A 72,089-nucleotide genomic window follows, 5' to 3' on the forward strand; every position below is an offset into this window, starting at 1 on the left:
GGTAGAAAGTGAAACCACTTTCTGCAGCTTTGAAGCCCAGCTTACTGCTGTGCCTCCAACCGTGAACACATAGCCAGTAGTGCTCCTTCGAGTATCTTTGTCACCTGCCATATCTGCATCAGCATACCCTTCTAGAAAAATATCACTTTCTCCAAAATACAAAGCATTTGTTGTTGTCCCTTTTAGATACCTAAGTATCCACTTCACAGCTTGCCAATGCTCTTTACCTGGGTTGTCCATGAACCTACTCACAACTCCCACTACATGTGCAATGTCTGGCCTTGTCCAGACCATAGCATACATTAGAGAACCTACCGCTGCAGCATATGGAACTTTAGACATATAGGCTATCTCCTCTTGTGTCTTTGGACACATATCCTTCGTTAGTTTAAAATGACCAGCCAAAGGTGTAGAAACTGGTTTTGCATTTTGCATTGCAAACCTTTCTAGTACCTTCTTGATGTAATCTTCTTGAGATAGCTTTATTGTCTTCTTCGTCCTGTCCCTTAATATTTTCATACCAAGTATCCTCTTTGCAGCACCTAAATCTTTCATTGAAAAAGATTTGGACAGCTCCTCTTTTAGGTCTTTGATGTCCTGCATGTTAGCACTTGCAATCAACATGTCATCAACATACAACATTACGATGATGAATTTCCCATCTCCCAAATTCTTCGTGTAGACGTAGTGATCCGAGTTGCATCTTGTGAATCCATGATCCAACATCCATCGATCAAACTTCAAGTACCATTGTCTTGATGCTTGCTTTAAACCATACAAGCTCTTCTTTAATCTGCAAACCATTTTCTCCTTACCTTTTACTTCATACCCCTTTGGTTGAAGCATGTAGATTTCCTCCTCTAAGTCACCGTGAGGGAATGCCGTATTTACATCCATTTGCTCGAGATTTAGATCATGAGCAGCCACAAGGCTTAAGACAAGCCTAATTGAGTTCATTTTTACAACAGGAGAAAATATTTCATTGAAGTCAATACCTTTCTTTTGAGAAAAACCTTTTACCACAAGCCTAGACTTGTACCTTTTCTTCCCACCTTCTTCTTCCTTTAGCTTGTACACCCATTTGTTTTGAAGTGCCCACTTACCTTTAGCCAACTCAACCAACTCCCATGTTTGGTTGCGATGTAGTGAGTCCATCTCCACTTGCATGCTCTTCGTCCATTCTTCTTTGGATTCATGTTGCATAGCTTCATCATATGATTCGGGCTCTCCAAAATCTGAGATCAAGAGATGGTTGAAGGAAGGAACAAACCTTTCTGGAGGTCTACTTGCTCTTGTAGATCTTCGGGGAATAGGTTGAGGCTCCTCATTTGGTTGACGTTGTTGCACATTGTCACCGTTTGCAGTCCTTGAGTCTTCACCGTCCTCAAGCGATACCCAGGATTCCATAGGTGAGGATTCCATAGGCGATACCCAAAGTCTCCTTCTCCATAGCCAATGAAGAAACACTTTTTGGACTTTGCATCTAACTTTGATCTTAGGCTTCTATCTGTGTGCATGAAAGCCTCACACCCAAACACTTTGAGAAATGCATAATTCACCGGTTTACGTGTCCATGCCTCTTCTGGAACTCCCCCATCCAATGCCGTTGAGGGTGACCGATTGATTAAGTACACATACGTACTTACAGCTTCTTCCCAAAGCTCAAGCGGTAGGCCTGCATGTAGCTGCATGCTTCGTGCTCGTTCCATGATTGTCCTGTTCATCCTTTCCGAAATCCCATTTTGTTGAGGTGTCCTTGGGGTTGAGGTGCCTCCGAATGCCATTGCTAGCACAAAAGCTTTCAAAAGCTTGGCTGCAATATTCGCCTCCATTGTCGGATCTGAGGCATTTAACCTTGGTACCTGTTTCATTCTCCACAAAGGCTTTCGACCTTTGAAATATGGAAAATACATCGAATTTATTCTTCATGACATAAACCCATGTTTTTCTAGTCGCATCGTCTATGAATGTTACATAGTACAATGAGCCACCAAGTGATGGTGTACTTGCAGGACCCCAAACATCAGAATGAACCAACTCAAGTTTTTTATTTTTTCTTTCATTTCCTGATTTTTGAAATTTTACCCTCTTTTGTTTACCATAAACACAATCTTCACAGAACTCTAAGTCCACTTCTTTCAAACCTGGTATAAGCTTCTTTGTTTGAAGGATTTGCATTCCTTTGGCACTCATATGCCCAAGTCGGTAGTGCCACACCGCACTGTCAACTTCTGTAGTTGCTGCACAAGCTGAAGGTTGCGTGCTAACAGTACACAAGTAAAGTGTACCGACTTTTTCACCCTTGGCAACCACCAAAGATCCCTTTGAGATCTTCCACCGTTTGTTTCCGAATGCAATGTTGTGACCTTCATCGTCCAATTGTCCTGTAGAGATCAAATTTTTGCGAAGAGAAGGAACATTCCTAACATCTTTAAGCTTCCATTCATTTTCGTTAGCAGTTTTGACAGAAACTGTACCTTTGCCGACAATCTCACAAGCTTCATCATCTCCCAAGTATACATACCCAAAATTACCTTTGGTGTAGTCTTGGAAATGTTGCTTGTGTGGTGTCGCATGGAATGAAGCCCCGGAATCTACTATCCAGGAATTAGACACATTGTCTAATGAGAGAATTATAGCATCTTGCTCTACTTTACCTGCCACATTGGCCTCCGATGTTGGCTTGTTGTCTTGAGACTATGTCTCCTTCTTCTTCTTGGACCAGCAATCCTTCTTGACGTGGCCTTTCTTGCCGCAGTTCCAACATTCAAGAACTGACTTTGTGCGTGACTTGCTCCGCCTTGAGCGATCACGACCCTTTTGGTTTTTGAACCTCTCCTTAGGCCTTCCTCTTGTTTCCACTGATAGTGCAGCACTTGATGATTCTCCTGTGCTTCTCCTTCGCATTTCCTCGCTTAGGAGAACACCCACAACATCATCAAACTTAAGAGTATTTGTGCCAGAGATAGAATTACTTACAGCCATCACAAGGCTGTCCCAACTATCCGGTAGAGATGATAGTATAAGGAGAGCTCGCACTTCGTCATCGAAATTGATTTTCACTGATCGAAGTTGACTTATGTTTGTGTTAAAGTCATTTAGGTGTTCTGCAACTTAACCATTCTCTGCCATCTTTAGATTGAACAAGCGCTTCATAAGAAATACCTTATTGGATGCCGATGGTTTCTCGTAGAAGTCGTCAAGTGACTTCTTCAAGTCCTCCGTGGTCTTCATCTCCGAAACATTGAAGGCCACCGTTGACGCCAAGCTTAACCGGATTGTTCCCAGTGCCTTTCGATCAAGGACAATCCATGCTTCATCTGCCATTGTTGCGGGCTTCTTCACAAGACCGCCTAGTGGCAAATAGAGGTCCTTCTGGTAGAGATAGTCTTCAATCTGCATCTTCCAATGTTGGTAGTTTTTGCCGTTGAACTTCTCAATCTTGAGCTTCCCTTCCTCCGCCATAACTCCCACTCAATTCAAGGAATTCTTTCCTTGAGATAATTTAGCTACGAGCAAACCGTGCTCTGATACCAGTTGTTAGGAAATAAGACGTAGCTAAATAGATAATTGAGTATATTACTTAATAGAGAGAGACAGATTTACATACACGAGATTATAGAGTAGAGAGAGAGAGAGAGAGTACACACGATATACGTGGTTCACCCAATGTGGGCTACATCCACGGGAAAGCAGCCACTCAATGGCTTTAGTACTTCAAAACAAGGAGTAATTTACAAAGGGATTATACCCTTAATGGAGCTCCCACCTTGCCCACTCTCACCACCTCACACTCACCTTGTTGCATCAACTGCACACTATGAAATGTGTGTAGAAATGGCCTCCTTTTATAGGCCAAAAGGGCTGCCCTCTCTTATGAGAGACAGCCATGTGTAGCCACCCTTGTGCGAATAAGTCCAAATCGGACCCTCCAATCCGCCCATGTGGCGCCGCCCTTGAGAAGACAAGTCCGCCTTTGAATTCGGCCACCGGCCATTGAATTCGGCCACCGGCCACCGGCCATTGACTTCCGACCACCGGCCATTGGCCATTGACTACCGACCACCGGACAACCGACCGGTTGTTTTCCGACCACTTTCCGGCCGCCGACCGGCCATAATATTCCGGCGAAAAAAAAAGTCTCGGGGGCCTCCTCCCCTGAGGCCTCTAAAGTTGCCCCTGATTCTTTTCCGTGAAAATTTTGGTTTCCGGTGAGTGATTTTCCTTCGCGCACGATGGCTTCTCCTCATAATGGGGGCCTTACAAATGTGCGCTTTTACCGCAGAAAATTACAAGGGTAAATCAGGCTCCATACTTAACACCTATGTATCAAAAAATTTGTTTGCTCTGCTACTGGCAAAAAGATTGGATGCCACAATTTCAATAAATTATGCCAAATCTTGTCACATAATGTGCTTCAACAGACTGCTAAGTTGAAGTCCCAAATAGTTCTCAAAGTTTGGTATGTTTGGCAGTTCCTTTATTGGGCAACATCTCCAGATGCTTATGACCAGGTAAGGATGGCTTAGAGCTAGAAGCCTTTTCCAGTAATTTAACTAACAGTGTAGAGTTATCATCACATGAAGAAGCCCCACATAACCAGTTAGCTCTCACTGGACAAAAGAGGAAGGAGATGCAAGAGGAAGCTGGCAGTTCTAAAAGACGAAAACTACACTGGCCAAAAGCAGTGCTTTCCTTAAGTAGCTAGAAAGTCAGGACAAATTGGTGTCTATTGAAAAGACTCCAGTAGATCATAATTCAGTTGACCAATCAGACCAATCTCCAATCCAGACCACTGGTGAACTAGCCAGCGAGTAAGGAAGAAATCAGCAACCACCAGTGCATGACATAACCAGTCGACCAAGCTAGTGTTGAGCAGCATGTGGTTCAGATTGATAAGGGAAAAGGACCAGCATCTTCGAGTCCAAGTGGTAAGGTTTCCATCCCTTACAGTGAATTGGCCGTGAATTTGACCAAGAAGGATCGGTTACAACAACTACAGACTCATCCTCTTCAAGGACGCCTATTCCTGCACAAACCTGATGATGTTACACTACCACATATGGCTCCTGTCATAGTTTATGAGCAAGTGGCATGTGATCTAGCAACGGTGAATGATGGTTGTTCAGTACTCATTCAATCGTCTTGGAACACCATTGTTAATGCTATAGGACAAATGTTGGATGCCTGAGTGCCTAATGATGAATTGATTCAATTAAAAGCCAAACTGATAGAGACTGAACAGCAAGTGGTGAAATTGGAGCAAGACAGAGAAGTACAGTCCCTAAGGCACAGTATCATCAAAAATCAATCAGCTAGGACCATTTAGACTTTAGAAAATAAGTTGTCAAATATGGAATCTGAGATGAGAATACTAAATGAAGAAAAGGCAGATGCTGAGAGAGCTGCTGACAAATTCAAGACCATGTTGCGGATGAAGAGAGTTGATTTCAACTCATTACTGACCAGCCACATTGCATTGAAAGACACTTTAACTGAAAGATATATCTATAATAATTTGGCTGACATACTGAATCCTGAGGGAAAGGCTGTTTTCAATATAGATAATCTGAGGGCACTCATAGAAACAATACAGAGTGATTTGCAGGATAAACTTTCTGAATACAATAGTGCTTTGGCAAATCAGGCTATCCTGGACTATATTGAATAGTGGAATAACCTCAATGAGGATGATGATCAAGCGGCTGAGGAGGAAGAGAAGGAGGATGAACAGGCAGAAAGGTATGATGATGACGACTCTCCTCCATCTCCATCTTTGGGATCTGATGCTGGTGGAGCAGGAGCCACAAGGGGAAATTAGCTCAATACGGACCATCCAGACCAGTATAGGGGTCAGCAGTCGGGTGATTAGCAGGCTGGAGATCATCACTCCATCAATAATGGAAAGTCACCAATACACCAGTCCCAGCACAGTGCGGATCTGAAGGGGAAAGGCAAAGTTATGACTAAGGTTCGGAAAGGTGATGAGTGAAATTCATCACACCTCATCACATTGAACAAGAGATTAAGACATCATCAAGCTCCTATAACTAGAAGGTATCTGGAGAATGATGTTCTTATATTTGATCTTGAACTATTTTAGAGACTATATGTTGGAGCTAGAGAAATGTCCAACATTGGAAATCAGCTGCTTTCCATGACCAGAAGGTGTGCCAACTGCCTGAGCATCCTAGCAAAATTCAAGTGCTAGAGAGAGTACCTAAATGGGTATTGACCTCTGATGACAAACACTTAATCCACATTGGCAGCGGTAGTCTACTGCAGATTGTCAATACCTAGCCATCGAATTAGAGGTTCTGCTAGGGAACAAGCCAACATATCAATGTATGAAGGAGGTTAGAAGTCAATTGAAATAAGATTTACTACAAATGAAAATTGCCAAGGGAATTTTGGACCAAAGGGTACAAGCTATTATTGAAGATCAGACTACCATTTGTAAGGTGCCTCAAACTCAAATGACAGTAGGGGAACAAGAAACTGCTCTTCGAAGACTGTTTTAGTTGGTTAGAGTTACTAGAAAGATGATGTAGCAGGGGAACTAAGATGTCCTTACTTTTCTAGAGTTTGTACCCGATTCTCCAGTTCTCCTATATGCTTTACCAGCTAGGGAAGTTGAGCTGCCCAGGCTTTTTCCAGCACTATATCCTCAACATCCAGAACCAGTGGATCGGCTCACATATTATAACATCACTGATGAGCTTCAGGATTGGTATGAGCAATCCACTATAGAATGGAAAACGTGGCAAACACTACTCAATGATGATCTCCAATTAAATAATCTTGGGGAATTAAAGAATGAGAAAGGGAGGATCAAGCTGTGTATGGGACAATGGAAAATCCAGCTTAGAGGTCTCACCAAGATCACAAACCAACTGCTGCAACTTACTGTGGAGTCCTCTACCTGAAAAAGGATATTATGGCTAAAACAGGCCTAGGACCATAGTACAAAGAGATGGTTGAGATTCTCTTTGAAGCCAAGATTTAAAAAAATCAGCCTCTTCCAGAGGGATGGATCCACACATCTTTGCACTGTCATAAATTGGCCAGAACTTGTCTGACAAAAGGCAAATGCACGCTCTATGATCCCGACACCAAAACCTATCATCCTCTCACGCCTTATGAATTGGAAATGACCACAAAAAGGTGGGATCAGCTCGAGCAAGATTCCATTTACAGACTTATTCAGAAGGACAATGTCGGCACTGGGACTTCTGACACACCAACACGACCGAAGGGCAAGAGGAAGCGGGTTCAGTGGAAAGATACTGGGTAGTCCATTTCAAAATCAGACGGTGGATTTTCCCAATAGGGCGCTAGAATTTCCAGGCTGGGCACCCTTGGAATTACAATTATAGGGGTGTCAAGCACTCAACAAGCATGAAATATGGCATAAATCTAGCAATACTTGGAGGAACATCGGGCGACTCAGCAAACGGGTAAAGAAGTTCCTCAACACCTAGGAAGAATCAGACGGTAGATTTTTTTTCAAAAATTTTGGAGTCATACCAAAATTCAAGGAAGGAGGGAAGGATGTAGAAGGAAAATACAATCTCAACAGGTGGGAGTTGTCTACTAGTAGAAGCCAAAGAGTGAATCAGTCAGTAATTACCATGGCAGTTACCAGAGTAACTTCACGGGGCTATAAATAGGACCCATTACATTGTAATCGGGCTGCTTGTCTTTGGGATGCTTGTCTTTTGACTTCTCACTCTTCATATCTTGGTTTTAGTCTCCAAAGTTGTTCCTGAGTTACAATCTCTCCACTTGTAATTTTACTATATAATCATTACGACAGTAGTTGATTGTGCTTCAATCAGTTATACCTTGTACTTGTTCGTCATAAACACTCAATCTGAATCTAAAACACTTTTCCAATCATGCAGTCTGTTTCTCGTTCCAGTAGAGTATTTCAGTTTAGTGAACTATTCCAATTTATTTTCTATCTTCTATTCAAGTTCCACTAGTTGAACTGACGACTTACCAGTAGCTGTAAATTCTAACACTAGAATTAGCTATTTAGAGAAATCAACTCCAATTCTAGTATAGAAGAAAAAGAGACACGAGAAATTTGAAAGCTAGACATATGCCATCAATCTCCCAATAGAACACAGTTTCTGATGCAAATAGATGCACATGATCAAGGAAAAATCACTGGTAGATATCCTTTAAACAAAAAATAGAAAATATCAAAAACATCAACAAAAACGAGAAAGGAAACTCAACTAAAATCGAAGCATCAGGACAAGAACTTGACCATGACACGAGTGGAAAAAATATCAAGAGTTGAAAAAAGCTCTAAAGGAGATATATACAACGGAAATGGAAAACAATGAGGAGGATGGTAAAGATGTAATGAGTGTTCCATCCCATTACAAGAAATATACTCTCCAAGACCGAAAATCATAGTCGAACAACCTGTCAGGGAACTACGAAAACAGGGTGAGTCTTATGAAGGACCTGAAAACGCAAAAAAGATAGATCTGGCCGAACCAAGAGGAGCGAACCAGGAGGAGAACCTAGACCTGCCTACATTGAAAAATACTTGACAAAATAAGAAGAAGAGCTTTTGTTAAGCTTACTGAAAGAACATCGAGATACCTTTGCTTGGTCTTATAAGGATCTCTAGGGTGTTGATCCAGAAATCTGTCAACATACCATACCTATGAGAGATGATGCAAAACCAAGCAGACAAAGGCCATACACATATAATGAAACATTTGCTAGAAAGATTAAAGGAGAGATTGAAAGGCTAAAGGAAGCCGAATTCATTTATGAAATTGAACACAAAGATTGGGTGTCTCCAATTGTGGTAGTACCCAAGAAAAATGAAAAATTATAGGTGTGTGTCAATCTCAAGAAAGTGAATGCAGCTATCATTAGAGACAACTTTCCTCTTCCAATCATTGAGCATGTTTTAGAATGAGTTGCACGAAAAGAAGCTTAGAGCTTTTTAGATGGCTTTTTGGGATACAGTCAACTTTTGGTTGACCCCAAGGATCAGCATAAAACTACCTTTGCAATTGAATGGGGTATTTTTGCCAATTGGGTTATGCCTTTTGGGTTAACTAATGCTCCTGCCATTTTTCAAAGATTGATGAGCCATGCTTTTAAAGAATATCTTCGGAATTTCTTGGAAGTATATATGGAAGATCTATGTGTACATTCATCAATTAAAGCTGATCACTTTGAACACCTCAAAAAGGTATTCAAAAAATGTAGACTTTATAGGATTTTCTTAAATCCTCAAAAGTGCACATTTAAGGGTAGACAAGGAAATGTTTTTGGACATATAGTGTCTAAAAACGGCATAGCTACTGATATGGATAAAATTCATGTTATTGTTGATTTGCCTAGAACGACAACAGCCAAAGGGGTTTAAGCCTTCATGGGACATTGTGGATATTATAGACAGTTCATTTACATGTACACAATAATTGCAAAACCCATGTACAGTTTGATTACACACTTTGAATGGACCGATGAGTGTGAAGAATCCTTCATGAAGCTTAAGCAAGCTCTCACTTCAACTCCAATATTGAAAGCACCAGATTGGAATAAGATATTCCACATACATGTAGATGCTTCCAATTTTTCCATCGGGTGCATACTAGCTCAGCCAGGAGACAGAAATTTTGATTTTCCTATTTCTTATGCTAGCAGACATATGGCAGAGAAAAACTATACGACCAGAAGGATTCGGAATGATCTATGCTGTGCAAAAGTATAGATATTATCTATTAGCAAAAAAAAAATTTGTTCTTTGTGGATCACCAAGCCTTATTGTACTTGGTTAACAAGCCATGCAACACAGGAAGAATAGTGAGATGGTTCATCATTTTTCTGGAATTTGATTTCACTGTAGTTGTGAAAAAGGGCACCACTCATCAAAGAGAAGATTCTTATCAAGGATTGTTTCAAGAGAACCACCTAAGGTAATAAACAATGATCTACCAGATGCATATCTGTTCTTCGTTGAAATGATACCTCGATGGTCAGAAAACATGGTATCCTTGATGACCATAGCTCAAGTGGATTTGCAAATACCACTTCCTATTACAAAGAGATTGATTGAGCAATTGGGTATGTATCAATTACTAGCTAGAAGGTTGTACAAAAAAAATCAAGATGGAATATAACTTTCATACATTAATCCTGAGGAGAAAATCCAATACCTAAGTCAAGCACATATTATGGTAGTAGGACTGCACTTTGCGGAAGACCAAACTATGCAAAGGATCTTGAGACTTGGAGTATTTTGGCCAACTATGAGGAAGGATGTTCATTCACTCGTGAAAAATTGTCCTCAATGTCAAAAACAAGCACCCATACCTCATGTGACATTGTTCCAAATGTCTCATGTTCCTAAGTGGAGTAACTATCTAGTTACTTACTTTTATCAAACCGAACATTTCCTGAGGATATGAGTAAACGTCGTCAAAGAGAAAATGAAACAGAAGCAAGAGACTATGCTCTTATTGGAAACCAATTGTATCAAAGAGGTAAGGATCAACACTTGCGTCTTTGTGCAAATGAAAATGAATACATTCCTATTATAGAACAAGCACATGCTGGATTAGCTGGAGGTCACTTGTCTAGTGAGACCACCGCAAGAGAAATCTTAATGGCATGCAGATGGTGGCCAGCACTTTTTGCAGATGCCAAGGAATATGTTCAAAGGTGTGATGCATGTCAACAAGAAAAAATGACAACCCGTGTAGATAGCATGCCCTTACGACCAATGATGGGGGCTAGAGCTTTTGCAAAATGGGGTATAGACTTTGTTGGGCCAATACATTCACCTGCTTATAGAACCCAAGCTCATTATATCATTGTAGATACGGACTATTTTACCAAGTGGACCGAGGCTAAAGAAACTCAAAAGAATGATGCGAGAACCACATCCACATTCTTGTATGAGTACGTGTTCACAAGATATGGACTCCCAATAGAAATTGTCAATGATAGGGAAAGTTATTTCCTCAATGAGGTAATTGAGTATTTGCTTAATGAATTTATGGTTATCAATAACAAATCGGCTCCCTATCACCCACAAGCAAATGGACAGGTTGAGCATACAAATAAAATTCTTAGCTCGGTATTGACTAAAGTGGTTAGTTCACGATGGACAGATTGGGAAATGAATCTCTATGCTTCTCTATGGGCTTATTGAGTTTCATTCAAAATTGATTTAAATGCTACACCTTTTAATCTTGTTTATGGTCTTGATGCCATACTACCAATAGAATTTCTATTTCCGACACTAAGGGTAGCTAAGGATCTTAAGTGGACTGGACATGAATTGTCATAGAGACTTGAAGATTTAGAAAATCTTGATGAGCAAAGGCTAACTTCTATAGCTCACATCTATGCACAAAAGCGGAAACAAAACTAGTTTTTTGATTCCCATCTAATTACAAAAATCTTCAAAAAAGGGGACTTAGTTTTAGTCTATTCCCTTAAGCAACACATTCCCAAGTTTAAGAAAAAGGGAAACCGACCGTTTGTCATTGAAGATGTATCTACAAGGGGAGCAATTATGTTTTCCACCCTAGATGGTGAACCAATGGCTAATTGGATTAGTAGATGTCATTTAAAGAAGTGTAATTTGTCACTAATCAATGAATTTCTAGAAAGAATGCATGCAACACAACAACGAAAGATGAAACAACAACAAGTTATTGATGAAGCCCAAGAAGAAGCTTGGCTCGAGTACTCAAAAGAAAAGCTGCTCTCAAAAATCAACAAATACCTATTCCATCAACACTCTGGAACTAGATGACCGACAATGGAAATTACAGAAAGATACAAGATGGATGGTTACATGGAATGGACCTTCACATCAAAGTACAGATATACAATCATAGCACAAATGCATTGGTCGACACAGGAGCTCAAGTAAATGGAGTCAGTTATTCCATGTACAAGAAAGCAACAAGTTAGTCTTTGACAGCAGGAATAGCGACTATTAAAGGATGCAACAAGAACCCAACACCAACATTGAAAGTAGTCAACTTAAATGTGATAGTACATGGATGTTCATGCCCTCATCAGTTTGTATGCTTATCATATGAACACATGAATGAGACAATGATTCTTGGAATCCCATGGATGCGGACGTACAAGGCAGTACCAGATTGGGATACCAATAAACTCAAGCTATCACCTAAAGGTAGGCAACTCATTGTTCCAATTTCACCAAGGAAGGAGAAATGGAAAGGAGGTTACCAGCAGAGTAAACCATGAAACAATCAATCTTCTCCATCCCATTGATAAGCAAATGCTGCAAGGAGTCGGGAAAATTTGGGTACCAAAAGTATAGCTTAAGGACAAGCCGAATCAAATTTGGGTGCCCAAAACATCATCTACAATACCAAAGATGGTTCCAAAGCTCAAAGCACAAAGAAAAACATCTTTGAACAGGGAATTTAACACAAAATGGATTTGGAAGAAAAAGGAGTACTTATCTTCTCCGCAAATGATAAAACCAATCAAGCAAGGGAGAGTTAAGTCTCAAAAGACTCAACAACACCATTCTGCTCAGAGAAAAACAAGATACCAATGGCAGGTAAAAGCTCAACAACAACCATCTTTATTGATACCGACAGCTCAGAATATCAGCATGGCAAAGCATTCTGATGGTACAATCAAGCAAAGAGCACACAAGCTACAAGATTTTCTCTTTGGAAGACAGAAAAAGAAAACCTCGTCATCAAAAACCCTTGAGTTAATTACTCAAGAACCAACTCTTGCACATCATAATGGTTCTAACTTTTCGTCTTGATCCTCTCTATATAGGGGAATCTTGTTGTGGTTGGCGTCGGCGTCGGTGGTCCTTTGACCTCCTTGGGATAAGAGTAAGAATAAATGGGTGTTTGTGACACTATGGGGCTTACTTATGGTCATGTTGTGTAGGGACTTTTCTCTATAGAATTACTATTCTCTCGTTACTGTGGGAAGCAACTAGGATTGCAAAGTTTCAGGTTTTGGGTTCAAATATGAAGGAAAAATTGGTGTTTCAACCACTCTAGCTCAACTAGATGTAAACCTGGCCATATCTTCCACTTCCTGAAAGGGATTTTTAGACTTCCTAGGGGTAGGTTTTGGGCCTTGAGTTGCAACTAGATCTATTGGAGTTACTCCTGTGCTTATCATTCACGCTACTTCCTCTTTTTCTATCGATGTATACTCCCGTCCATACTTGTCAACATATATTATGAGACTCCCTTCACCTGATTCATACAGAAACAAGTATAAAGTCTTTTTCATGCTTAACTTGAAAGTGTAGGGTGCTAAACACCTAAAATATTTTTTGGCCCTACCATTTGCATACTCGTAGATTCCTACCACTCCTTGGTTTGTTACTACTTTAGTCATCTTCTTGTCAAACACTAGGATGGTGTTAGGAAAATCTATCTGAGGAGGCATTTCTGTCATCTCAAAAACCATCTTCCCTTTTGTAACATTTTCCTCATATTTGTTAGAGTTCTCAAGGTCCTTAACAATGAGGTAATGTATTCCCTCATCATCATGGCATCTTTTCCCATCATCATACACTAGAAGGGATTCCACTCTATTGGCTGGTTTTTCCTCTATACATATACTTTTACATCCCCTTTCATCGGTATATACCAGATCTCAATGGGCATTTGGTCCTTCTAAGTAAAGGGTCATATACCTTGTGGTCTGAGTGGGATTCCTAGAGGTTCTACCTCTTCCCGCTTGGTTATGTTGGTTAACTATGATGTTTTGGTCAGCCATGAGGTAAAAAGATTTCTCCGAAGAGGTGTCAGTCTCACTACTGTCCTCTATAATTGGTGCTAGTGGATCAATCCTTGCTTGGTTCACACTCTCCTCAGTTTGACACTAAGCTAGTCGGATCTGCTACCACTCTTCTCTCTCCTTGGATGCACCTTCTTGATCTCAAATTCATCAAAAATTTTTCTGAAACAACTATCAATCCAAACCTCTTACCTTAGAAGCTTGCTTGCATTTTCTCATTTGTCTCTTCTCTCTCTGTAGCTACTCTTCAGAATGCTGGAGTACTTTGCACTCCCAGCTGACTATCGACTTGAGGGATTCTTGGTTCTAGGTGTCTGCACAAAACTTCAAATTGTACAAATCTTTTCTTAACAAATTGTTTGCCAAGTACTACTGAATACAGAGACAAATTCTTATCTGAGTCCCAATCTTTGATCCGTCAAGGCAAGTGGAATTCTAGGATCACAAAGAATACTCCTAGATTAGAAGATTCCCTATTTAAGCATTAAACTTTCTTGTAGACATCATACGTGTATGATGTCTAAAGTCTCGGTTTTCATGCAAACTTGACCCCCAAGCTTATTTTAGGATGCTTGACACCCTAGTGAGCTCTGTTGTCAGATTTGGACTATACAACTTCTCTTGAGACATTATACGCGTATAATGTCTTTTAGTTCAGAATGGAATGAGTTTTATCCCAGAGGTACTTTACTACACCATATACTTCTAGAAAGCCTCAATTCTCAATTCTAACCTTATTGATCTAGATAGGATCAATTTAAGCATTCATCTTGTCCATTTTGTTTCTAGATCTTTATAAGGCTTTAAGTTGCTTCAATTTCAATGTAAGTTTGCATATTTGCTTTGAAGTGGTTCTTAATCACAATGACTCACTGAGATGAGGATTTTTTGCTCAAGATCTGGCCTTTAGACATTATACGTGCATATAGTCTCTTTGCTCAGAATGGCAGTTCTGTTTCTGTCTCAAGTACCCCTTAATGTTTACAACATGCATGTGCGCTCATAGAAATGTTTGGATCACTAATTTGCACAATATCCTCACTATTGTCAAGGAATTCCCCGGAAAGAGTAAAACTCTCTCTACATGCTCAATTGAAGTGAAACTTGGTTCATGTGCTCCATTCAACTTGCAGACTGTGGGTAAGCTGTCAAAACTTTAATTTACCTACTAATTCTATCCTAGATACATTATACGCATATAATGTCTATTGGTGAATTTTTGTACAAAACTCATGCACAAGGATCCCCTAGTCTCTAGTACTGATTTTTGAATACTTTTACCAATCTCCCATGAAAACATATGCACAGATTCTCAATTTTCCCACGTTTTCGCTTTTGACTCAAAGCTTTTGCCTTTTGGGGACCAAATGCTGGCCAAGACTCTAGTCTCAAGGTCTCATTAGGGTATAACACCCCTTTTGAACACTCTGGTCGAGTCTATTTTGTCAAATTTGGTCTCCAACTAGGGCCTAGATATCATTCACGTATAATGTCTATTGATGAAAAATTGCACCTTTCTCATCCAGATCTCTTGCATATCTCTTCTTTTATCCCCAGCAACACTCAGTTGTGCTAAATTGTCTATTGAAGCTTGCTTAATGCATTTCTTACCCAAAAATCTACTTTTCTAAGATTGTAAATGCAACCTAGCATGAAAGCAAAAATTTCAGAGATGGATAGCTCTAGATCATAATCACATGTCCTATTTACAACTACTCCTACAAAACATGTATAAGGAATTGTATTTATCAGAAGAAAAAATGCTTCATTGTCTCTTTTGGACTTGTTAATGCTTGTATCTCCTCACAATTCACTCATAATCTAGCCAGCACTAATTGAGACTAATACTACCTATGACAGAAAATCCCGGGTGAGAAACATGCTCCCTAGCACTCCCCTAAGATCTAAAGAGTCCCACTCCTCGATCCTTCCTAAAGTTTAATAACATGACTACGATAACCAGGCATACTTTTACCTCGTAGAACTAGTCTAAGGTCACTTACTAGGGCTCTAATCCCCAACAGTGGCGCCAATGTTGTCAGGCAGACAAACTCCTCGCAATCGCTAGCAAAGCGAGAACTAGGCTAAACAAAAAGATGTCAACCAAGGACAAAGCTTGACCCGTAAGCGCATGGAAACAAATATATAGTTTTCAAGCGCCTACTTGACCTTCTAAGACAATCACTACCAAAGGAAATCAATTGAAACACATTAAGGACAGGCAACCACTACCTTTCTTATGAAGCCAAGGTTCACCGAAATGCAAGTTAAAGTTGTCAAATCATCACAAAACTCGAGGGCTAACCTCTGCGCACCTAGAGGACACCACTCTAAGGTCTCTAGCCAAACTTACTACCCATAAACACCGAGTGAAAAAATCGCGTATAAAGAAAAGTTGAAAATTACAGGTCATTGATTCTCGACATGCTTAGGTCTAAGGCGTAGCTCATCCCGTCAGGGCCACAATGACATATAGCAATCACACTAAATGGATGCATGGGTGGAGAGAAAACTCACCTAAAAGCTCATGGAAGAGATCTTTGCAAAGAGACTGACACTGTGCAAGATTGACTTTGAAGTGTAGCTCTCACCGTTGCTAACACAATGGTGAAGTCGCCTTCAAAATGTAGCCACCGCAGAGCACGTAGGGAGAAGAAGAATACCTCACTCTCTCTCCACACACAATACACAACCATGTATACTTAGTGGAGCTCAAAAGTTGATTCATTCAAAAGTTGTATTAGGTTTACAAAAATTGTCTTTTGTACCTCAGTCTTGGAGGTTCTAACTCACCAAGATTACAACCATCTACTGTGGGGTTAGAGACTCCGCATATTTACTAAATTACAACTTGACAACTCAATCGAGTCCCAAAATAATTACAACAAGTTTGTCAGCATAAGTATTACAAAAATTGGGCTCTTCCTATGTGTTAGCCATAGCCTTCAACAGGTGCGAACAGCATGTGGCCCTTTATCCCAACACCTACATCATATACAAACAGACCAAAATCATAGTTAGTTTTGTGGGGAGAGAGAGAGAGAGAGAGAGAGAGAGAGAGAGAGAGAGAGAGAGATTTATTGATAAATTTGACCTTAATGAGTAGTAATTTGTAGTTGTGGCCATCTCTAGAGAGAGAGAGAGAGAGAGAGAGAGAGAGAGAGAGAGAGTTGGGAAGAAGGGTGGGGAGGTAGAGGCATTATTTGGTATGTCCAAGAACAACATGTTTCTACCTGGAATATGATCATCTTCAATGGACTACAAAATAAGAGAGAGAACACACACACACACACACACACATATATGCCACACTTAGAGTTGTGAGTTGAGAGAATTTATATTAACTCAAAGAGAATAAAATTATCCTCAAGGACTTTATGTGCCTTATAGGGACTAGAGTTCCAATAGAGGCTTATGCACAAATACAGAGGATACAAAACCAGCGGTGATAAGTCTTCTCTTCTTTCCACTTGCATTCTAATGTTGGGCTCTCTTGATGCTCTGTCATGCTTAACATTTGGTCCACCATCTTGGGGAGGTCACCTAATAAAAATGTAACCTATCACGTGAGTTCAACAAAAGGGTATTTAAAGTTCTTGAAACTTACAAAAATATATATACAGAAGGGCATTATTTTTTCAAATTTTGAAAAAAACTTACAGATTTTAAAAGAAAAGGGTACATTATATTCTTAACAAAATTCACAGATAAAGGGTTTTACAAACATGTCTTGAACGCACGTGATATGGTAGTTTTACACATAGTGAACCCCTCGAGTCCACCATATCAGCATATATAACTGATTGTTTGAACTCTAGATGTAGGTACAAATGATTCATATCATGAGTGGAGGCTACATACTCGAGTCTTTTACCACACTTGAGGTCAATACATAACATCCTATGATCCGATTCCAAATTCCATTCACCAAGTGTAAAGCTTTGTATGCATTCTACAGTGGCTTCCGAAAACAACATATAGTCAATCACACTATCATCATTGTGATTTCTACATGTAAAGTCATTGGTGCTCCATAAAGATAAACCATTTGCAATGAGCATTCCAGTACTATTGCACATATGTAGAAATGGCTTTCCATAGTGATCCACTTCTTTTGCATCATTAGAATTTCGATTATACATGTATGAGTCATCCATTCTTCTTGAAACATGCGGCATGTCGACTTGTTGTGTGTCATGTTGTAACGTATTTGTGCGAGCATTCATGTCTCCAAAGACAATGACTTCACCCTGGTCCTTGTAAAATGAGAAATGTCTTCCTCTAGTTCAAGAAAGGGTTGATGTCTGTCCATATCCAAGTGAGCATAGAAGTTGGAGTCATAGTAGTGAGGAATGTAGTAACTAGCCACAAACATGAGTTGACCATTTGGTGGACTCCATAAGTAGCGTCTATACTTATTTTCTTTGACCATGGGAACATCTTTCAAACCCTTTTTTATCATATATGCTACACCTCCTAGGCCTCTATGTTGCTTTGCCTTTTTGGCCCACATCAAAGAATGCACATTGTATTTGTCAAATCCAAGCATTTGTTGCGCATCATGCTCCCTTGTTTCGACAAGAAGTATCACATCGGAGTCATTGTTAAAATCATCAATGCCAATTCCCGCATTCCATGGATACCCGTTACAACTCCAAAAGCATATTCGCAAGCGTGAGTTGGTCTCATAGGTCATGTGTCCCTATTTTTGGGTGGACTTGAATCCTCCTCAAGTGACTTTTCTTCTTGAGATGACGCCTTAACCTTCTAGCTTCTTTCCTCATATTCTTTGCGACATGCATTTTGTTGCATAAGAGTGCGATTCTCATATACATTACAACCTGTTCCTTTTGTTGCATAAGAGAGAATGAGAAAGAGAGAGAAAATTTTTAATGGTGGTTGTCCAGGCTTAGACCTGATGTGTACGAACACTGAGATCCAGAGAGCCTTTTTCACAAGTGACTGTCCAGGTTCAGGTGGTGTGTGTGTGTGTGTGTGTGACCATCCATAGTCATCATGCGGCCAAGTGGATATGGTTAGCCGTAGGGGGGTGGGAAAATCATGCGAGCTGCGGGGATCAACTGTCACAATGTCATAGCAGGTTGTGGGGGCACCAACTATGGTGTGGTGAACGAGGGTAGGCCAATGATTGAGTAGCCACGAGTCGAGGTGGATGAACTAGACAAAGAGGAGAGAGGAAAACAAAGAACAAGAAAGAGGGAGAGGGAGAGAGAGAGAGAGAGAGAGATGGGAGGGACCAGGGTTCAAGAAAAATCCTTTTCAAGAACATACAAAATTCCCTTTAGGATAGAAAATTTGCAAAATAACTAGCATTTTTAGCAGTTTATGATATTTTTACGCGGGAAAAATGTATCTCAGCTTAATATTGTGATGTTTTCAATTTCATAAATGCCAGTTGAGAGCTAGGAGAAAAGGAGAAATTCTGCTCCAAAATACCCAAAAAAATGCAAAACCAAAAAAAACATAATTTTTTAGAATTTCCTCTTGGCAAGTTCAAGGAAAGGAATTTTGTATGTTTTGGAAAATGATCTTTCCACAAACACTGCTTATCTCCCTCCATTCAATCGATTGTTTTGATTTATCAACTAGCTTAAGGCTAAGGTGAGGCACACTCTTCCCAAACACTAGGAGGGACAGAAAGAAAAGAGAGAGAAATCATAAGAGAGGAGGAAGAGAGAGAGAGAGAGAGAGAGAGAGAGAGAGAGAGAGAGAGAGAGAGAGATTCACTAACCTACAAAGCAATTTTTTGATGAGTGGAGGGTTGAGAGATAAAAAAAATTTGGGAGACGAGCCTCGAGATGCTTGGATAAGCTATGTGTTAGAAGAGCGATAAAGAGACAGAATAAGTAAGACAAGTACATGGACGTACATAGTCTTGATCATGCAACAAAACATATAAGGGCTCAAAACCTTGATCATGGAGTAATATAGACAGGCACAGGGCTGGGCATTGGGAGTCATAGAAAGAAGAGGACCTAGAAACACATACATGCGCAGGGTTGGCCATCTGGTAGCATAGAAAGATGAGATGAAGGGAGGAGGCAAAAGGCAAGGAGTTGAGCAGTGAGCAGTAGTGTGCGAGAAAACTAATTTTCACAGCAATACAAAAGTCCTTTTATGGATTTGTTTTACTATTTTTCTCAAAACTATTTTTACACTATTTTTCCTTTTCCTCTTCTTAAAAAGCATTTTCAAATTAAAAAGCGGCACGATTGTAAGACACATTTTTTCCAAATATTGGTGAGCAGCCTTTGGAAACTAGGCAGAGCCGTAGGCTCCGTACAACTGAGGGGCTGACTGAGGGACAGTGGAGAAAGAGAGAGAGAGAGAGAGAGAGAGAGAGAGAGAGAGAGAGAGAGAGAGAGAGAGAGAGAGAGAGAGAGAGAGAGAGAGAGAGAGAGAGAGAGAGAGAGAGAGAGAGAGAGGGAGAGAGAGAGAGAGAGAGAGAGAGAGAGAGAGAGAGAGAGAGAGAGAGAGAGAGAGAGAGAGAGAGAGGCATGGCTGTTCAATGAACTAACTGTTGAGATGTCGAGCTCTACACCTTGAGCTGGCATCCACTACGGGTCTTGGCCGCTTACGGCATTTACTCACTGGCGCGTTAGGTGACTGACACGGAGGATCTCTGCCAGTGATTCTACAGCTGGAATACACTTATAGTGCCAGCCTAGTACGCTTCTAGCGAGTTCACACTTAGTGACCGCATGTACATATGTGCTACTTTTCAGCTTTAGCACTTAGTCATTTTGTACTCTCTTTTCTGTGAAGAAGAAGAAGAAGCTTTCCATCTCTGTGTGCTTTGTGCTTGTCTTGTGTAGCTCTCTTGCATCCTCATTCTTTACATGGTATCAGAGCCTGGTGCAGGCAAGAGAGGCTAAGAGAGCAAGAGCATCACAATCGTGTACAGAGATTTACAGTACAAGTACAGTGGTTGTGAAACGCTTGATTGTGGACACTCGTTGAGTGTAGAAAGCGTTACAGGAACCACGATAGCAGGTTCAGTAGATTTGCAGGTTTTTGCAGATTGCAGCTATTTTGTCTTGGTGCTTCAAGATGTCTGACGGTTTCAGTCAGATTGTTACTGAGAAGCTTGAGAAAAATAACTACCCTGCATGGAAGTTCAGAATAACAAATTTCCTAAAAGGAAAAGGTTATTGGGACTATGTAGAAGGAGACAATGAAAAGGAACCAGAGATTCCCGAGGCAAATGCTACAGCAGAACAAAGGAAAGCTTTGAGGGACTGGCAACAAGGCCAGAGCAAAGTGATGTATTGGCTGTCTATGAGCATCACAGATGGCATGATGGGCTATCTACAGGATGCTGAAACCCCCGCCATTGCATGGAGAAACTTAGGCAGAGTGTTCGAGGTGAACACCAAGGCCAGGAAGCTTCAACTAAAGTCGGAGCTAAATCAGGTTAAGAGGAACAACCTCTCAATCAATGATTATGCCTTGAAGATCAAGAGTATCATTGAGGCTCTTGGATCTATTAAAGTCTCAGTGGAAGACGATGACATTGTCCGTGCATGCTTGGATGGTCTAGGAGATGAGTATGTACATTTTAGGTCTTCCATGAATACAAGAGACGACATCCCCGTGTTCCAAGATTTGATTTCTATGCTTATTCTTGAGGAGAAGAACCTTGACACATCTTCTTCTCATGGCAGAAATAATTCTGAACAGGCCTTCTATTCTAACTCCAACAGAGGTAGAGGTAGAGGTCGTGGTCGAGGCCCAAGGGGTTGCAGGGGCCAATTTCTGGAAGGTCAATCAAATCAAAACAATACAGGTGGCAAGGGAAACCAGTCTCAAGGCAGGGGGAGTCAAAGAGGTCGTGGTGCAGGATCAAGTAGGCAGCAACATACTCCAGATAGTAGAGAATGTTGGACTTGTGGTGAAAGAGGTCACATGTCACGTGACTGTCCAAAGGGAAAAGCAAGTAGAAAGAGAGAACAGGGCAACTATGCATCTACTAGCAGAGATGCAGATGACAGCAAAAACGAGCGCATGTTTGTTATGCAACATGTAATGAATACAATGACTGCAGAGAATTCCACCCAAGATGATGTTTGGTATGTGGATTCAGGTGCCTCTAATCACATGACGTCTCGTGGAGAGTGGTTTAGAGATATGCGCAAACTAGATGTGTCAGGCTATGTGCAGACAGGAGATGATACAGCTCACCCCATTGCTCATGTAGGGGACATACCTCTAAATACGAAGAGTGGGAAATCAAAGTACTTAGCAGATGTACTTCATGTCCCAAACATTACAAAGAATCTTGTTTCTGTTGGACAAATGGTTGAGCAGGGTTTGCAGGTTCGCTTCAATCCAAATGGCTGTTATGTAGAAGATTTCCAGAATGGTTGTAAGCTGATCACAGAGGGCAAATGTGTGGGCAGAATGTTTACGCTGAATGTAGACATGCCTGAGGTAAAAGCTGCATTATTTGCACAGGGCACAGGTGTTGTGGCTGATGTTGACATTTGGCACAAACGCATTGGCGATGTCAATGAGCAGAGATTGCGCAGCATGCAATCAAAACAGATTGTAAAAGGTTTGCCCAAATTCAAGATGGATGGTATGCATAAAGTGTGTGCAGCATGCCAGTTTGGAAAACAGTCAAAGGGCTCATTTCCACATGAGCGCAATGTATGTAAAAGGCCACTTGAGGTGGTGCACACAGATGTTTGGGGTCCAACCGATACTGCAAGTATACATGGTTGCAGGTATTATGTCTCTTTCATTGATGACCATACAAGGAAAGTATGGGTCTACTTCATGCGTAACAAAAGTGAAGTGTTTGGTCACTTTCAAGACTTCAAAGTCATGATTGAGAAGGAGACAGATATGCAAATCAAGACATTGAGGTCAGATGGAGGGGGAGAGTACTTCTCCAATGATTTTTCAGATTTTCTGCGAATGCATGGTATACACAGGCAGTTTACATGCAGATATACTCCACAGCAGAATGGGGTCGCAGAAAGGAAAAACAGGCACATTGCAGAGGTTGCACGTGCATTGATGAATGAGAAGAACATGCCTCATCATTTCTGGGCTGAAGCTGTAAATACAGCTGTGTACATTATGAACAGGACACCTACAGCTGCGGTGCATGATGTAACACATGAGGAAACGTTTACAGGTACAAAGCCTGATTTGGCACACTTGAAAGTGTTTGGCTGCATAGCTTACGTGCATGTACCAGATGAGTTGCGTAGGAAATTGGATCCTAAAGCAGAGAAATGTATTCTTGTGAGATATTCCCTTGAACAAAAGGGGTACAGGTGCTACAATCCTACTACACGAGAATTACGAGTGAGCAGAGATGTAGTCTTTGATGAGATGAGCAGCTGGTACAGTAATGCACATGGCACTATTGGGGCTGATGTAAAAGATGATGTGGTTGTACAAAATGTGAGGCCACAGTCACAGGTTTTGAGTGGACCACAAGAGTCCTCTTCTCGTGGCTCTGTTGAGAAACCATGGAATGGTAGACTACGTACGCAGGTTACTCCACCAACAGGTACAGGGAATGTATCACGAAAAGGAAAGGAAAAGGTTGATGAACCTCCCTTTATGGTTGATGCATCATCAGGTTTTTCACATGTAGACATGGATTCAGATGGTTCTGAACAAAGTCTTGATGAGGAATTTGGAATTCCGGCTGTCAGGACACCTGGTGTAAGGAAAGTACAAGAAGATGCTAGAGGGCAAAGGAGTGACCCAGGACCGCGCAGATCTAATAGAGTCAGAAATCCAGTTCAGAAATTGACTTATGATGGGTATCTAGCGCATCACCAAGCCTACATGGCTAAGGTGATACAAGATGTGGAGCCCACATGTTTTGAGGATGCAGTTGGAAATGTGCATTGGGATGATGCAATGAATGAAGAGATGGCTGCATTGGAAGCAAATGACACATGGGAGTTGGTGCCATTGCCAAGTGGCAAGAAAGCTATTGGCTGTAAATGGGTGTATAAAACCAAGCATAAGGCTGATGGTAACATTGAGCGTCACAAGGCAAGGCTGGTCGCAAAGGGTTATGCACAGACGTATGGCATAGACTATGAGGAGACCTTTGCTCCAGTGGCAAAGATGACGATAGTGAGAGCTGTCATAGCAGTGGCTGCATCTAGAGGATGGATTATGCATCAAATGGATGTAAAGAATGCCTTCTTGAATGGTGAGTTGCAAGAGGAAGTGTATATGGATCAGCCACCTGGTTATGTCGATCCAGGTTACCCAGATTATGTATGCAGACTTCTCAAAGCTTTGTATGGTTTGAAGCAGGGCTCTAGAGCATGGTATGACAGGATTGCCAAGTATCTTGTCAGTATTGGTTTTAGGAGAGCTCATGCTGATCATTCACTCTATGTACGTGAGAGTGATGTGGGGATTGTGGTCATTACCATATATGTAGATGACCTTATTATTGTTGGTGACAATGCTATGGAGATTGACCATGTGAAGGGTCTTCTCAAACAGGAGTTTGAAATGAAAGATTTAGGCGAGTTGCGCTACTTTCTTGGCATTGAAGTGATGAAGACTCCAGAGGGTGTATGGCTATCACAGAGACAGTATGCTTTGGACATGTTGTCAAAGTATGGTATGGCTGATTGTAAGCCAATTTCTATTCCCTTGGATGTGAATGCAAAGCTGAGTGCAGAGAAGGGTGATGTTGTTGAGGATGTCAACATGTACAGGAAGATTGTTGGTAGTCTAATCTACTTGACTATCACGAGGCCAGACTTGAGCTACACATTAGGCTTGGAGAGTCAGTTCATGCAACTTCCGAGGAAGCCACATTTGGATGGAGTACGACGCACACTTAGGTATGTGCAAGGTACTCTTGACTACGCATTGTTCTATGCAGCAGATGCACCATTAGCATTGTATGGGTATACAGATGCAGATTGGGCAGGTAGCATTGTTGATAGGAGATCTACGAGTGGCTTCATGTTCTCTTTTGGGAGTGTTGCTGTTACTTGGAGCAGCAAAAAGCAGCCTACGGTTGCTTTATCGAGCACAGAGGCCGAGTACAGAGGTGCAGCAGTTGCGGCGTGCGAGGTAGCTTGGCTACGCACATTACTTGAGGACTTGGGAGTGCAGGTGGACCAGCAGATTTTCATCCATTGTGACAACCTCAGCAGCATGCAGTTGGCTAGGAACCCAGTGTTCCATGCCAGGACCAAACACATAGAGGTCCATTACCACTACGTTCGAGAGCGAGTGTTGGCGGGCGACATCGACTTGGTCTACGTCAGCATAGAGGAGCAGATAGCGGATATCTTTACCAAGGCCCTCGGAGCCGAGAAGCTTCGACATTTCCGGACTATGCTTGGACTCTGCGACATGCAGAGCTCGAGGGGGAGTGTTGAGATGTCGAGCTCTACACCTTGAGCTGGCATCCACTACGGGTCTTGGCCACTTACGGCATTTACTCACTGGCGCGTTAGGTGACCGACACGGAGGATCTCTGCCAGTGATTCTACAGCTAGACTACACTTATAGTGCCAGCCTAGTACGCTTCTAGCGAGTTCACACTTAGTGACCGCATGTACATATGTGCTACTTTTCAGCTTTAGCACTTAGTCATTTTGCACTCTCTTTTCTGTGAAGAAGAAGAAGAAGCTTTCCATCTCTGTGTGCTTTGTGCTTGTCTTGTGTAGCTCTCTTGCATCCTCATTCTTTACACTAACGTGCACAACTAAGGGGAGGATAAAGGGAGGAGGAAGAAGCAGTGATAGTAGTGAACAATAGTGTTCGGGAAAAATCATTTTCACAACCATACACAACTATTTTTTATGGATTTTCCAAGAATAACTATTGAAAAATAGATCAAACTTTTACTATTTTGATAGGCAGGCACCTAGGTGGCCACTAGGTAGCATAGAAAGGGGAGATGAAGAGAGGAGGCAAAAGGCAAGGTGTTGAGTAGTGAGTAGTAGTGTTCGGGAAAAATCATTTTCACAACCATACACAACTCCATTTTATGGATTTTCCAAGAGGAAGTATTGAAAAATAGAGCAAAATATTACTATTTTTAAAACTATTCTTCACATCTACGGAGGTTTTTTCCTTTCCTCTTCCTCTTAGAAAGCACTTTCAACTTTCACAGTAGCACGATTGTAAGACACATTTTTCTCAATGCTGGTGAGCAGCCTTTGGTAACTAGGCAAAGCCACAAGCTCCGTGCAACGAAGGGGCTGATTGAGGGATAGTGGGGAAAGGGGCGGGGGGGGAGGGAGGGGGGAGGGGGGGGGGGGGGGGGGGGGGGGGGGGGGGATTGGTTGGGGGTTGTCCCATGCCCTGGAATGCGCAATAGAGGGGAGGATAAAGGGAGGAGGCAAAAGAAAATGACATGCAAGGGGCTAGGTTTTGGGTTTCAAGCCCTCTACCCGTGGGACAAAACTCTATAGCATGCAAGCAAGGGAAGTTCATTCGAGTTTTTTCATGGCACTTTTTAACTCTACATATATGTAAGGCTTTTTTTAAAAGATATACATTAGTGCTGCTTTTCTTATTGTGTTGAAGTTTGCTTCTCTCCCTCTCTCTCTTGTTCACCTCCTTTTCTACCCTACACACCATCTCCCATGGCTTCTCCTTGTCTACTTCATCCTCCCTAGCCGCAATCCCAACATCTGGTATCAGAGCCCCAAGTTTGTGGGTGTGTTTCCAAGCATGGCGTTTTGATAGGCCATCATTGGAGGAGAGTGTAGACGTCATCAGTAAGCATCTCTCCAAAGGGCATTCTAAAACATTTTTGGCATTTGGGTGTTTGGTGTTTCAAAGTGGAAAGGAGCTCTTGCACCTAATATATCAAAACGCAGTTGGTGGTAACAGGAATGCATCTCAAACAATGCACTGCTAGCTACCGTGTGAGCAGGCCAAGGCTTTGATGATGGGCAAGAACTTCTGGGGTTGCGTATCAAAATGCTTTTGGTCTCACAAAGGGTTGGCGGACACAGCAGAAGAAAGCATCTCAAAATGCTACATGTATCAAAGGCTTCTTGGTGACTGTATGATTTTTTGAAATGCCAGTTGCTACGAAATTTGTGAAGCATATCAAAACGATGGTGACTTTGCACACAAATCTGCCTAAAAGTAGTTTGATAAAATCCTAGAGTACTACAATAGACATAGTAAACATTTCAAAACACCCTTAAACGGTTGAAAAACAAAGTTCCCAAGCTTTTCAAAAATGTTATTACAAATTGGTAGTATCTGGCCGAGCTTCATGCCATCTAATGCTTGGAAATTCACAAGCTCTCACAGCATATCAAAGTATTGTTACAACATGGAGGATCTTTTGAAGGTAGTTGATACATCTATCAGGAACGATTCTATTGATTATTAGAATTTGGATATTGATACCAAAGAAGAGCAAAAGCGTGACTCCAAAATTGAAGCAGCAAAAAGAAAGCCAGTGATGATTTTTCTTTTCTTTTCAGTAGTTTGCTTCGACCTCAACATAGAGTTCAAACCCTATTTTTCTTGTTCAGAGTCATAGACTTATAATTTTTTGTCAACAAAATTATCTTTTTCAGTCCAAGCCTTGTTTTAGTATATCAAGCTATCAATTACTACCACGACACAGTTTGTACCGATTAAAGACACTACCACACATAAGTGATAAGACCTCCCAAAATTTATATGTTCTTAGCCTATCTGCTTTGTCCTGCTTCTCATGCGATTATTGGGTACACCTTAAACCCAAGGTTTGGTAGTCAACCAAGAACTCCCTTTGTTGGTAGCTTAGCAGTAGCACCAAGTTATCGGTGTACCAAAATCCTAGGTTATGAGAGAACCTTAAACACACGGTTGACGAGTATACCAAAAACTAGAGATATCATGAGAGTGGTGTATCTAATTTGGGCTTGAGGGGGGGGTTGTTGGGTCTCAAGCCTCCCTCTACCTATCACCAAATTTCCTTTTTGTTCTACTCAAATGAATTTTCTATTGCTAGAATTGGTCATTCTAGTGAGAGAAAATGAAAATAGTAGAAGGGCCAATTATGTACAACGGGCAAAGGAATGTGTTTGTGAACTAGAGATTTCCAAAATTTGAATGCATTCTTCACAGGTGCCAACGAAATTTGATAAGGATTCAATCGAGATCTTACGGGGCAGAGACGGGACATTAGCGAGTCCAAAAGAATCCAAAATGGATCTTGAAAGTCTTCGAAAGAAAAAGGATAACCAAAAGGTGGGAATGAGAGCCAAGGTGTACACTTACCAATCTAAAGCTATGTGGAGATAAAGGATGTGGTCCACAAGCCTCCCATTCCAAAGATAAAGAGAGAGGAGTGGCTCTTAAAAATAGAAAATTATTTTTTTAGAACCTAGGGTGAGTAGTTTCGGAATAAACCAAAAAAAAAGTGTTCTCCTAAAAATGCAGCTTATAAAAAACAGTGAGATGAACAACTTTGCACTTCAAAGTTTTTTCATTTGAGGACCGCAAGAGAGATTTTTCTACGTTTTTCTACGGGGCTATGCTGGAGAGAACAGGGAAACTTTTGTCTTTGTGTCTCATGAAGCTCCATGCAATCCTCAACCAAAAGAAGCTCTCTGTGCTCTCAAGGCTCATCATCTTCTCTATCTCTCTCTCACACACACAAGTCTCTATAGCTATGGTTTCCCAACTTTATACTATTTAACTATGTAGGTTACTACTTCTTAATGCTTACATATCTTCTTTCGCGCATATCCTATCACCCACAAGGTGTGTAGGGCCTTGGGAATGAGTTCAACGAGGTGTTTTAGGTGAACATTGTAATCACAGACTATGTAAAATTTTAGAGCTTTCATATCTTCAATTTGTGTAGACAAAAGTGCAATTAGTCAATTGTATTGATCAGAATCTCTTTTCAAGAAGAAGAATTTATTAATACAAAGTCCTTTTGAAGGGGGGGTTGGCTCCAAAAAGTTCGGCCCTAAACTGGTGTCAAATTCTTCTTCTTCTTATCTCTCTCTCTCTCTCTCTCTCTCTCTCTCTCTCTCTCTCTCTCTCTCTCTCTCTCTCTCTCTCTCTCTCTCTCTCTCACTCACTCACAATTTCAGTACATGTGGTTAATGCGTGATTGAATTGAAGTTAATGCATGCTCTGCAATTGTCATGCTCAAATATGCTCAATGTTCAAATATGCTCAATTGTCATGCTTAAATATGCTCAATGTTACACAATTGATTGATTACTCTGGTTAATCTATAATTTTCATTGCACCTTAGTCCCAGTTCTCTAACATTGGTATAAAAGCATATCTAGCTATCTCTTTCTTTTTGAAGAAAGGGTGTTTCTAGGATTGAGCATGATGAGTTTAAACCAAGGGTGTGTAAGATCCAAAGAGCTTTCTCTTTATTAAAAAAGGGTAATAGTTGCGATTGTTCACACACAAAAAATGAATTTCACAAGGAACTTCTGATTCACAAAGCACCATCACTATGTTTGAACATAATTAAGAAGAGGAGAGAATAATTGACTTCACCAGTTTGGATTTTCATAATGATGTTGCAACTGCTCATGGAATTTGGGCAATTGAATTTCTTGCTCGCAGGTTACAAGAAGCTATGAAAAATCTTGCTTTGCAGGCTGTAGTCCAAACACAGCTGTAAACAAGAAATCTTATTGTCCTTGCTCCCAAAGAGGATTCTCCTGTGAAGTCTCATAAAGAGACTTCAAAAAGAGGAAATTCTATCAAGCAAAAGAATCACTCATCTGCTACGAGAAGAGGAATAAGCTCTCAACATGAGGTAAAGGAAAAGAAGAAATACAAAGACACAAGAGAGAAATCTCTTGTGAATGAAGAAGATAGTCATGCATCATTTGATGCAGATGTACATCCTAGGAGACGTCCAAGAATTTCCTCACCCATCACCTCCATTTGGGGAGATAAGATCTTCAAGATCTCATTTTTCTCATCGCTGTAGGGAGAGTAAGAAGAATCCTGCGAACAAACAGAGAAAGAAGAAACCACCTAGCTCTCCAGCATCATCAAGCTCATCTAGTTTTGAGAGTATATCCTACTCAAACAACAATTCTTTCAAAGAACACAAGAGGAGAGGCCATTGATGCTATCATGCTACTTGGAAGAGAGAATCTTGCCTAAGAAAGTTCAAGGAATGAGGTAAAAGCATAACCTTTCTCTCCTTCAATGGAACTTTTGTCAATGTGGACAAAGTTTTAAGCTTTATCCAACAATTTGATGTGGCTTTTGGGGATGAATTTTTTTTGGAGTCATCCAAACTCCAACATGTTGCTATGCATCTCCAAAAATCAGTCTGTCAGTGGTGGGAAATCTTACACTCTAATGGAGAAGCTTCAAATACTTGAATACAGTTGCTATCAAGAAGAAATTCTTAACTAATGGGGCTTCCAACCAAGTACATACGGCATGGAGAATCTTAAAGCTTGATGATGGAGAAAATATGCAAAAATATATGGAAAGGTTTTGGGACCTGCATCTTAAAGCTAAAGTATACAAGCACATCAACTTCTCAGAGAAAAAGCAACAATTTTGTGATGGGCTTCCTGAAGATTGGAGAAACTATATCAACACATAAAGACCTCGGACCATCTTGGAGTTCCTAAGACTCATTTATCCGTATTGAGCCTTCGACTCTCATATGCTATGGCATGCCCTTCTTGAAGCAAGATTGCTCCAAGGCAATCACCACAAGCTTCACATTTGACCTCAAATGGCTTTGAGAGATCTAGAAGCCTGAGAACTGGTTGGGAGGTGAGCTTCTCTTTGAGCTTTTCAAAAGCATTTTTCTCCTTAGCAGTCCATGAATACTTAACGTTCTTCTTTGTTAAGTCATGTAATGGTCCTACTATTTGAGAAAATTTTGCTATGAAACGTCTATAGTATGCACACATACCAATAAATCTTCTTAGCTCATGTAGATTCCTTGGATTAGGCCATGCTTTTATTACCTCTAACTTCAATGGATCTATACGGATACCATCTTGAGAGATAATATGACCTAAGTGTTGAATCTCTGGAAGGAAAAATTTGCTTTTCTTTTGGTTGAGAAAAAGAGTGTTCTCCCTCAATGCCTGAAAAAACACTTGGTAGTGTTGCTTGTGTTCCTCCAAGGACTTGGAGTAGATGATGATATCATCAAAGAACACTCCAATGAATTTTTGGTAGGGTCTAAAGATTTTCTCCATTAGAAGATTGAATGTGGCTGGTGCATTAGTCAAGCCAAAAGGCATGACCAGATATTCATAAAGGTCAAATGTTATACAAAACTCGATCTTTAAGATATCTTCATCCACTGTCCTTATTTGATGATCGCCACTTTTAAGGTCAATCCTACTGAAGTAGGTAGAGCCTTGTAGCTTATCAAATAGATCTTCTACCCGGGGCACAAGAAATTTGTTTTGATAGTGATATGGTTTAGTGCTCGATAGTCCACACACATACGGTATGTACCATCTTTCTTTTGCACTAGAAGAACTGGAGAACAAAAGGGAGAGGAGTTAGGACTTACCATCCCTTTGTCAACCAATTCTTTTACTTGCCTCATGGAGGAGTTCCAAAGACCGAGCAACATTTTTTGAGCGAAGAAAAAAATTGAGCAAAAAGAACACACGAGTTTAGTAGGAGGGATTTTTTAATGCAAAAGTTTTAGGCAAATTAACAGAGATACATTAACAAAAAGGATTTTTATATTCCATTTGAAAAAAAATACTAATTAAATAAGGTGTCATTTTATTCATTCAAACATGTTAAAAAAGGGGATTTGTAAATACCCCCGAATATAAACTATATAGGGGGGTCTCAATAGTGCACCCTCCAATATAAGTACATAAATCAATATATATATATATATATATATATATATATATATATATATATATATGTATATATATATATATATATATATATATATATATATATATATATATATATATATAATTTATCATCTTCCAATCCACTATTCAATTAGGTGACTTGTCAAAGTCAATGCACGGTTAGGTACACACTCTATACTAAGCATGAAATTACTAATTGATACTTAGGATTCTTAGTGTTCACTCAAGAAGTCTCATACTAGGTCTCACACTTTTTGCTTCTTCAGGAAATTTAACAGCTTCCAACCCACTATTCAATCCAATGCGTGGTTAGGTAGACACTCTATACTAGGCAGAAAACTACTAATTGATACTTAGGGTTCTTGGTGTATTGCACTCAAGAAGTCTCACACTAGTTCTCACACTTCTGGCTTCTTCAGGCATCGACACACTCATAGCTATGATATCCATTGTCAAGGAAGGAAGTAATGTGGATCTAATATCAATGCATGATATGGAGCAATAAAGGATTTGTTAGTTTTCAACTTTTGAGCGTATGCATCTTGGTTTGTATCCTTTGTATATAGGTCAATTCTTCATAGTTAAGAGAAAATAATTTTGACGCCTCACCAGCAACTCATCTTTTTTTGAGGGCATCTTTTGTCTTTAAAAGTCTTAATGTTAACATAATGAAAACTTTTAACTTTTATTTCTTGAAATCTCCATAGATTTCTCACTTCCTTGCCTTACTAGATGAGAAAAAGTCCAAATGTCCCCGGTAAGTTTTGAACTCTTATAGCTCGCATGAGAGATTTAATAAACTCCTGTAGCCAACTTGCATCTGAGAGGTGTGTGCTTACAAAGCGTACTTCAACCCTTAAAAATTTCTTATTTTCTCAAGTTCCATGTGGCACTGCCACTTCCCCAACATCGTGTTCCGCCCTAGTTCGCTGGCTCCCGCACATCGTGTTCTGTCTTGGCTAGCTGCCCACTTGCAAGATTCCTAGGGATGCTTAAGTTATCATGAGAGAATTTCTTTAATTTCTCTTCAATAATTTCTTAAGAATTACAAGAAGTGTACCTATGCAGTCATATGCACAAAAGACATACATACCTTGCCCAATCCTTGCTAGAAGCCCTTGCGAGTGCAAGATGGATTTCGAGCCATGATGATTGTTTACTTCTCATTGTATAGCTATGAATTCTCTATTTGACAATGAATTTGCTCCAATCAAAGAAGGTGGCCTCATATAGAAATTTTTTGTTGCCCTTTCCCATGTGGATTTGCAATCTTTCTTCCCAGTGGAAGAGGCATGTTTGTTCACGCCCCTCCAGCGCATTGTTGCCTCCACCATTGTATTCAAAGCTTATTGCCATCCATTTTTCAGCACTCGTTTGCCATAAATTTGGGATGTTCCCTACATTGATTGCAACAATCTGATTGATATTTCTCCAAAACAATGTTTAATGCATTGTGGTTTCCTCCTCTTTTGTTTCACATAGAGCTAGTAGGTTGCACCCATTTCAAAAAAGAAAACTATTTCATAAGAATGGATATTCTGATCATCTATTAAATCAAAGGCCATTGGGTGTTTTTGCATGGCGCCAACCTGGAGTCTGCGTGTAGCCCTTAAGTCCACATTGTTAAATGTAATAGCTTTCTAGAGACATTATAGCAGTTGTTGTCTTGATAGATTCTAGTCGTAAGTGAGAGAGTCATGAGGGGATGTTGCTGATGACGGTTGAGAGAGCCGAGGCCATGAGATGGAGGTTACTGCCATCGTGCAGAGTTTGCTAGGTAGAGTCTCCTACTCAGAATTTATTGGTTGAGTCCTGCTATCATGGAGAGATTACAAATTGGGGGTTGTTGTCACGAAGAGGGATTTGGAGAAAGGAGTTGTGTGAGGAGAAGCAGGTGATTTTAAGGAGATTCGTGCATGTAAGAGTTTTACGCTCAGAGATAATCTTCTCACTATTGGACTTTTTTTAAAAAGTTTTAAAAGAAGTCTGTTTCTTGCTCTCTTGAGTGGACATTCATAAAACCCCCAAAACGCTGCGGACTATTTTTGGGCAGTAGAGGTGGGGGAGTGTTTATTTTTTGAGAGCTTCTTATTTAGAGCTTTTTCAAAAAATTTAGGTCTTTTAGGCTTGTGTGCTTAACACAATGCATTGGATTTTAAAATATATTTTGGTATTTTCAAGTTGTGGGTAGAATTTTGCAAAATCTTGTAGTTGTACAAAGTCCTTTGACTTTCTTTCATGATATTTTTCGTTTCATATAATATCAACCTTCACTTTCCCAATCCACATTCAACCTTCCAATTTACATTGCCTTCCAAGTTCCCATTCCACCTATCAATCTTTAAGCCTAAAGTATCTTTTTCCTTTTCCAAATTGAAGAGATCTCATGACCTTTAAAAAACAAATTGTATAATCCCCGTGTTTCATATGATAGATTTTCAAGTCAAGAGAGAAACAATCATAAGTGCATTGTGTTTAAAATCTACATAAAATATATGAGCTAAATTGTTTATCCAGTGGGACATACACATTGAAGTTGATAGCAGGGCATTGAGTGGATATGTCTAAAGAAGCCATGATTTGATAGCAACCTTGATTACAAACAAGCAGTAAATTGTGAGGAACATGTTCAGTCCATGGATGTTGAGCTTCATGAAGAGTTTCTATTTACTAACACCATCATCTCTTCAAACACTCCTTGTGTTTAGTGGAAACATATTCACGAAGTTTAGATTCATCGTCATTAATTTATTTCATTTTTCAGCCATAATATGTAGCATAGGGGGTTTAAAAAAGCAACATTTTCACCTCTAAAGACACCAACCTCTAGTTTCTAAAGGAAATAAATTCTTTATGTTGATAAGAAAAACAAGAAATAGAGACAAGGGGTAAGAATTGTCTAGATAAATGCAGAGAAAGACAATTGAGTAGATAGATATGCTATAATATTGGAATGTAATTTTCAAGATTTACCATCTAAAATCACTATGGGGTGCATGTGAACTTGAGTCTTCTACACATGTCTCCACTTTGAAAGGCAAGGGAACGAGAAAAAGCCTCATCTAGCTAGTGACTTATGGTGGCCCCATCTCTAAGGGATACTCAATGATAATCAAGATGTGAATTCCTATTTTCTCAAGGTGAAAATGAAGAATTAAATCAATTCAAATACTTTCTAGTATTTATTTGACATTTCTTGATTGTTGGTGTGTTATGATTCCTTGTTTGAGGGCTAGGAGGGGCGAATCACCACACATACATAGTATAAAATTATATGAGAATTTAGAAGGTAGGACAAATACATATAAAGGATACAAAGTCAAAACTTAAACTTTTTGAGCTAAAGTCCTAAGTCCATGTCTAACGCATATACATATCTTTTAACATGTAAAAAATGATGTTAAGTCATAGCCTATTGCTCTCGTCCTTTGAATTCCATTCCACCGTGTATGTATTTATTTTTATATTTGTTATATTTTGAGAGTTGCATTAGGAAACCAAAACCATTGGCATTGGATGAAATGTCTTTTCCATTGTTGTGGCCAACAAATTTTAAAAAAATTCCATACTAGCAATTGTAAGTAGAGATACTATATTAAATCCTCAATTTATCTACAATGAGCCTCAAGCACTAGATGTGCCTTAAAGGGACAACATTTCCAAAAAGGCAATGTACAATACATTAACAAAAGACCCTATTTTAGTTCTTATCTAATAGCTTCAACCCAAGGTCAATAGTCTGCTTCTCCACAAGGGGACACCACTTGAATAGCCAATGTAGCTCATTGCATGTTTACATTCTTCAACTTGCAAAGTTGTCCCTACTCTTGACCATATCAAATATATAAGATCATTGCTATCATGCACGATATCATTGAGCCAAGCTACTACAAAGTTTCTTCAAGGACACGAATGTTTTGGGATTTCTAAATCTACTTGAGATAGAAATATTTGACTATTTGAGTGTACCGATTTGTAGATTTTGGCGACACGACCCTGCAATGAAGGGTAGTCTCTGAGAAGATGGAAGGGATCCTCCAAAGCTACTTTGCACCCAGAGTAAGTGTTTGTGTCAATACCTTTGTCAAGAATCTTACTCCTAATCGGGATAAACCCCCACAACAAATACCAAGTGATTATCTTCATTGAGCTTGGCCATTTTACTTCCCAAATGTTGTTTATACCTTTTAGCCACTTCTCTTTTGACCAGTTCACCCTCCGCAATTTGATAGGGGGAATGAGCCAGTCCACCTTATACATTCCACAAAACTTCAAAGACACTATTGATCAATAGCCTTTCATTTATATAAAAGCTATATTGCAAGAGCATATTGACATATTGAGTAAACAAAAAATCGTTGTTAGCTTGTGAGAGATTAATGTGAACCAATCTTATCCTCATAGTAGGGAAAAGCGCTAGAAACCTACTTTTCTATTGAGATCAAAGCCAATTTTCTTATCATCCTACATAAGAATTTTCTCTCAATCATGCTTATCATGTGCGAGTAATCTTGTTTGGTTCACTTGGTTGCTCTCTCTCTCTCTCTCTCTCTCTCTCTCTCTCTCTCTCTCTCTCTCTCTTTGATAAGACCCAAGAGAAAGTGATGTGTGTTGTTTGTGTTTAATTTGTGTTTGGCCCTGTGTGTCAGAAAGTGTGGCCGATGGACCTTCATATGTATTTTGTCCAGATGTGTTATTGTTGGCAAGATGCTTGGTATTCCCAATTCACAAAATTAGCAATGGGTGATCCTATTGATGATCAAGTTGTCTCTCATGCATCCAATATTTTGTGCCGTCTAGAATTGCTTGCCATGAGCTGCAAGTGCGTAAGGAACATAAAAGAATTTTTACAATCATTAAAGGAATAAACTAGGGCAAGGCGCATGTAGTCCCAAGGGCAGACATTCTATGTACCTGTAATTTGCAAGAAAATAGAACAGATATGTTAAAAATATAGTTTAATTTGTAGAAATTGGAGTGCTTTTGTTTGATGAAAAATATCCACGCTGATGGACAAGCACGCTGTCCTCGTCCACGTTGTGATGAAAAATACGTGCGCAGATGGACTACATGCGCGTTCACCAATGTGGGTATTTTTCATCAAATAAAAGCACCCCAATCTCTATGAATTAAGCTATATTTTTAACATATTCGTTCTATTTTCTTGCAAAATCTAAGTCACAATTTCAATTTTTGCTCCCCTCTGAGGTAACTAATTTCTTGAATTTTCAAACAGCTCAAGGTTAAGCTGAGAGACCTTTTCCCCATCCTACGCCACCTTGTGACACAAGAAATACTAAAAATTAAGGGAAAATTACCAAATACCCCTCTAATTTGTGGAAATTCCTAAAATACCCTTCAAATTTCAAGTATCTATTTTTACTGGATTATTCATGATTTCCTAATATTTATTCTTTTTTGACAATGTATATCCGTTTTCTAGTGCTTAGCATGTAATTTGTCACAAATTGCCTCCCAAAAAAAGACAATTATGTCTAAATATAATGAAGCAATTCATCTCCAAAGCCGACATAACCAGCTCAAATTCTAGTTTTAGTATCTTGTATTCATAGACAATCCATCTTCTTATGAAAAGCTATAATTTTTGTAACTTTTGGATAAATTTACTCTCACAACGCGGGGTATTTTGGGAATTTTGGAAAATTTGAAGGGCATTTTGGGATTTTTTGACAAAATATGAGGGGCATGTTGGGAATTTTTGAAATTTGAAGGGTATTCTGGGAATTTCCACAAATTAGAGGGGTATTTTGGTAATTTTCCCAAAATTTAATTTTCATATCTTGAGCTCCCTATCCGTCCGCGTGCGGACGGATTGCATTCTCATGAACGAGAGAGAGAGAGAGAGAGAGAGAGAGAGAGAGAGAGAGAGAGAGAGAGAGAGAGAGAGAGAGAGAGAGAGAGAGAGAGAGAGAGAGAGAGAATGATGCAGTAGTGCGAGGCAGTCGTGTGTAGTGTAGCTCGGGAGAAGATGGTGGTGTTGAAAAATCGATACCTCATGATGGAGGTGTTTTGGGAGGGAGAGAGCCCTGTTCTCTCGCAGTCTTCCATCGCCAACGCCATCAGAGACAGCATTCTCCACAACTTTGAAGAGTTGGGCCTCGCTGCTTCTCTTCCATCTCTTCAAGTGAAGTATGTAAATCCAATGATCAGGTGTAGCCGTGCAGAATATGAGAAGATATAGTGTGCGATTACATTTATCACGAGCATTAACAATTGTCCTCTGTTTTTTAACCTACTTTATTTAAGCGGAAATATTAGTTGCTGTAAGCTTGCATCTTTGGAGTACGACAAGGCTAAAAGTGAACTGCTGAAGCTTAAAGCTGGGAAGAATCAACCGTCTCCCAAGTTGCTGAATGCCGCCACTAACCTAGAAAAAATTTCGCATCAAAATTTTCTGAAACTTCTAAGGGAAGATAGGCTCGTCCTTGATCCAGTTTTTCTAGCCAAGTGCTCTCTATTGAAGTAGCTTGTTTGAGTCATGTCGGCAAAGGTATTGCATTGCCTGATAAAGTCGTTTTGGTGGGGTTGTGTGAGCGCATGTGTGTGTTGTTGGGGAGTACCTATGAGGAATCTCTTGCATTTCTGAGTGGGTGATTATATGTGTAGAATCATCCTTGGTGGTAGTCTTTCCTGTGTGTGTAGTAAAATCTCATACCTTCATACCTAATCTGAGCTGGAGTCTTCTTTGTCATTGGGATGTAACACTCCTCATCAGTGTATTGTGGGAAGGTGCCCATTCGTCACATGTTTTTAGGCAGTTGTTTTAGTGCCTTAATAAAAGAGAGAGAGAGAGAGAGAGAGAGAGAGAGAGAGAGAGAGAGAGAGAGAGAGAGAGAGAGAGAGAGAGAGAGAGAGAGAGAGAGAGAGAGAGAGAGAATGGACTACAGTAGTGGCCTCTCGATCTGAGGTAGCATGGTCACTGGTCACGCTCAGGAGGCGTGCAATAGTGTGTGCTAGAGAGAGAGAGAGAGAGAGAGAGAGAGAGAGAGAGAGAGAGAGAGAGAGAGAGAGAGAGAGAGAGAGAGAGAGAGAGAGTCATCCCACAATTTCCATGCTTGTAAGCAGACATGTAGCTTTTCTAATGCAGGTATTAAAATAGAAAGGTACTTTTTTGGTACTTTTCTAATGCAGTTTCCATTCTAGAGAAGAGTCAAGACGGATGCAATGCAGGCTTATGCATTGTGTATAAATTCAAAGCTTTGTGAGACTAGAGGGAAAGAGAGAGAGAGAGAGCCCTCTCCGAAGCCCATGGACTCATGGAGGCAATGAGGTTGAAGAGCTCCGCACGCCCATGAGGCTATTGGCTATCTTTGTAGTCTACATTGCACCTATGTGCCCTTTGCGATGCCTTAGCAACAGACTACAATTGCGCACATGCATTATCGACTGCCGTCTCATCACCATCACAAGCTACTAACTCATTTGCTCATTACTACTAACTACTCCGCAAGCTAATTTTTACTCGTGTTGGAGGCTCTCCATAGGCCGCTTTTCATTTTCATGGTGTCATTAAATGCGCTCTTAGTTATTACGCATTTTGAAAGTCACTTACATCCTTTAGATATTCATCTAATTCGATGCCCTTTGGCATTCCAGGCATATCAATTTCTCTCTGCTTGTAATCAATGATTCAATCCCCTCAATTCACTAAACCATAATTAGCAACCCTCTTTGCAAGCATTCATCACACATAATCACATTCCTTGAAACTTGACATGGCTGCTCAACAGATTGGTCCAAACAGTTCAGACATGACCCTGTAGAGAAGATGCAGCGTCAAGAGATCAACTTCTACATGCTGCCGTCGACGTAGCAACGACGATGACAACAACATCTGCAACGATCCTCACGGCATTCACACTACGTTCTTGTTCAATTTTGATCAAGTTCACGTCGTCAACAGCTTGACTAATTGCAAGAGCCCAAAATGCTGCTGGAGAGTGCAGGCTTTTGATGTAATGCTAGTCAGCTTATTTTTGTGGCCTTGGAGAGCTAGCAAATTCATTCATTTCACTAGAGCACACGGACAGGAGTAATCCCCATAGTTGCTAGGAATGAGATTGGTCACAACAAGTATATTGTGGCGAACGTGCTTATAGAAGCTCTCATATTGAGGATAAGCATAGCAAGCTCCTCTAGACTCTTGCAACTTGAAGTTTTGAAGACCAATGACAATGAATAGCACTGGTTAGGCTCTGATAGATAGCAAGCCCAGGATGTGTATAGATGTAGCTGAGCTTCTTGATTTTGAGAGAAGAATATTTTTTCTACATGTGAATAGATTGTTGTCCAACTCTTGGTGGGAAGGTTTCCTCTGTATTTGGGTGCACAAGAGAGAGAGAGAGAGAGAGAGAGAGAAAGAGAGAGAGAGAGAGAGAGAGAGAGAGAGAGAGAGAGAGAGAGAGAGAGAGAGAGAGAGAGAGAGAGAGAGAGAGAGAGAGAGAGAGAGAGAGAGATCTTGAAGCCTATATTATGGGTAAGGGGAGATAAATGCAAGCATGCCAAAAAGAGGAAAGGATGGAAGGGTCGTGGAAAGGGAGGGGTCAAGCTCCACAGGAGGGTTTGTGTGAACATTCAGGACATTGCCAAGCCTGCCATTCAAAGGCTTGCTCGTAGGGGGGGTGTAAAACGCATCAGTGGCCTAAGCTACAAGGAAACTAGAGGTACTCAAGATCTTCTTGGAGAATTTTATCCCAGATGCTATGACCTACACAAACATGCCTGCCCAAAAACTATCACCACCATGGATGTTGTGTATGCTCTCAAGCGATAGGGCCGTACTCTCTATGCATTTGGTAGTGGCAACCTCTTGCTACTTCGTTAAGATATGGTTTTTATAAGGGGTATTTTCCTTCAATCTTTCATTATTGATACCTAATCTCTTAAAGCATGGATTTCCCACCTTGCACAACTAGTGGTTAAATTTTAGCAATACTTCTTTGGTGGCTAGAGAGAGAGAGAGAGAGAGAGAGAGAGAGAGAGAGAGAGAGAGAGAGAGAGAGAGAGAGAGAGAGAGCGATGCTCCCTCTTGGATAATAAATATCCAATTCAAGACTCATGGAATAGATCTCAAAGATCTCATTGGATTGTTTCAATTGCATTACAAAGTTGTGTGGGTGTGAATAAAGATGCAAACAAATGCAATAACCTTCCTATATTTTTCCCAATAGTATGTACCCACACGATTTGGAAAAAATCTCATTAATAGGAATCTTCACAATTGCCGCCTTGCATGATCTTTCATAGCATGGATAGGGTAGTTTTCTCAATCCTCATAAAGTGCCATCTCTCCTTTATATTTATATAGAAAGATGGCAAGGTTAAGCTCAACTTGTATGCCATTTGCAATGTACATAATGCATAGTGAGAAATTGTGTGACCATTAAACACATATGAGCGTGGCAAGGAATTCGTAACATGGCAGGGTCTAGAGCACTTAAAAGTTTTGGTTTTTTTCTTCAAATGGGGACAAGGGCTTCTACCCCAATAAAACCATCCATGCTTGCATTTGAAGGCATTGCATTGTGTAAGATATTCACGATGAGATGTTGAAATAAATGTTGTCCTTGGTACTATTAGGGGGAGGGTCGGGGGGCCTGGGGGCCTCATTATATGCAGTGCATTATATCTAGCAATGATTCACTTTACAAGGTAGGGACAAACTATGATGTTTGAGAAACATTTTGCATTATATACTGCATTACATCTACCGCTAATTCAATTTTGAATACCCTTTGAGACTACCAAGTGATTGGATCTAGATTAGTGGAGCAATTACCTCTTACCCTTCTTTGTGATGAGAAAGGTTACATTGTGTCCTCAATAACCTTAAAGTTTTTAGTTAGCCATTAATAAACAAGAGAAAAGACACATGTCTATAGAACAAGTATGTGAAAGCCTTTTTTTTGGGGATAGAATGGGTATACATAATATATATTTTTGATATGCATCATGTATTAGCTTAAAGAATCCAAAAACTGTTATTATTGTATGTAACTTTTCATACAACATAGATATTTTAATATAAACTCTTGATATAAAATTCCCACGGAGTTCACTAAAGTATATGTAACATAGCACGTGCGTTCTACAGAAGGGATTTTCATTTCTTGTAAGTTTAAAGATTCATGTATACAAGAGGGGTATAAGGGGTAATTAAAATCGATTTTGGTAAACACACGTGATATATTAAAATTTTACTAATGAATGTCCTGGGATAAAATTATGTCAAAGGGTTGTATTTTTGGGAGCAGTGTCATGTACAATGAGTCTATTTGAGCACACAATTAAAAAAGTTCTAAATTTGTGCCAAAAGCTCTAAATTAAAAGCTTACAAAATTATTATCCCCGAGGTGGGGCAATTCAAACCACATACTGGCATGCATTCAATTTGGTTGTAAGGTAAATTATTTTGTTGTGCAGACTTGAGTAGGCATTCCAAAAGCCCTCAAAACCGTGGACTGTGTTTTGGACATTAGAGGCGGGCAAGCCTGTGAGCGATGCTGCGATGTAGGATTCAATGATATGATTTTAACAACGTGTGCAGTGGCGTCCAAGCTGATGGTGATGGGAGAACATAGCATGGCAAGTCACCTTTTAGATCGTATGAAACTTAACACTAGGTTTGTAATGGGACACTTTTATGTCCTGGGACACTTTTATGTCCTGTTAAGTGACCATTTTCCTTGAATTATGTCAAGAGTTTCAAAATGGATTTTGAGGTGCTATCTATCTAGAAAGTTGTCTCATGAGCTGAAAAAAACTCGACATTTGTTTGGAATATCAATTCCATCTTTAACCTTGTCCTTGCACAATATTTCACAACATAAACTGTGTAAAAAAACGGGTCTTGTTTTTGCCTTTTTTCAACTTTTTGCAACTATACCACTCTAGAATTCATGTTTGTGAGGTCTATAATGCTAGAGAACTATCTTTAGTAGTCCTCGACATGTTCTGATGCTTCTAGGGAGAAATAAATATTAAAGTTGTAAGTTATGACCAAATTACAAAAATTGTCAAATCCTGTTTTTTAGCCAATTTTAGCTCTTCTATGATTTTTTTGGTGGATTTCATGATATCCAAATGCATTTTTGATTTTCTATGTCGCATATTGTAACATAAAGCTAATATTCCTTGAGTTTTGGGGCACCTAATACCCTATTTTGCATAGTACACAACGATGGTTGATTTTTTCAATTATAGAAGAAAAAGAAACATTCTGGTATATCAAGTATAGCTTTTTCAATATTGTTAGTTTCTTGTGACAACCACATGCATTTTGTAGGTAGTAACCATATCTAGTCATAAGGGTCAAATTTGGCTATTTATTGAATAGTTTCTATGGGATTCTACAACTCATAATGTTGAACCCAGTTTTTTCATGTTTGTTGTATTTAGCACTTCATCTTTGTCCCCAAGATTCCCCTTGGTAAGAGATGTATTATTCTTTTGACATGCTCCATGGCTCCTTATGAACATAAAGGACAATAGGTAACTAAGAAAACATGCATATATTAATTGTATTGAGCGTGGCTATAGAAACTTTGATGATAGGTTTGCAGAATGGTAAAAATTCAACTTTTTTGTACCTATTTATTTTGGCAAAACAAAAAATAGTGAGTGAGAAGCAATCATATGTTCTGATCACCAACCCATTGAAGGAAACTAGGGAATTTATATCAAGTCCTACAAAAATCCCTAATCTTATTTTTTAAGCAACAAAACGTAAGAAATGACTGTTTTGATGAAAATGCACTGGTCCATCATCTTTGGAGGCTTGGTGTGACCAAAAGATGAGAAATTTTACAAGTTTCTTATTTTTTCCATGTGTAGTAGGCCTTGAACTATAACCTCATGAAAGGATTTTACAAAATGAGTGGATCTACTACGATTTTGGAGGTTTTTTTCAAAACCTTGAAAGGACACTTTTATGTCCTGTTAGGTTACCAACCTAGTGTTAAGGAACACCATACCCTCACTAGGATACACCTATCATAAAGCCTCTACACTCAAAACCCTCACTCTGGACCCATTTGCAAAAAATGCATATGAAGACAGAGCAGTATTTTGGAAGTGTTTGAAACTGAAATCAATGAGTACCTATGTGTAGCTTATGTTGCCATGATTCTAATGACTACTTGCAAGAAAAAAATAGACATCGTTTGATACACTTACAACCACAAATGGCTCATAGATGCATCAACGCGTGTGCTCCATCTTGCTTGCAGTGCTTGGCATTGTCAAGTAGCTCTCACTAATCCTAGCACAATGGTGTTGTCAGTTCTCCAATGTGATGAGCGAGAGGGCAGTAACGCCAGCATGAAGCTCATGCTCTCTCTCTTCCTCTCTCACACACAGTTGACGACAGCTTAAAACTTAGTTTATGAAAAAGTTCTCCTTACGACCTAGGTACCTTATATACTAAGGCTACCATAGGTTAAACCTAAAATAGAGTTCCAAGGATAAAATGTCTTTGTATGTACAATCTCAAAGTGCCATTGCACCCCGACTTCTGCAACTAGACTAACTACTCATTACAAGTGATGTTTTTAACCATAATCCACAACATTTTACAACTCTCAAAAAATAAGGCTTGTTGAGTTATGGTGTGCTGTTGACCCACGGGTCAATACTCCCCCACTCCGAATTCATGTTGTCCCTATATGACCTGGTGGCCAATGTTGGTGTGGTCTTCGTTGTCATTTTGTTGGCTTGTGCTCCACTGCTTGTACTTTTGTTAAGCCACAACAAGAACTATGATCCCTGAAAATCATAATTGATGCAGAGCTTTTGTCCTTCACACCCATGCCCAAGTTACAACGTCTATTGCTATCATTATAGGGTTATTTCCAGATCTAAATAAAAAAAGAACCCAATCTTGTTCATCTTGACTCTTATCCTCATGGATATATAAAAATCCATTCATCACGTGCTCCATCAAATCTGTCAATTCTGAGTATGTTGCATTCTCAGAAACAATTTCTACAATCTGTAGAATTGAATGATTGGCTTTTGGATCTTGTGAGCCAATGACAACTTTGTAAGGATTCTATAGAAATTGTCTAGCTAAACCTTCAACTTCTTTAGGCCAAGTTTCACTCCAATACAAAGTCTATCTGTCATGCCAAATCTAGGAGATGATTTTTGATTAGAGGTTCAAAACCCATGTCCAACATTTGATCCACCTCATCAAGGACAAGATATGTAACCTTGCGAAGGTTGGTTTGTCTACCATTTGTGTTTGCTCTTCTTTGTGGGTGACTCCTTTGTTCCTGCATCAAGGTGATCAAAGTGGCATTTTCCATTGCTAGCTTTTGTGTGTTGTGTAAATCATTATATTGCTTCTCCTTGATACATGACTTAATTAAATCCCGACAAACCCTAGTGAGTTTCCCAAGTTAGTAACTTGCTTCAAAAGGGCTTCATCATACATCATTTGTGATAGATGACCATCTAGGAGTTATCATTGTCCATTCATCCCCAAAGCTCATATACATGATGTACAAGGTATGTAGGTGGCTATCATGGCTTTAGATTTGACAAATTGCATCTTTGTCTAAGGTTTAGACAAAAAAGAATTGTTTGATAACCCTTTAGCTTGTATTTTCTCTATTCATAGCCCCTTGAAAAAGTTTGGCTTGATTTGGATTTGTATTTGGCTTTTCAAGCTAACTTTTTGGATTTCAATCTCAAAAATGACTTATGGGAATCATTGGCACCTTCTAGCTACCAAACACATGTAGAATCAATGATCATGACCAAACTTTGTCTTAATCTCTTGCAGACATTGAGTGGCATAAAATGGTAACCATCTTTTTGCAACATTTGTCAGCCTACTCAACGTCCTCTTCCTCATATGTGTATATATTTTTCTACGCTATTAAGTTATCTAGAGTAAATTCCCCCTCTTCGTTTAACCTTTGTGGCGACACATACATTATACTAGTCCCAAAAATGTCACCTTAGTCATATATTTATATTACCACCCTTTTCTTTTTTGCTTTGTAAATAGAATAAGCATACAATAACCAACTATATACCCCCAAATTTTCTTACCTCTTGTGAATTAGTAGTAGAAAAATAATATATCCATCTTCCACCCCATATAGATAAATTCCCATGAAAATCAACTCTCTACTTGTCTTTACCAAAGATTATGGTCCCTCTCTACAAGTCTTCTATGCCCCCTACATAGGTGGCCCAATATCTCTTAAGAATATACATATAGTTTCTCTCCTTTCAAAAAGACTCCAATTGTATATTCTTTTCACAAGCAAATAATATTGGGCCCTCCTCTATTTTTTTAAGCATCATAGCCTTTTGAAAAAGCATGATTTCCCTTGGATGCATACAAGCAAAGGGCCCATACAAGAAGACTTGGAAGCAAAAGGTTCCCTAGCCTAGTGTGGACCTTCCAAACCTAATTGATTGGTGCATGGGCGTGAATAATAGTCCAAATTCATATCAAACATGTTGAGAAGGTCAATTTTTCCTTTTGAAGCATGTCATTCCGAGCTACAGGTAAAAAGTTATGGTCAAAATAGTGTAAATCTGTCAGATTCACAGCAAAAGGGAACTGTAAATCAAGTAAATCAAGAGGGTGAGATCTTATTTTTTCCCCTAATCATCTTCTAGAAGAGCAATGAGTGTTCAAGGTCACTTGCATGTGATGGGACCAACCTAAAGATGCTTTCTAAATACCAAGACAGACAAGTTGAGATACCCCGCAGGAGCCACCCGTAGGGCCTCATGGTGGGGCCCACCTACATTATGCACCCCTATGGAGCCTTCACGGTCTAAAATGATATTTTTGGTGAATAAATAGTCCCTTTTATGTCCAAAATTCAATGAGTGGTCAAAGGACACTTAATTAGGTCTAATCACTTACTCTAATTAAGTGTAGCATAATCCCACTCCTACACAACTATAAATAGCCCCCCTTGGAGAGACTCAAGGACACACACCTATATTTTCAACTTCATGTTTTTTCTTGATCAATAGTAGAGAAAACCCCAACTCTCCCTCTTTCACATCCTCCCTCCTAACCCTCCTCTTTGGAGGAAGTGCAACTCTATTCTCCACTCTTTCCATTCTACAATCTCTTACTCCATCAACCCAATAAATCATTTGTAGCACCTCAATAACTTGTACATACATCATGATCTCTCTCATAGTTATGTTAATGATCATGAAATCATCTTCAAAACTTTCAAGTGTCGCAATTCGTGATGGTTAGCCAGCGTCTGTCCTCCCCTTAAAAGGTGTGCGAGAAATCAAGTAAGTGTTCTATTCTCAATTTACCATGTGTAGCATAATCCCACTCCTACACAACTATAAATAGCCCCCCTTGGAGAGACTCAAGGACACACACCTATATTTTCAACTTCATGTTTTTTCTTGATCAATAGTAGAGAAAACCCCAACTCTCCCTCTTTCACATCCTCCCTCCTAACCCTCCTCTTTGGAGGAAGTGCAACTCTATTCTCCACTCTTTCCATTCTTCAATCTCTTACTCCATCAACCCAATAAATCATTTGTAGCACCTCAATAACTTGTACATACATCATGATCTCTCTCATAGTTATGTTAATGATCATGAAATCATTGTTGAGCCAGCAGAGGATCCTACCCACATTTTTGCTCACACTCATCATTTTTGTAACCATTGATTGTAATAAATATCTTTCCGACATTGATTTTGAATTGATCCATTCATTAAGTAACGGGACTCAATTGAGTTTCCAGCTTGTAATCTTGAAGTAATTTCACTTGCTGATGTAATTAGTAGAGATGTTCTCACCTCCAACGCTGAGGTATATAAGCCAAAGTTTTGTAACCTAAGGAGATTCAGTTTTATTAATCAAAGTGAGTTTTTGAGCGCCGTGACTGTGTCTGAGAGAGAGAGAGAGAGAGAGAGAGAGAGAGAGAGAGAGAGAGAGAGAGAGAGAGAGAGAGAGAGAGAGAGTCTTATCTACTTGCTACGCGAGCTACGGAGCCGCCATTGGAGAAGCGACACCGCCATTGTGTTAGCAATGGCGAGAGCTACGCACTGATACCAAGAGTGCGCGCTATCGGCTTCTATGTGTGGTAAGTTCCTACGAGCTTCGGTGTGAGTTTTCTTCCAACTCGTGTGTCGGAATAGAGCGTGCAGCATATCTATAGAACCACAACGAGTAGAGCTACACATTAGTACCATCGGGGTCAAGTTTTGATCACCTGTATTTTTCGGCCTGTCTTCATACGTGTTTACCGCACAGAGTGGTTATAGGTTGATTTTGCATTTCAAGTATTTAGGGTGTTGTTCTTACCTAGTGTATAGACTTCCCCTTGAGTTTGAGATCGATTCAATGATTCTAGATCCTGTTTCGTATAACAGTCATTCGCAGTACGGATTTCAGTCACCTGCGTATTCTAGAACTTAGATTTGATTTCCTTAGTAGTGATTGTCATTAGAAGGTCGAGTAGGTGATTTGACACCCACCTAGTTGTTTCCATGCGCCTGCGGGTCAAGCTTCGTCCTCGTCTGACAAATTCTCTTGTTGGTTGAGTTCTCGCTATTTAGCTTCCGCTAGCGGCGTAACCGCCTTAACATTTGGCGCCGTTGCCGGGGACGAGAGCCCTAAGTAGCTGACCTTAGACTAATCCTACGAGGTGAGTCGTATAAACTACTTTGTATACTTTAGTTAGAAAAGATCTAGGAGTGGTGGATTCCGAAGATCTCGAGAGATACTAGGAAGTGGGGTATTCCTGGGTCTTCCGTGTTGACAGTATTTTTAGTTTAGCTTAGATTTGTTTGTTGTTTTGTTGGTGTTGAGTAGTTGTTGATAGAAGAAGAATTTGCTGGTCCATGAGTGGCAGTGGATCTCTTTAAAATCACAATTACCAAACCCATTTTATGATTAGGAATAGCTTAGGTAGGACTTCATTTGATCCTGATCTTGAGCTAGTAATCATTGGAGTATTTGCTTGATATGGTTGATTGCATGTTAGATCACTAAACCGTCGAGTTGGTAGTGAAACTTGCAATAAACAAAAGTCAGAGAAATTTTCTGTGTATCTGGGAGTTGCTGAGCACTAGAGGAAGCTTTAGGAAGGATTCTGTGCCAAAAAACTGGAAATCTGCAACTTTAGACATCATACGCGTATGATGTCTAAATGACCAAACAGAGACCAAAACAGAAATTTTGACTTTACCAGAGTGTTCAAAAGGGGGTTATACTCTAATTTCAACTTAAAACAAGAGCATTAACACTCAAAGAAACCCGAAAAGACAAGTCGGAGTCCAAGAAACGCAAAGAATAGGAAATTTTGGATTCAGATCTTGTTTTTACATTCAAACCTGACAAAAACACTTGAAACTCAATTGCAAACATTGGAGAAGGCTTAAAACCAAGAATAGTCAAAATCTGGGACAAAAGACATCATACGCGTATAATGTCTTTTAGCACATCCACTGCTTATTTTTGATATCTGACCTGACAGGATTGTTACAAGCACTGTAGAAAGCATAAATATCAAGTCTTGACCCAAATTGATGAAAAAGACATCATACGCGTATGATGTCTTTGACCTAATTTTGGACATATTTTGATACTTTGCCAACACAGATCCATTGTAATAGCTGTCTAGAGGTTATATTTCAAGTTTCATCCCATTTGGATCACAATTGACCCAAAACAAGTCAAAAGCGGAAAATTGCCAAGAAAAGCCTAAATTAGCCATAACTTGCTCAAACAGAGTTCAAACTGAATTTTGTGAGTGGACGGAGCATAAGGGGGCTACTGAGAGTGAGCATAACCAAAATAGTCCAAATCTGTGAAAAAAAGACATCATATGCGTATAATGTCTTTTTCAGCATAACTGCAACAAAATTCTCACTTGATGAAACAGAAGGTGTCCAACTGACAAGATTAAACAATTGACCAAGTATCAATCAGTTTGGATCAATTCTAACCACAAAAACTTGGGGAAACAAATTGCCGAGACGGAAAAGTTAAAGTCCTTTAGGGGAATTGATGAATTTGAGATCGGGAAGGAATCTCCAGAAAAACCAACCAAAACAAAGGGAACAAGCAAGTGTCATATCAACCGAGGGAAGTGTAAACCAAAGTTGGGTGCAACCATTAGAGCCGATCTTTGAAGGAAGTGTCTCTGATACTTCTTCGGAGAGATCTTACGAGATTTTCACCGAACACTTGGAACACTTGAACCTGAACAACAAAGAAAATATGGCAGTAGGATCATCAAACCCTTCCGCCACAATGAAGCTATTGTTCATAAAATATCAGTACGACAATGAGCAAGGTGCCAAGATCTACAAGGATGGAATGGACCGCTATTGTGTGAAGATAGAAGATAGACCTAGTGAGTTCAAGGACTTAGTGCCTGTGAGCTATAGCGGAGATAGATATCTAGATGACGAGGGTACCATGTACTTGGTAGTCCTAAACCCTAACATTGTGGACAAGTGGGGATTGATGGGCACCAAAGCCAAAGTAGATGAAGAACTTGAGGAGAAGGCACCAATAACGAACTTCCCTGATGCGAGGTTAAGAAGAGAGAATGAAACTACAAGGATCAACACTGATAACATCTATGTGGGGCTATACAAATATGATAATGGGTAGCAAGATCTTTATTATAGATGTGAAGAACCCTACACCGGAGAGTTGACAGACCAAAAAAGACTTTATGTCTTTACCTACACAGAGGGATCGGAAGTGAAAATTGCTGCTTACGACAAGTATGGGAGGCAATACTCAACAATGGGCAAGAAAGAATTAGAAGGATATACATACTTTGGGGGACCACTACATCAGTATTATGTTACTTCTAGCTCACAAAGACCAGCACCAACAAATGGAGTCAAAACCCAATGACGACAGGAGGACAAAGAACTCAGGCTGCTGACTCTTTCAGTCAACCTTAGTACTCGAAGCCCAGACCAATGGGATCATTACATTCCAGAGAGTCAATGGATACGAATCGAGGTAGTGCAGTTCCAATCCACACATATACCACTCCAGGTCCAAGGTTCGAAGCGGAACCATCACAATTACCTCCTAGTACTAGATTCAGGGCAGGGGAACCGACAAGGGTAACCCATGAAGTCCATGATGCTAGAGAAAGCTTTAGCCGGGACACAGGAGCAATGAGATTGGTAGCAGACCATAGACGTATGAGACCATCTCAAGTAGCAAAGTGTATGCCAAAGAAGTATGGTGGTTCAGGAGATCCGTATGCACATGTGTCACTCTTTAAGCAAGTCTTAAGAGCTGAGCAGATAACAGATTTCCATACACAATACGAGGGATTTGGTCTTACTCTAGAAGGTACGGCATTGACATGGTTTCAACCACTGAACATAGGGGGATTCCAGGACATTGACCATTTGCTAAGAGAGTTTGCTGAGGAATTCTCAAAACGAGGGATTAAGCACAATACGGTCTCACAAATATATGCTTTTAAACAGAGAGAACACGAAAAAGTGAAGGAAGCTTCACTTCGCTTCAAACAATACATTGAGAGATGTCCAGTACGTGAACGACCACAAGATGACAGACTATCTGTTCTTTTATTGAGGGACTGAGGAACGACACTCTCAAGAAGGACTTGCACTTGAAAGCTTGTACAAGTTTCGAGCAAGTAACAAGAGAAGCATTGTACTTAGTGGATAACTGTACGGTTTATGGAGAGGTGTCAGCGGATACAGATTTTGCATCCAGTAGCTCTTCCTCCGTAGTGAGCGAGACTACCACTAAAAAGAATGTTCAAACAACAACCATGCCAAATGTAGAGCAAATGATAGAAGATGCTCTAAAAAGGATGGCACCATACCAAAAACCATTGCCAAAAACACTGAAATGGTGTGCTATTGAACAAAAATGGACAAATCATCCAACAGAGGAGTGCTATTACAACAAAGGGTATGTAAGGGAGCGTCAGTATGCACCTCCTGCTCAATTAGCACCACCTCAAGTACATCCAGTACCTCGATACCCAACGGGAAATGTACCAGGACCTATGGGGATCGAAAGACCGCAACCGGTATTGGGACAACAACCACCTTTACCAGGAGCAAGACCAGTGGGCATTAGATATGCACCAACCTTAGAGAATCAGGAAGAACAAGCCTTAGTGCCTGTTCGAGCCTATTATGAAGAATCTGGTGCACACATGTTTCCAATTGTGTATTACCCACCAGAAGAACCCAAACAACCAGAACCATGGGGCATGATTGAGAATGTTGGAATACCAACAGTTATAAGTGCTTCTGATGAAGAGAGATACAATTTGGACGCAAGAACATTGATGTTCATAGCTCATGGAGGGTTAACAGGACAAAGACCATCCTATCCACAAAGGACGAATCAAATGGGACCAAGACCAGCACTAGGACCCTGTTACAAGTGTGGAGGTGACCATCTGATGAATGTTTGTCCACATACGGAAATCATTAGAATTAACGCTTATTGCACTGAGTGTGGGGTTACTCACTTCATTGAGGATTGTTCAAAGAATCCAAACAAAGTGCAAAAGACGACATTGAATATGCTAGAAACTATTCCTACCAGCAGTGGGTCTGAAAATGAAACTCTGATACCAACGCAAGTTGTTACTAGAGCTCAAGCTAAGAAAAACACTAGAGAACCTGAGAATGGAAAGTTAGCGACTGAAGTGGTTAGTCAAGGACCGCGGAGTCAGAAAAACACATGGAAAGCTAGAAAAGCACGCATGAAGTTGAGAAAAGAACGTGAAGACGCTATTCTAGCTGAGGAACTAAAGCAAACTAAAGAAGATTAGAAAAACTTGAGAGTCAAAACGGGAAACGAGAGATGAGCCCGGAAAGAACGAAACAAAAGAGTATCAAAGAAACAACGAGCTTAAGCTCAGGGGGATCAGTGCTAGTCGACAAAGTACACGAACCATTGGACGCACTGATGAGAGCTTACGAAGCTAGGTTAAAGAACAACCAAACACAAGAACAGAGGTGGATGACATACCCAAACGCGAATTGGAAAAGCAGAGACTTGAAATGTGCCAGAGAATGATCGAGACTGCACAAGCCTTATTAGAACCACCAAAAGAAACAATGAATTGTGGAACGAAAACCCAATTCAGCAAGAGACTATTGTTTCACGGGTAGCTGAAAAGACTCCCAGTGCACAAAAGCCTGAAAATACACACAAGGATGACCGCATAGTATTGAACACAACCGATCAGGAGATAGAGAGTTTTCATCCAGTCATACAGAGGTCTTACGGAAGAGATGAGGATTACAATGAATTTTGGAAACAAGTGAGAGAGGCAAACTTTGCAAACGAGCTAAGTTGCCAAGCTAATCAGACAAATTGGGAAAAGGACATCAGGAATCCTCCCATAGTGGAATTTGAGGCAGGATCTCAAGTGGACTTGGATCTGCAATCTTACTGGGGAGATGGGGGCTCTGTTAGAACAATGGAGAGCAAACCTCATTCACTGAATACCTTACCTTCATACTTAGGAGAGTATGAAGCAAAATCCGAGATTAGAGCACTTCCCTCACGAAGAATCTCATCAGAAAAAGTCATGGACTCGCAAGGATTGATAGAGATCTTGTCAACACCAGTGACATGCACTATCACTCTAGCTGAGCTTTTGAGGCTAAGACCACATATGTGGACCACTGTAGGAAAATGCTTGGAGAAATTTGGGATAAAAGACCCAACATCGAGACTGCAAGAGGGTATACAAGAGCTGAGTAAACCACAAAAGAACGCTAAGCCTGTACCCTTAAACAAGGTCGGAGAGTATTGCGAAGGTGAAGAGGGGAATACAACCTTACCAGTTGAATTCCAAGGAGTGAAGACGATGGCAATACTAGACAGCGGAGCTGGGGTAGCCATTGCTACAAAAGAAATCTGGAAAAAATGGGGGAAACCAGCAATAAGGAAGACTAGGTTGAAACTCCAATTAGCAGATGGACACATGGAGAAACCTATGGGGTTATTAGAGAAAGTTGTAGTGACTTCTTGCGGCATTGAATACGAACATACTTTTGCTATTGTCGATTTTGGCAAGGAGAATAACTATGATATCATACTGGGAAGACCATTCATGAGACAGTTGAAAATGGTCCAGGATTGGGGCTACGATCACATATACCTGAGAAATATGGAAACCACTACACGTGTGAACCTGAAAGACCATAGCTACAAAGATGTGAACCGAACACCGGTGGAGGAGTTTGATTCAGCTACTTTGGCGGGATCCGAATTTCCAGCTTGGTTAGGTAAACCCAAGGAGTTATGGATGTGTGGAGCTTCGAAATGTGGAAGTCTGAAACGAGAAGAATGTGTTTTAGAAAGGGCTATCGAAGACGAAACTTATATAGGAGAACCCTTTCCAGAGGACACGCTTGAACCATTAGAATGGACACACATTCTAGCAACCCTAGATGTTTGTGCAATTCCGGATGGTCCCACAACGAAATTTTGCGACAAGGACGGGTACGACGTGGTTCCGTACTTCATGTTGAGAACTGTACTCGAAAAAGAAACTGAAAAGAACGATACACTGGAAAAGGAAGATGAAGAAGAGGTGTTTCACGACATTCCCGATCATCCAGAGTGGGGAAATGAAGCAGACAACGAGTCAACGGACAATTCAAGCGGAAACGAAGAAACTATAACGGATGTCCGATTTTATGATTTTCGAACCAAACTAAACAACGCCAGAAACGCTATAGAGCAAAGAAAAAAACAAAGGGGGTTAGAACCAATCCGATGCCTAGAATAAGAGGAAAAAATCAATTCCTAATGCTAGTAAAGGCGGAAGATTGTGTTAAGGATAAGATTTCTGGAAGAATGAGAGGCAATGATCAAAAGAGCTTACGAAAAGACAAAAGAGGCTCAAGAAATCAAGTTCAAAGGAATGGAACGAAAACTGAAACAGAAAAATCAGAAAAGAACAAGCGCAACAGAGAACACACGGAGTCCAAGTTAGAACGTAGAAACAAGTACAGAGAGCTCAAGAAAACTCTGAAAGAAGTTTGGACGACAGAAATTGAGAGTGGAGAGGACGAAAACGCCAAAATCAAGGAAAACATGGATGTTCCCTCTCACTATAGGAAATTCACAATAGAGGATAGGAAGGTGGTATTAACCCCACCTATTCGAGAGAGAAAGGAGAACGAATCTTATGACGGACCGGAGGATGCAAAAAAAGTTGATTTAGCAGCTCCAGGTGAGCCACCTAGACCGGTGTACATAGCCACAGATTTGTCTCCAGGCGAGGAAGAGAGACTTTTGAGTCTTCTCAGAGAGTATAGGGATGTGTTTGCATGGTCTTATAAGGACTTAAAGGGAGTTGACCCATCGATATGCCAACACACAATCCCACTGAAACAAGACGCAAAGCCTAGCAGACAGAGACCATACACATATAATGATACGTTTGCTAAGCGAATCAAAGAAGAGATAGATAAGCTAATGGAAGCTGAATTCATATACGAGATTGAACACACCGATTGGGTATCTCCGATTGTGGTAGTACCCAAGAAGAACGGAAAACTCCGAGTGTGTGTCAACTTAAAGAAAGTGAATGCTGCAACAATCAGGGACAATTATCCCCTGCCGATAACTGATCATGTTCTAGAGCGTGTATCAGGGAAAACAGCATACTCCTTTCTTGATGGTTTTTCAGGATATAACCAGCTAGCCATAGCACTGGAAGATCAACATAAAACAGCTTTTGCAACGGAGTGGGGAATTTATGCTTATCGGGTTATGCCTTTTGGTCTAACCAATGCTCCCGCAACCTTCCAGAGGCTGATGACGCATGCTTTCAAAGAATACTTAAGGTTGTTTCTAGAAATATACATGGATGACTTATGTGTACATTCTCTTCTGAGAGATGAGCATCTAGAACACCTAAGAAAAGTATTTGAGAAATGTAGGACATATCGCATTTGTCTCAATCCTGAGAAATGTGTGTTTATGGTCCGACAGGGCAGAATTCTGGGACATATTGTCTCACAAAACGGAATATCCACGGATTTAGAGAAGATAAAAGTTATAGTGGATATGCCTAGACCAACCAATGCGAAACAAGTACAGAGCTTTATGGGACATTGCGGATATTATAGACGATTCATTTACATGTACGCTATAATAGGCCAACCACTTTACAGGCTAATAGTGAACTTTGAATGGACAGAGGAGTGTGAGGAATCGTTCAAGAAATTGAAAGAGGCACTCATTACTGCTCCAGTCTTGAAATCACCAGATTGGGAGAAGATATTCCATGTGCATATAGATGCTTCGGCATATGCAATAGGATGCATTCTGGCTCAGCCAGAAGAAGGAAACATGGATTTTCCTATCTGTTACGCCAGTCGACAGCTCAACAATGCAGAGAAGAATTACACCACAACAGAGCGAGAAGGATTAGGAATGATATATGCTGTGAAGAAATTTCGGCATTATCTTCTAGCCAACAAGTTTGTGTTTTTTACGGATCACCAAGCCTTGCTCTACCTAGTGAATAAACCATGCAATACCGGGAGAATAGTGAGATGGTTCATTATCTTACTGGAATTCGACTTCACGGTAGTAGTAAAGAAAGGAAAAACACATCTTAGAGCTGATCATCTTTCGCGATTGACGAATGGAGAAGACCCTATAGGAGTAGATGACGACATGCCAGACGCGTACTTGTTCAACATAGAAATGATACCGAAGTGGTCTCAAAATGTCGTTAACCTATTAACCTATGGAGGAGAGTTCGATAGAAGAGAATACAACCAAAAACATATTGCTATTCAGCAATCCAAGAATCTTCAATTGGTTGCAGGAAGGTTGTATCAATTGGGAAATGATCATGTTTTACGACTATGCATCAATCCTGAGGAATATAATATATATCTGCGCGAAGCACATGTTCAGGAATGTGCATTTCATTGTTCAAGAAGGAACACATATAGGAATTTGTTACAATTGGGAGTCTATTGGCCAGGAATGAAAGAAAGCGTACATGAATATGTCACTGTATGTATTGTATGTTCATCAAAACCGCCAGCAGAGTATTCGACATTATATCAGATAATGATCGCTCCAGAATGGAGTCAGTATATTGTTGAATATCTCACAAATAGAACTTTCCCAGAAGGAACGTCAAAAGCTCGTCAGAAATCTGTAGAGACAGAAGCTAGAGATTACGCTTTAATAGGAGATCAACTCTATAAGAGAGGTAAAGACAACCAGCTTAGGATTTGCGCATCAGAGTCTGAGTATGTGATAATCCTAGAGCAAGCTCATGGAGGAGTAGGTGGAGGCCATTTCTCAGGTGATAAGACAGCAAAACTTGTCTTAGCCGCAGGAATATGGTGGCCAACATTACATATGGACGCTGAGGAATACGCTAAACGGTGCGATGACTGTCAGCGGACCAAAGTACCACTTAAAAGAGATGATATGCCGCTTAGACCAATGATGGGGGCAAGAGCTTTTGCAAAATGGGGGATTGATTATGTCGGACCCATTTCACCTCCTGCATATAAGACTCATGCACAATACATCATTGTGGCTACAGACTATCTAACAAAGTGGGTCGAAGCAAAGGCAACTCAAAAAGCAGATGCCAGGACCACGGCACAATTTCTATATGAATACGTCTTTGTACGATATGGATTGCCAATAGAAATTGTGAGTGATCGAGGCACACATTTTATAAATGAAGTGATAAAGATCCTTCTAGATGAATTCATGGTAATCCATAGGAAATCAGCCCCGTATCATCCACAAGCAAACGGACAAGCTGAAGCAACAAACAAAACCATATGCACGGTCCTTACGAAGATTGTATCTGAGTCGAGAACTGACTGGGACCAGAAGTTGCATTCAACATTATGGGCATATAGGGTAGCATATAAAACATCAATAGGAACGACCCCATATAACATGGTTTTTGGGCTAAATGCTATCTTACCAATAGAATTCTTGATTTCAACCTTAAGGGTGGCTAAGGATCTAGAGTGGACAGGGCACGAGCTTTCTGATAGAATAGATGACCTGGAAAAGCTAGACGAGCTTCGCCTAAAAGCAGTAGCTTCTATCTACGCTCAAAAAAAGCGACAAAAAGAATTTTTTGATAAGCATGTGCGGACTAAAGAGTTCAAGGTTGGGGACCATATCCTAGTTTACACTCTGGAACAGCATGCTAAGAACCTTAAAAAGCGAGGGATGGGACCTCTGGTGATTAAAGATCTATCACCAAGTGGAGCCGTCAAGCTTGCTACATTAGACGGAGAAGAAATGCCCAATTGGATTAGTGGATGTAGAGTGAAAAAGTATCTTTTGCCGCTAACCCAAGACATGCTTCTCAAAATACATCAAGAAAAGCTGTGTGTCCATAAAAAGAAAAAGATTGTGGAGGAAGCGCAAGCCGAGGCGAAGGAAAGAATGGAGAAAAGAAGACTACTGCGTCAGAAACAGCGCAATGAAGGAGCAATACGAATAAACGCAGTCAGTATAACAGAAATGGATAATGACAAAGAAGAACCCATCATTGAATGCAAAGTAGGAACCAACCAAATCAAAGCCAGAGCACTATTGGATTCAGGAGCTCAAGCTAACCTACTTTCACTCAGTTTGTATAGACAATTGACAAATGACACTAAATTACAAACTGCCAAGCAAGAGTTAAAGAGTTACTCTGAGAATTCAATCAAAACTGTCGGATGCACAGTTTTACATATACAGATTAACCAGTATGTGTATCCTCATATGTTTTACGTGGTTGAAGACCAAGCTACACAACATCCATTATTGCTAGGACAACCATGGCAGAAGCAATACAATGCAATGATTGACTGGAGTTCTAAATCAGTGCTTATCAAATACGAAGGTGAAAGTCAATCAGTTAAGTTCACCAAAGGAGAAGAGCCAACTCCAAAGGACGAATCCAAAGACAAAGGTAAACAACAACCAGAGAAAAAGAAGAAGCAATGGCAACCAAAAGTTTCTATACAACTGGATTGCTCTTCGACGAGGAATTCTCAACAGTGGATAAGGAAGACAAGCAATAATATAACAGCTCAACCTTGGGAAAAACGGAGTCAAAGTTGGTATGGAGACCAAAAAAGGTTGTGCCAGAGAACACAAAGGTGGAAAACAGAGTCTTCAATACCAGACAACAGAGTGATTCCAGACAATCAAGGACAGTGAAACAGATCTGGATTCCAAAGAAGTTCATGACGGCACAAAGCTATAGCAAGCAAATTTGGATCCCAAAGATTTGTAAACAGGAACTCCCTTCAGTACAATCAACGGAAACTCCTAGGTATTTCAAGGCGAGGAAATCAACACAAAGAACAAAGCAGGTTTGGGTCGCAAAGAGTTTGTGGCAAGCACAAGCAAAGCGGAAGCAGATTTGGATTGTGAAAAAAAACAACAAGACAAAGAAGAATCCATCTACTGATTCTACCCGAAGTGCCAAAACCAACCCGAAACCCGACCACCAATCTTCAATCAAACAAAGAGCAGCTTTATTGGAAAGATGTTGTATCATCGCTCTACAATTGCATTTGGAACTTATGACCAAACCAACTACAATGCTTCGTCCACAGACACTTCATAGTCGTCCGGGAGGACTCAGACTAGGAGGGAGGGAGGTATACAGGTATACAGGAGTTACAAAGCAGCTACAAGCGCCAAAAACAAAGAAAAACAAAAATTATATTACAAGGGCAGTGTCTTACATGATTTTGCAATTTTTATGTTTGATTGCGGATATTGATAATATTTATGCCCTTATATACCTTGTTTTGCAACAAGAAGAGATCAAATGATGAATTTGGGTCTCTAGACGTGTAAATATCACTAAATAAGAGTGTTTTGGGAGCTAAAAAGTGGAAAAAAGTGGTAATCCAAATCCAGAAATCACAAATAATTTTATATTCACATACACAGAGTTACCAGCTATTTATTGTGTATGTTTGGAAATTTTTGACTTCAATTTGCTATTTTCCTTTATTTTTTATGATTTTCTTGATAAAAGTAAAAGCAAAATAAAAAAAGCAGGTGAAATGAGATCGGAAAAAAGAAAAGAATAGACGGTGATGGTCCTAATGACAAGGGCAACCCATGGAAAAAATTGGGTACAATTCTGAAAAAGTTGCGGAAAGCCCGAAATGACAGAATTTTGGCAAAGTGGACAGATTTCTCAGAAACAGGTCAAACGGAGTCCAAATTGAGAAATTTCAAATCCTAAAGTGCATTTCACGACGAGATAGGAGCACATGTCAAATTTGGTAACAAGTGATCCGGGAAGTCCAAAGTTAAGTATTTTTCACTTCACTTTCAAGCTCATTTCCACTATTACCTTCTTGGAGAGAGCAAAGAGCACACAGGAGCATCCGACCTTCTACCGTCTTCTACGACTGCTACGAGAGCTCAGAGGACACCAGACATCAGAGGTAGACTCGTTGCCATAATCTTTTGATGCTTATCGTTAACTTTTGTCGCGAAAACTGACCAAAACCAAGAAACAAGAGCAGACGGGGAATGGGAAAGAACGCTAGGGGCACAACCGCCTAACCAAACCTTGCAAGAACTTAGAGGTGGGTTACCCTAGCATAGAAGATGGGCTCTAACACTCAAAGCTCGAGAAAGAACGACTTGAAAAACCCTAGGTCAACAGAGCCTACAAGAGGCAAACAGGAAAAAGTTGTCGAAATGACACAAAACTTCTCAGGAAGCTTAACAACATCGAGGGCAATGCAACCATGGAGTATCTCCAGGTTTGGATCACCAAAAGTAGGTCGGAAGAACCGATTCGCCGCTGCGGACACACAAAGCGTCATTTTGGCATAACGGCTAAAATTGACGACCAAATGACATGAAACTTCACAAGCAACTTCAAATATACATGGATGACTTACGTTTGCAAGTAAAACCCAAAAGAAAGCTGATTCACTTACACTTACCGATGGTGAAAAAGACGCTTTCGGACAACCAAATGGAGAAAGATGGAGAACAGGGAGCCAAAGTCAAGTTCAACCAAATAGGTGGCTTCACAATATATCTAATGAGCTGAAAATGCAACTCTTGAGAAGAAAAGTTGAAGAAATTCAACTCCAAGGCAAAAAGACGACTTCAGAGACTGAAATGCCTATAAGGGGGCTTTTTAGCTAAACTTATGACTTTTTAAGTTGAAAACTAGTTAGCAGGGCTTAGGGCACTAGCACAAAGCATTCTTTGCACAGAAAGACCAACATTTCAAGAAAAGACATCATACGCGTATGATGTCTCACAGCATGATTTTCACATCCATTTCAACATTTGAGTACATAGCCTAATTCCACATGTTAATCACATCCTATGAACCAAGTATCATGAGAATTGGAGTTAGAAAACCCAAGGAAACCAAAAAGACGCAAAGTAGGCCATAAAATTGATTTTTGGTCCTAATTTGGTCAAAATAACTCCAAACTCATTGAAACTTTGTAGGATTGTTGATTAACACATCTATAAGTTATCTGGAACCAAAAAGCACCATTTTGACACAAAAGACATCATACGCGTATAATATCTATTTGCACTTACAGAGCCAAAACTGCTCATTTGACATCATACATCCATTATATATATCTAATACATGCTACATATGAAGTTTGGAACCATTTGGTCAAGTGGATCACCCCATTAGCCCAATTGAGGGAAAATCCTTCATCCAAAGCCTATTTTAGCCCAAATCCAACATACTCAAGTCCAAACCAAGATTTGAGTAGGGACAGTCCTTCACTAATATATGGGGAGTCCACAGAACCAATCCCATGAAAAATTGATGAAAAAGACATCATACGCGTATGATGTCTCCAGAGCCATTTTTAGCCCAAAATCTATCCAAACTTCATAAATCCACTGAACAAGCCTATCTAAAGCCATATTCAAGCTTATAGAGAAATTTGGTCCAAAAATACACTAAAAGACATCATACGCGTTGATCCGAGCCTATCACAAATTTTTATTTATCATATTTTGTTGGTTTTCCTTGCTTCTAGAGGTTTACAATAAAAGAAAGAGTGAGAACAACCTCTTGGAAAAATTTACAAAAAAAGATTTTTTCTTGACTAGTTCACCGGAGGTGAAAGGTAGAGGGAGAACCTAGTGGTAAAGGGAAGGGGAAATATGTAAATGTGAAAAGAAAAGGTATGATGTGGTTGTGGAGCCATGCACCCATGATTCAAGGGTCATGAGTGGCTCATATCATCATGGCTTTGGAGCCATATGATGATTCAAGCAAATGGGACCCAAGTGGAAGACTTGGTAAAGGAAGAAACCATACACATGATTTTGCTGAATTTTTAAAAAATACTTCCACTTCGATCCAAGAAAAGTTGTCTTCATCAAAGTTGTAGCTGATGAGCTGGAGATTCTGGCCATATTTCTTTTATAATTTTTGCATCTACGGTCTAGGAGATATGGTCAAAATGGTGGACGCCAGTTTTTTCAACTGTGGTGGAGACCACCCCCCTCTACCTTTACACACACACACCCTTCCTTTTCCACATTGAGACCTTCTCTAAAATCAGCCATTAGTCTTCTCACCCTCCTCTCCTTCCTTCTCTCTCTCAAGCTCAAAAACCCATCAAAGTTCCTCTTCTAATCACCTCTCAAGTCATGCTTAATCTTGTTGTAATTCATAAGTTCTCATTCAACCCCTTCCTATTATTACTAGATATGTATTGATTTTATGTAGATTCTTTACATTTTAAAATAAGGAAGCTCTTGGACTCAAGCTATGGAGGAAGGAGTGAAGACAACACAAGTGATGATGGAGCTAATTGGTCAACAAATCACTTGGAAGGAGCTTCTTCATTGGTTGAATGTCCCTAATCAAGCTTCATTTGTACAAATTACACTTGGATCTTAACCTCACTTCTAATCACTCTCTTTCCTATATAAAGAGGCCTTCCCCTTTGTGATTTCAAGCCTCCCTCAGCCCCATTGAGCCTTTGTATCACTCACCATGAGCCCATAAGCTCATTCATTCACTCTATTCTTGCACATCCTAGAGTGCAAATTGTTTCATGCTAGTAACCTCTCCTCCTCTTACTTATGTTAATTAAGAGAAATGTTTTATATGTGTGTGAGAATGCTTGATGTGATCTTGGCTAATCCTTGAGTGATTGTTTGGTAATCTATATGCTATTTGTGTTGGGAGTGTTTGAAGTCATCCATTCCTTGTACACACACTACGGTTAATGCTTCATTCATAGTGATCTCTCTCTCTCTCTCTCTCTCTCTCTCTCTCTCTTTGTGTAGCGGTCCTAGTCCACGCTTCCAAGACTAGGTGGTGCCCTCATCTCATTTCCCTTGTGGCGCAATGGAGTTTGTTTTGGTGTAGAGGCCGCCATTCCAAATTTCCTTCGTCAGCGTATGATGTCTCACTATGTGATTTTGGCACCTCAGGGCTTCAACCACCGAACAGAAGTGATCTACATGCCATTTGAAAGTGAACCACCAAGTTTTATCCAATTTGGATCATAAAATTCAATTCCCTTTCAAAATTTTGCCAAGAGCCGGAACTGGACTAAATTGGCCAAAACTTGACCAAATGGTATCCAAACTCAAATCCAAGCATATGATAATCATGTATACACTATCAGCTACAAGCACAACCAATATGAAGTCATATTGACACAAAAGACATCATACGCGCATGATGTCTCCATCATGATTTTGAGCCCAGTTTGCATATTTTTTCACCTACCTTGCATCCTTAGGCCCTGAATAGCTCATGTTTCAATTTTCAAGTCATTTGAATAGTTAAAAGCTTCATTTCGGCTTTCAGTACTAAAAAGACGCTAACTTCTGAAATTGGAGTTACAGGATCCATGGATTTCGCCAAGTCATCAGCAACAAAGAGAAAAAGACTGACAATCAAAGATGCTCTTGCAGAAGCAGAACCCTTTGACATTCCAGCAGAAACCCTCAAGCCAACCAAAACTTGGGTGGAGGAAGCAGTACTGGAACAAGAGGGAATAAAGATCTACCAGGGGACTTTCAGAGATCCTCAAGGGCAAGCGGTGGATATACCGATGATCCCACAAGAATTGGTGGATTATAGCAGGTCAGAGAACATCAGCAGGTACCTGGAAAGGGCAGACTTGCACAGATTCTTCACCTCGAGACCATCAGGTGTAGATACAAGAAGAGTGTATGAGTTGGCAACCTCCATTCAGAAGGATGGGAAAGCCACATTGACGGCAATAGATGGAGAGAAAGTAGAGGTACAGATCACTCCACAGCTCATTGCAGATGCATTGAAGCTGCACAACAAAGGGAGCTCTGTCAGGGAAAGAAGGCAGGCTATAGAGGTTTATGGGTCCAAGAAACAGAATGCAACCTATGGAGATATGGCAGACCAAAGAGCGGCAACCCTTTGCCGACTGTACAACCAGTTTCTCCATATTTGCAGTAAAAGACCGCAAAAGTATACGACACCACCCCATGCCATTGCAACTACCATCACATGGGCATTGAAGAGCAATATGCCAAAAGAGGTGAATTACGCTCAACACATCCACGAGCAAGTAATTGCCATGCACAACGAGAAGCCAAAGTATATAGGAGGAGCTGAAGTTCTGACAAGAATAGCTTATGAAGCTATTGGAGCCAGAGATCAATGGCCAAAGGTTCCCTCCCAGAATGAGTGGCTTAGAGAAGCCGATGAGAAGGAAGAACAGCCTGAAGTATCCAAGAGGGCGTCCACAAGAGCACGCAGGAAACTAGAAATAGTTTTAGAACCTGAAGAGGATGTGGATGAGTCGCTTATGAAGAAAGCAAAGAAGAAGGTTGCTCCCAAGAAAACCAAAAGTCAGAAAGCGGCAAGAATGGAAAGACTAGTGGAGCAGTTTGGAGCGGAAAGAGCTCTAAAGGAGGACTTTGAAGAAAAGTGGGTGCCAGACCCCACTAAAGTCGGAACTAGCTCAGCCAGACCACATGTTGATCAATATATTAGAGCTTATGAGGAGTCAGAGGCTATACTAGAGCAGCAACCTGTCGAGCCATACACTGAAGAGGAAGTACAACTTTTAAAAGCTGAGCTGAAAAAGGACGACAAGGGGAAGAAGAAAGTAGATGAGTCTACTGAACCTCAAGAGAAAGACGGGCAAGCAAACAAAGGGAAAGCCAAGATGACTGAGGACAATCAGCCCTCCTTTACTGATGTACCAAGCCCGAAGAAGACGGAAATCATTGTGGAAGAGACCATAGTAGAGATGGACATGGCTGGTATGGAAAAGCCGGAGGCCGGGACCAAGGAAAAGGAGATAGATCCAATTCAGCAAAAGAAAAACGATTATGAGGATCTGGTAGCGATAGGGTACACTGAAGAAGAGGCCCTTGAGGCAGTTTATGGGATCACCCTACAAAAACAAGATGATCAGAGAGGGACAGAGGAAAAAATAAAGAGTACAAAAGAGAGTGAAGAGAAACTGGACGAGCAGAACGTACTAGAAGAGCCGAAGCCAGTGGAGGTGGTGGCAGAAAAAGCTTTAGAGTTGACAGATGAAGATGAAAAAGACATGCACATGGTGCATGAACTGCTCAGCAAGATCAAAGAAAGATCCAAGGCAAAGGAAGTGGAGATTGAGACAGCCAAACAAAGGGAAGCCGAGTTGCAGAGGAAATTAGAGAATGCTATGACTGAATCTGAAAGTCATAAAGCATCACTCTACGACGCGGAAAACGAGAGAGATGGCTTGATACTCCAGCTAGCCGAGGCTTCAAGAGAAGTAACAAGTGCACAGGAAGCAAGGGAGCGGATGGAAGACGACTTGGAGGCGGCTAAAGATGAGCTCATTGAGCTAAGGGAAAGAGTCGAGCTCCAAGAAAGAACAATCACTAGACTCAGGACTACCCCTAGAGCTAGCAGAGCAGGAACCGAACAAGAGGGAGCTCTTGTACCAGCTCTGGAAGACCAGGTCCGAAGCTTACAAAGAGAGCTAAGATTAGAGCAAGTGCAAAGGTTGCACATTGCGGAGGGATCATTGGCAGCAGAGGAGAGGCTCACTTTAGAAAATCAAACACTAAGAACAGAGAGTGAGACCCTCCGCAAACAGCTCCAAGATCTACAAGAGCAACGAAGAAGAGAGACAGAGACACCACAAGAAGAATCAGGTGGAGCAGCCATAGAGCTACCAAAAACTGGAGAAGCAACCACAATTGAAGATCCAGCCCCAGTTCACGAAGTGGCCTCGACTTCAGGAATCTCTAAAGAAGAAGAACAAAGGCTCCATGACCAAATAGAAAAGTCAGCAGAGGAGAGTGCCAAGGCGTAAATGGAATGGGAGAGGAGACTCCTCATCTCCTTTAGACTTCAGGGATTAGACACAAAAGTGCTCCATGAAGAGTGGATGCAACCTAGCCTGCCTTTCCCTTTGATGAAATTTGAAGTGCTAAAGACGAAAAAGAGAATAGAGGAGGAGTAGTATGTCGCTCTTTACGAAGGTGACATCACAAAAGAGGAACAATCAAAGAAGATTGTAGATTCGCAGCCTAGATGGAGGAAAGGTTGGCTGAACAAATACCCAGCCTACCTCATCTACTTGGTGGAGGCACCAAAGGAGATTCGGGAGAATGCAACCTTCTGCCCGGTGCCAAGAGTCAGAAGCTGGAAAGAGCATGGCAGGATTGCAGAAAAGAAGCCAAATTGGCTTAATTACCCCAGGATGCCAGGACCAAAGGCAGGAGAGAGAATAGGTAAAGCCTACATGGTGAAAACCCTAACGGGCACCATCAAGCTCTTTACTGGCTCTCCTGACCTTTCGTGTCAGATGCTCAAGAAAATTTGCAGGACTCTCTTAGCTTGCATTGAAGTGTTCGCGCCAGATAAAGCCACGACCTCGAGTCTACTATCGACGGCCGACACAGTGACTGATATGATGTATGATCTTTCATTGCAGCCTTCTCCAAAAGTGTTGCACCTCCTATACCAGAGGATTATGTTTTTGCCTAGCTTCCACATGCAAACATTCAAAGAAGCTTTCTACACCGGCTTTTTCACCCACGAAAGTAAAATATTCGGCCCAACCTTGACCATCGGCAACCTACGATACGAATCTCATGTCAGGGACGACATGAACGCGGAGGGGGGGGGGTGTTGATCCAGTAGAGGATCACACCCACATTTTTGCTCACACTCATAATTTTTGTAACCATTGATTGTAATAAATATCTTTCCGACATTGATTTTGAATTGAGCCATTCATTAAGTAATGGGACTCAATTGAGTTTTCAGCTTGTAATCCCGAAGTAATTTCACTTGCTGATGTAATTAGTAGAGATGTTCTCACCTCCAAGGTTGAGGTATATAAGCCAAAGTTTTGTAACCTAAGGAGATTCAGTTTTATTAATCAAAGTGAGTTTTTGAGCACCGTGACTGTGTCTGAGAGAGAGAGAGAGAGAGTCTTATCTACTTGCTACGCGAGCTACGGAGCCACCATTGGAGAAGCGACACCGCCATTGTGTTAGCAACGGCGAGAGCTACGCACTGATACCAAGAGTGCGCGCTATCGGCTTCTATGTGTGGTAAGTTCCTACGAGCTTCGGTGTGAGTTTTCTTCCAACGCGTGTGTCGGAATAGAGCGTGCAGCATATCTATAGAACCACAACGAGTAGAGCTACACATTAGTACCATCGGGGTCAAGTTTCGATCACCTGTATTTTTCGGCCTGTCTTCATACGCGTTTACCGCACGGAGTGGTTATAGGTTGATTTTGCAGTTCAAGTCTTTAGGGTGTTGTTCTTACCTAGTGTATAGACTTCCCCTTGAGTTTGAGATCGATTCAATGATTCTAGATCCTGTTTCGTATAGCAGTCGTTCGTAGTACGGATTTCAGTCACTTGCATATTCTAGAACTTAGATTTGATTTCCTTAGTAGTGATTGTCATTAGAAGGTCGAGTAGGTGATTTGACACCCACCTAGTTGTTTCCATGCGCCTGCGGGTCAAGCTTCGTCCTTGTCTGACAAATTCTGTTGTTGGTTGAGTTCTCGCTATTTAGCTTCCGCTAGCGGCGTAACCGCCTTAACAATCATCTTCAAAACTTTCAAGTGTCGCAATTCGTGATGGTTAGCCAGCGTCTGTCCTTCCCTTAAAAGGTGTGCGAGAAAGCAAGTAAGTGTTCTATTCTCAATTTACCATTGGTTTGTTTCTCCACACTTATTCAATTGGTCTAAAGAAATTTCTCACTCTAACTCTCTTTTGCTTCATTACATATGCATGTGGCTACCTCTCATGGTGATTTTATTTGTCTCACGGCATTGCATAGATGGAGATGAGCTCTCTATGAAAAGTGTGTTAGTTTGATGTAAGTGATTCTCTTGTGTGTTTGAGAGGCAAGTCTTGTGCGCATGATTTTTTTATGAGTGCTTGAGAGAGGAAGAGTTTGGAGGTATTATGGGTATTCTTTTGGGGAGAAAGTGAATGCTATTCCACAAATTGCATATTTCATTTTGATGCACGGCATTGGGTTGCATAATCGTTGATGGTGTTCAAGTGTCCAAAGTGTATATAGAGTAAGGGGGTTTTCAAAGTGTGTTGCTTGAGTGGGTGAGTGCAAGTGTTATTTTGATTGGTTTCCTTCTCCACTCCCAAAAGAAGGTGGTGCCCCAAGTAGTGTGCGTACCTCTTTACGAACATTTTGTGAGGGTAGGCCCATTGGTTTGGGTTTAGAGGCCCCATTTCAAAAAGCTCGCCCTCATAAAGTGGTGCTCCCACTGAGGAACATATTTCCAAGTTACCTTCAAATTTTTTAGTGATGAACAATGGAGTTCCCATCTATCCATTCCATTTTGCACAACACATTAGAGTAAATGTTCACATAGATAGAAAAGTTTTTTTCCAGCAACGCATTGTTTTTATGTTTGGTGCAGAAAGACTTAGAGAAATATTGGCATCACCCAATCCAATTATACTTCCAATCATCAATTATGAAACTTCTTTTGATGTTCACGTTTTCATTTTGTTTTAAAAGCAGGAACAAGGAGTGGTGAAGGTGTGCTCAAGGGCCATATGAAGGAACGAGGTCTTCAAACCAACAACGAGGAGTAGCACATGAATCACGATCAAAACAATGAACCTTTTAGGCCTATTGCTCGGCAATCCATTCATATAATCATTGCAACTAAGTTTAGGTTTCTATCTATCATAATGAGGATATTTGGATCCACTCGCCTCAATGAAATCAATGCTTCAATTAATCCATTTATTCTACCTATGATAAAGTACGAATTAACAATGGATGTGTACATCTTCATTTTAATGTAATCAGATTTATAGTGTCAATAATCTTGTGCGGCCCGTAAGAGAAAAGTTTCTTTAAAAAAAAGAGATTTCAAAAACTCTTAACAAAATGTCAAGTTCTTTTCCCACGTTCTATGCAAGAAGTGGGGAAGATGCGCAAGAGTTTCTTGACAACTTGGAGATGGCACATCTCATATCCGGGAGAGATGAAGAGGAAGTAAAGCTACGAGCCTTCCCGTTGGTTCTAAAAGCAGAAGCTAAAGCATGGTATGAGACCTTGCAACCCCAAATCAAGCCCAATTGGGAGAGACTGCGAGCAAGCTTCCTCTCCAAGTTCGGGCAAGGTGATACTTCTGAAGGACTATGGAAATGTCTTATTGGACATAAGCAGGTATCACTTGAAGACTATCCCTCTTATGAAGCAACCTTTGTCAATCTATGGGGTAGGTGGGAGGCTACATTAGAAAATCATGGTGGTGCACCTAACTTTCTAAAAAAAGAGAGATTCATGGTTGGCTTGTATCCACTTTTAAAGGCTAAAGTAGAGCTAAAATTCCCATCCACCTTCGAAGAAGCACGTGAGGTAGCCATCATCAAGTTTAGAAAACTACACTTCCAAGCACATAGAGCAAGGGGTTTGAATGAAGTGAGTGAGAGGGAGTCTTCACAAACCATGGAAGTACCAATTAGGGCCCCTCTTGCACAATCTTCAAAAATAGGAGATAACTCTCAACAAGAGGTTTTACAAAGGCTAACTCAACATCTTGAGAACCTCACTCTGAATCTAGTACAAGGCCTACCTCAACAACGACAACCAAGAGAAGGGAATCGCAATAACCGAAGACAAGCTCAAGAGTTGCGATGTTGGAATTTCAATGAAATGGGCCATGGCATGTACAATTGTCCACATCCAAGGCGACTTCCAGGAGACATATATCCCCCCAGACCGCCTCCTCTCACTTTGCAGCAATAACAAGCTCAAGGCCCACAAATCCTTCGTCGACCACCACCACCAGCAAATATACCTCCCGTCCCACATGAGGAGGAAGAAAGAGGAGTCGACATCATCAAGCTAGAAGAGGTAATAGATGAGCATACTCTAAACTTTGATGTTATGCCGGCAGAAAAACGCACAAGAGCACATGATAAGGATGAAGACATGAGAAGTGAAGGAACAAATTCAGCCAAAAGGGACAAGAAGAAGAAGTCAAAGATGGAAGAAGCTGAAAGTAGCAGGAAGAAAAGATCAAGGCGAAGGGAAATTGGTATCAACGACTTCCCATTGGGAAAGGAGCTAGAGCCCTACAACATCCTGGAGGATTTACAAACCCAAAAGTCAAACATTTCATGGCCTCAAGTTCTACACCTATCAGCCAAAGTAAGAATGCAATGGCCAAAGTTGGTAAGTACAAGAATTCCAAAAAAGAAAGCAAATCTATCCATTAAGGTTGTGGCCTCAAAGCTACAAAAAGATGTGGAACCCATTGTGGATGCTTACATAAGGGGTAAAAAGGTGTCTAATGTATATGTTGATGGTGGAGCTCAAATGTGTGTGATCACGGAAAAATCAATGAACAGGTTAGGGCTTGAAATTACAAAGTCCTCTAATTGTCAGGCTAGGCTAGCCAACAACTCAAGTGTGAAGTGTTTGGGGATCATTGAAAATATAAAAGTCTCTGTATGTAGCATAGATGCACGAGTGGATATGTATGTCATGCCAGCTAAGGGGGAGGGCTATCCCATCATCCTAGGGAGGCCTTGGCTCATTGCTGTGAATGCAGATCAAAAATGGGGAAGTGGTCATTTGATTCTTAAGAAGGGTCAACCGGTGGTGTATGATTGGCGAGAAGGAAAGCAACTAGATATCAACTATGAAACCACGGCAGATGAAGAGAGTGAGGAGGAGAGTCCTTACTCAAGTGATGAGGAAGCATCAATCAGTGCATCAACTAGTGAAGAGGAGTCTTCTTTGGAGGTAATGGGAATTGTATTCATCGCCAACACTCAAGATGTTCCAGTAGAAGAAAGCCAACAGACAATCACACACGAGGGGATGAAAGATGCCACCACCTTGAAGAAGGATTTGAGAAGATGCTTGCAAAAGATCTTACTTGTGAGGAGAAGAGGTCCTACATCAATATGTTAAGGAGGTATTCCAATTTTTTTATCACTAACTACTCACAAATAAGAGGTGTAGATGTAATAGAGCATCGAATTGAATTGAATCCAGGGACCAAACCCATGGCTCAAAAGTTAAGGCGACTAGGATCTGTGCAACAAAAGGCTCTCCTACAGGAAGTGAATCGACTCTTGAAGGCTGGCTTCATCTATACAGTATCCAACTCCGAATGGGTATCACCTATTGGAGTCACTCCCAAGAAGAATGGTAAGTGGAGGGTCTGCGTGGATTACAAACCCCTCAACGCTTCGACAAAGAGGGACCACTTCCCTCTCCCTTTCCAAGATGAAATTTTGAATGAAGTAGCAGGTCACGAATGCTACACGGTGTGTGATGGGAATTCAGGATATTTTCAAATTAGAATAGCAGAAGAGGACCAACCAAAAACCACCTTCATCACACCTTGGGGATGTTTTGCATTCAGAGTAATGCCTTTTGGGATCACCAATGCTCCTAGCACCTTCATGAGATTCACAATATTTGTATTTCAGCCATTCTTTGGAAAATCTATAAGAGTCTTTATGGATGATTTCTGTATTTATAGTTGTAGATCACTTCATTGCCAAAAGGTTGAAGAGGGGCTTAAGAGGCTCCATCAATTTGGGGGACAACTCAACCCAGAGAAGTGTCATATCGGTGAATCTCAGGTGGTTTTGCTAGGCCATGTGGTTTCTTCACAAGGAATTCAAGTGGATCCCTCTAAAGTAGAGGCCCTTTTGTCATTATCTCCACCAACAACAACTAAGGAGCTAATGACCTTCAACCACAAAGTGAGGTACATGGCTCGCTTCATCCATCTCCTAGCAGAAGCCATCGCCCCTTTGCATAGGTTGGCAAGCCAATCTACATTTGAATGGGGGAGGGAACATGCAAAATGTTTTGAGGAAGTGAAGGGCATTCTTAGCTCTCTCCCAATCCTAATGCCACGAGATCCAAAGGAGACCTACTATCTCACTCCAAGTG

This window comes from Adiantum capillus-veneris, chromosome 12, assembly GCF_014529385.1.
Source record: "Adiantum capillus-veneris isolate H3 chromosome 12, ASM1452938v2, whole genome shotgun sequence".
Lineage (NCBI taxonomy): Eukaryota > Viridiplantae > Streptophyta > Polypodiopsida > Polypodiales > Pteridaceae > Adiantum > Adiantum capillus-veneris.